The 72,089-nt window shown below is 31.4% G+C and overlaps 4 protein-coding genes, 1 long non-coding RNA gene and 1 other non-coding gene across 7 annotated transcripts in view; 4 read left to right on the forward strand and 2 right to left on the reverse strand.

Moving 5' to 3' along the window:
- LOC130805301 (aspartic proteinase A1-like) overlaps positions 1-11,555 on the forward strand; it is a 17,976-nt gene extending 6,421 nt beyond the window's left edge. For both annotated transcript variants that reach the window (XM_057670000.1, XM_057669999.1), the window contains exons 5-13: positions 372-540; positions 639-678; positions 8,610-8,674; positions 9,041-9,154; positions 9,249-9,313; positions 10,184-10,340; positions 10,415-10,534; positions 11,180-11,268; positions 11,375-11,555. In XM_057670000.1, the coding sequence (XP_057525983.1) occupies positions 372-540; positions 639-678; positions 8,610-8,674; positions 9,041-9,154; positions 9,249-9,313; positions 10,184-10,340; positions 10,415-10,534; positions 11,180-11,268; positions 11,375-11,459 (904 nt within the window). In that variant the 3' untranslated portion in view covers positions 11,460-11,555. The remainder of the gene's footprint in view (positions 1-371; positions 541-638; positions 679-8,609; positions 8,675-9,040; positions 9,155-9,248; positions 9,314-10,183; positions 10,341-10,414; positions 10,535-11,179; positions 11,269-11,374) is intronic.
- Positions 1,900-2,015, reverse strand: LOC130807068 (U5 spliceosomal RNA). The gene has a single exon (XR_009040442.1). It is a non-coding gene; the product is annotated as a U5 spliceosomal RNA (small nuclear RNA).
- An 11,796-nt stretch (positions 11,556-23,351) lies between the features above and the next one.
- LOC130804827 (1,4-dihydroxy-2-naphthoyl-CoA thioesterase 1-like) lies at positions 23,352-27,399 on the forward strand. Its single transcript, XM_057669446.1, has 3 exons — positions 23,352-23,638; positions 23,882-24,073; positions 26,859-27,399. The coding sequence occupies exons 1-3, from the start codon at positions 23,495-23,497 to the stop codon at positions 27,009-27,011; spliced, it is 489 nt and encodes a 162-aa protein (XP_057525429.1). The 5' UTR covers positions 23,352-23,494; the 3' UTR covers positions 27,012-27,399.
- Positions 27,400-30,551: 3,152 nt separating this feature from the next.
- LOC130804821 (1,4-dihydroxy-2-naphthoyl-CoA thioesterase 1-like) lies at positions 30,552-38,322 on the forward strand. Its single transcript, XM_057669433.1, has 3 exons — positions 30,552-30,734; positions 33,045-33,236; positions 37,913-38,322. The coding sequence occupies exons 1-3, from the start codon at positions 30,552-30,554 to the stop codon at positions 38,096-38,098; spliced, it is 561 nt and encodes a 186-aa protein (XP_057525416.1). The 3' UTR covers positions 38,099-38,322.
- Positions 38,323-45,783: 7,461 nt separating this feature from the next.
- On the forward strand, positions 45,784-52,006 carry LOC130805300 (uncharacterized). Its single transcript, XR_009040182.1, has 4 exons — positions 45,784-46,076; positions 47,708-47,796; positions 49,918-49,942; positions 51,262-52,006. It is a non-coding gene; the product is annotated as an uncharacterized LOC130805300 (long non-coding RNA).
- A 137-nt stretch (positions 52,007-52,143) lies between these two features.
- On the reverse strand, positions 52,144-59,408 carry LOC130805299 (signal recognition particle 19 kDa protein). Its single transcript, XM_057669998.1, has 4 exons — positions 59,267-59,408; positions 58,940-59,135; positions 58,731-58,830; positions 52,144-52,635 (listed from the first exon to the last, which is right to left on the reverse strand). Exons 2-4 carry the CDS (start codon positions 59,114-59,116, stop codon positions 52,502-52,504), a joined length of 411 nt encoding a protein of 136 aa, XP_057525981.1. The 5' UTR covers positions 59,117-59,135; positions 59,267-59,408; the 3' UTR covers positions 52,144-52,501.
- Between the last annotated feature and the right edge of the window lie 12,681 nt (positions 59,409-72,089).

Genomic DNA, 72,089 nt, shown 5'->3' on the forward strand with positions numbered 1-72,089 from the left:
CAAAAATATAAAAATTAAGGACTAAAAAGTTAGATGTAATCGATGTTAAAAATCTTAAAATGAAAACAAACAACTCTAAATAGGTTAAGTGAGTCGAAATCAGTTCGACCTGATCTGTTATAGGTCAGGTCAAGGTTGTGATTTTCAAGTTTCAACCCAATTAACTTAACGGGTTAGGTTTGAATCAAGGGGTTTCTAACATGTTTATACATGACCCAAACCAAAATTCGACCGAACCGATCTGTTTGACATTATATTACCATTGTTATTGGTGATGATTATCAATTCTTATGAGCATATTTATTGCTTCCTTTTGTATAGCATAATAACATTCCTAATAGATAAACAAAACTTTACATTATCTATGTAAGGTACAATATGGTGCAACAAGGACTTATTAACCAGAAGATCTTCTCCATTTGGCTGAATCATAACCCAAATGATGAATATGGAGGTGAAATTATTTTTGGTGGCATTGATTGGAGACATTATAAGGGTGATCATACTTATGTCCCAATAGCTGATACTGGTTATTGGCAGGTCTCTATGCTTAGTTTATGATGTTTAATGTCCTTTTTTTTTTTTTTTTTTTTTCTTCTTTTGTATTGACACTGAACCCTGATCTTGTGTCATTACAGATAGAGATAAAAGGTCTTGACATTGCAATCAATTCAACAGGTAACATAATCTCTTGTTTTGTGCTTAGTGATTTATGCATACAATGATACAAATGATATATGTGGACATAAACTCTCTACTCCATATTTTCGGAAAGCTTAAGGTTGAAGCTTTATATACTGTAACATGCCCCCTCACATGAGAGTCCTTTGGGCTAGAAGTGTGAATGCAGCACATGCTCTCTCATATCTGACACTGAATATTCAACTTTAAATGAGGGATGCTTGAGATTTGAATCCTTGAACTCTTATTACATTGACGTTTAATCTAATGGATGAGACCCTATAATATGTTATATACTCTGACAATATAGAGAGACAACGTTTGAAAAAATAGAAATGCAAATGCCTAACGGCCCGTTTGGTTAACAATACTAATTGGTGGTAATGAGAATGATAGTGTAAATTTTCATGATATGTATCATGTCATTCTTATGGCAATGAAAGTTAGATCATACAAAAACTTTTTTATTTATAATTTTCCATTACTACGTAATACCACATGTTCAAATAATAATGCATTGGAATGAATTTTGTTAAGAAAAATTTTCCATTACTATGTAATACCACATGTTTAAATAGTAATGCATAGAGGTGTTCATTCGGTTGATCGAGTCGGTTTCGGACGGGTGTTATTCGGTTCGGTTGCATTTCGGATCGGTTATTTTTCGGCTGTGTGTTACAACGGGTCACACTCGGGTCGAGTCGGTTAGTCACGGTTCGGTTAGAGATCGGTTATTCAAGCTATCGGGTTAGCATCAGTTCGGTGTCGATTGAAGTTCGTGTCGAGTGTCAATCGGTCTCGGGTTGTCATCGATTACTAATTGGTTCAGTTTTTTCGGGTACAGATCGGGTTCGAGCTTTATTTTTCGAGTAGTTATCGGTTACGGATAACTATTGATCGGGTCAATATCGAAATAAGTTAATAGTCAGGTTTTTAATTGATGTATGCTCATTTACTTACAAAAAATAATTACCGATTGTTTTATCAGATATAGCAGATAGGGGTATCAAACAGGTCGGGTTGAGTCATTTTCAGGTTCGGATCATATATAAATGAGTCAATAAACCCGTAACCTGAACCTGACCCATTCAATTAATGGGTCAAAAATTGAAACCCCGACCTGATCTGTAGCAAATCGGATCAATCTGCTAATTACCCATTTAACCTACTATTTTTTTAGGTCATTAAATTCATATATTTCAGGTCATTTGACCCATTTAACCTTAATTAAAGGCTTCCTCCAAAAATAAACGTATGCCACTTAATGCAGCGAGCACACGGTATTCTTTAGTAAAAGGCGAAAGAATAGTTCGCTTTGTGCTCACGGCGTGGCTGCGTAAGTTGGTATGAGATCTGTGGAAGTGATTTAAAGGATTTTTCTTTTATTAGTATCTTTCATAGCCGATGTGGGACAACTTTCTTTGTTATTGAAAGTCATCTTCAGCTGACAAATCCCTTAGCCGATGTGGGACAACTTCCTTTCTTATTGAAAGTCATCTTCAGCTGACAAATCCCTCAATACATGGTAATTGGTATTATCTTAGTTTTACGAAGTATTTGGCAAATGTTGATCCGTCTTAAATTTAATAAATGGGTTAAATAGGTTTTTTTTGGGTTTAAATATTCAACCTAAACCTAACCCATTTAATAAACAGATCAGGTCGGGTTGACCTATTTAATTAATTGGGTCAAAAATCTAAACCCAAACCCGCTAATTTCGAGTCGGTTTCAGATCAGGTTAGCAGGTCGGGTCAGCTTTTGCCAGCCCTAATAGGCAGATCAATTTATTTCAATTAGTTTATATATATATATATATATATATATATATATATATATATATATATATATATATATATATATATATATATATGTATATATATATATATATATGTATATATATATATATATGTATATATATATATATGTATATATATATATATATATATATATATATATATATATATATATATATATATATATATATATATATACATATATACTATATATATATATACATATACATATATATATATACATACATATATATATATACATATATACATATATATATATATATACATATATATATATATTCTGTATGCAATCTCTTCTGTAAAGAACTTGTGTTCTTCCTTTTTCCGTATTATTAGAAAACTTAAATTGGACTTAATTTGCTAAAATTAGGTGAAAATTTGATTCGGATTTATAACAGTTCGATTTACAATCGGTTCGAATTTGTATTAGTTCGGGTTAAAAACAGTTCGATTAATAATCGATCGGGTTTGTATCACTTCGGGTTAAAAACAGCTCGATCTTAATCGGTTTTAGTCAGGTTACATTCGGTTACGTGCATAATTCGGGTCGGATTTGACTCGGGTCGATCACTGTTCAGTTCGGGTAACATCGGTTAAGGTTTATATGTCGGTTATAAAATTCGGTTGCAGTTCGAGTTCGATTTTGCCCTTTTCGGTTATCAAACGGTTCGAGTGAAGTATCAGTTGTAATTGCGGTTCGGTAAACCTAAAAAACTTACATTTTTTCGGGTCGGATAATTTTCGATTCCGGGTCGGATTTTCGGGTCGGGTTTGTTTTGAACACCTCTAGTAATGCATTGGAATGAATTTTGTTAAGAAAATGGGATTATTGAAAGAGAATAAGCATGACCATTAAATTTGTCAAAAAATATTTCTACAAAAATTACAGTAACATTTCATTACCGTTCTCATTATTTAATACCGATTACTGTTAGAATTAATATGCGGAAGTTGTAGCGGATTATTGATTTTGGTTAATAAATATTGAAGATGCTAGTATGAAAAAAATAAAGAGGAGAGTTGATGGCTTTTGTGAAAAAAGGTTTTTTGTATTATGTGGCTTAGTTACAAATGAGAGCATGCAACATATATATATATATATATATATATATATATATATATATATATATATATATATATATATATATATATATATATATATATATATATATATATATATATATATATATATATATATATATATATATATATATATATATATATATATATATATATATATATATATATATATATATATATATATATATATATATATATATATATATATATATATAGTGCTTCTATGTTGATGCTTTCACCATCATTATGTTTCTAGTCTTTTCTACAACTTGTAGATAGTTCTAGGCTATTAGCTTTAGGGTGTTAGTCTAGATAATTCTAGGATATTATAGATTTTTGTTTACTTATTTCTAGATACATTACTCCCTAGATTTTTCTAGGTTATATTATTTAACACTCCCCCTTAATCTGAAAAATCTTGGACTCCTAGCTGTCTTCTGAATTTGATGAACTTTTCCGTTGGAAGTGCCTTGGTAAATATGTCTGCGAGTTGCTCCCCTGTCTTGCAGAATTGTAGCTCGATCTCTTGTTTCTCGACCAATTCTCAAATGAAGTGGTGTCGTATCTCAATATGCTTTGTGCGACTATGGAAGACTGGATTCTTTGTCATGACTATTGCTGACATATTGTCACAATAGATGGTAGTTGCATCTTCTGTCTTTTGTTGTAGATCTTTTAGGATTCTTCTTAGTCATACTGCTTCACATGCCGCGCTTGTATCTGATATGTATTCTGCTTCTGATGATGATAGTGCTACCGTAGCTTGTTTCTTTGATGACCATGAGATAGACTTGGACCCTAGCTGGAACACATATCCACTTGTACTTCTTCGATCGTCGATGCTTCCTGCCCAGTCACTATCTGTGTAGCCTATGAGCTTGTAGTCTGCTTCGGACTCGTACATTATCCCATAGCTTTTTGTTCCTTTGATATACCTGAGTATCCACTTGGCTGTTGCTAAGTGAGCTTTGCTTGGCTCACTCATAAACCTTGAGATGATGCTGACTGCATGAACGATGTCTGGTCTTGTATTTGTAAGATATATGAGAGATCCGACTAAACTTCGGTAGATTGATGCATCCACCTTTTTTTTTCCATCATTCTTTAAGAGCTTCTCATTTGTAGCCATTGGTGTAGCCATTGACTTACAATCGCTCATGTTGAATTTTTTGAGCATATCCTCGACATATTTTTCTTGTGAGAGAAATATCTTACCTGGACTTTGCTTGACTTGTATGCCAAGGAAGTACTTCATAGCTCCGAGGTCTGTCATTTCATATTCTAACATCATTGTCTTTTTGAAGTCTTCTATCATCCTCGGATTGGTGCCTGTGTAGATTAGATCATCTACGTATAGGCATAAGATGAGAAACTTTGGCCCTTGGGTCTTGATATAGAGTGATGGCTCATTTGGGCTTTTTGCAAAGCCATTTTGGAGAAGATATCCATCGATTTTGCTGTTCCAGGCTCAAGGGGCTTGCTTGAGCCCATAGAGGGCTTTTCGAAGGCGATACACCTGATCTTCTTTTCCTTTGATTATATATCCTTGAGGTTGTTCGACATATACCTCTTCTTCTAGCTCCCCATTGAGAAATGCTGATTTGACATCTAATAATAAACTTGCAATTTAAATTGAGCTGCTAGAGCTAGGACTGACCTGATTGTCTCCATACGGACAACTGGAGCATATGTCTTGTTGAAGTCAATTCCTGGTTGCTGTGAGTATCCTTTTGCAACTAGACGAGCTTTGTACTTTTGAATGGAGCCATCTTCATTGTGCTTGATCTTGTAGACCCATCTGAGACCGATCATGTCCTTGTCTTGAGGTTTGTCAACAAGCTCCCATGTGTCGTTCTTTTCTATCATCTTGATCTCCTCGTTCATGGCTTCGATCCATTTTTCTTCTTGAGCTGCTTCTTGAAAGTTTTGTGGTTCTTCTGCAAAGAGTGCCATGATGGTGTGATTGCATTGATAATCTTCCAAGTAGCTTGGTGGACATCGATCTCGTTGTGATCTTCAAACTTGTTGAGCTGGGCTTGAGTGACTTGACTCCAACCTTGAGCTTTGTGATGTAGATGGACTTCTTGGGCTCCTTGATGGTGTTCCTGGATTGGTTGATGGTGATGGACTTGCAGATGATTGAGTTGGTGACTGATTTGGATCTTCTCCTTCATCTGGGCTTGGTGGTGGAATGACTTCTACTGGAACTTCAACATCGTTCTCGTTCCATTACCATTGGGCCTTTTCGTCGAATATGACATCTCTTGAGATGATCAACTTCTTAGATTCCGGCTGATAGAGACGATATCCTTTTGACTCGTCACTGTATCCAATGAAGATACATTTTTCTCCTTTTCCATCTAGCTTGTCCCAATTCTCCTTCGGAACGTGGGCATATGCAATGCATCCGAAAACTTTGACATGCTCGACCTTTGGTTTCCTTTTTTGCCAAGCTTCGTAGGGTGTCATACTCTTCAATGCTTTCGTGGGAGATCTGTTGAGGATGTAAATAGCTGTGTGGACAGCTTCTGCCCAAAAATATTTAGGCAAATTTTCTTGCATCATGCTGCAGGCTATTTCAGCAATTGTACGATTTCTTCTTTCTGCAACGCCATTTTGTTGTGGTGTGCGTCTGACTGTGAGCTCCTTTTTGATGCCATGCTCTTTACAAAATTTGTTGAATTCATTACTTGTGAATTCTCCCCCATGATCGGTTCGTAGAACCTTTATTGAATGCCCACTTTGTTTTTCTGTGAGGGCTTTGAATTGCATGAAATGGGATAATGCTTCTGATTTTTTCTCCAAGAAATATACCCACATTATGCGTGAAAAGTCATCAACGAACAACAGAAAATATCTTTTTCCGCCAAGAGACGGATTCTTGGTAGGGCCCCATACATCTGCATGGACAACTTCTAATGGAGCTCTGGCCCTCCAAGACGAGGTTGGAAATGGCGATCTATGCATTTTGCCATATATACAACCCTCACAAATTTTCTTTTCATTAGTGATTGGTGGTAGCCCAATCACCTTTTCTCTATTTTTCAACAGTTTTAGACTGTCGAAATTTAAATGTCCGAATCTTAAATGCCACAAGGTGGATTCATCCATTATTGAACTTAGGGCAATATTAGACTCCGATTGCATTTTAAGCGGGAATATTCTATTAGGAGCCATTTTAGTAGTGGTAATTAATTGCCCCTTTTTCTTGTCATATATGTGGCATTGATTATTATCAAATTTTACCATGTAGCCCTTTTGGACTAATTGTCCCACGCTTAACAAATTTTATGCGAGCCCAGGGACATAAAATACATCGGGGATGAATTTAGAGGAGCCATTTTTTATTTTAACAACAATTGTTCCTTTTCCGGTTATTTGTGATTTTGTGATTTTATATTTTCATCAAGATTAGCAAATGAATTTTTATTTCCGGTCATGTGGTTGGAGCAACCACTATCGATGTACCATGTGTCAGTTTGCTCTTCTTGAGCATTCAGACATGTGTAAAATAATTGATCATTATTTTCTGTGAAATTAGCCTCTTCCTTTTGCCGGAAATAACAATCTTTTTCAAAATGAGAGTGTCGTGTACATCTTTTGCATTTGTACCGACAATCTCTTGTGTTATGATTGTTTTTCTTGCATAATATGCAATAAGAGTTGTTATCTCGACTCCCTTGATTTTTATGATTTCCTCTCCCCCTACCACGGTTGTTAAAATTGCCCTTTTTTGGTTGAAAATTTTTACCGTGGCCATTTATATTTTCTGCATTATTAGAAAATTTTAATTTAGCCTGAAAAGCTTGTTCAATTGGTTGCTCTTCAAATTTACGCATTCTTTCTTCATGTGCTAATAAAGAGCCCATTAATTCAGTCATGGTGAGTGAACTTAAATCTTTATTAGATTCTTCTATAGCAACCACAATATAATCAAATTTTTTGGTTAAAGTTCTTAATATTTTCCGAATTATTTTAACATCTTCAATGGTGTCTTCGTTGGATCGAATTTGGTTAACAATATTTGAGACTCGGTCGGTATATGATTGAATTGACTCATTATCGGTCATTTGCATACTATCAAATTGACCCCATAAAGATTGTAGTTTGAAGAGTATTACCTTTTTCGAGCTTCGATATTTTGTCTCCAAAGTGCTCCATGCCTCCTTTGCCGTTGTGGCGGTCATGATTGTTGGTAGGATCGTCTCATCTACTCCACGATATATTATAGAGAGGGCATAATGATCCCTTCTTTTGTTTTGCTTGTATTGACACTTTTTAATGTCATCCCAAGAAGCCTATTCATTGGCATCTTTGGGTTGTTCATAATCATCTTGAATGATTTCCCATATATCTTGGGTAATGAAAACTGATTTCATTTGCATACTCCATTGATCAAACTTCTCCCCTTTAAATATAGGTACCCAATTAACTTGGGGATTAAATATGTTTGTGTTTGTGTTTGAATTTGGGTTAGGGGAGGCCATTTATATATATGTGGAGTTGGTATTGATTTGAAATTTGGATGATATATGATTGAAAAAAAGAAGGCTTTGGATTAGTGGCTCTTGATACCAAATGTTAGAATTAATATGCGGAAGTTGTAGTGGATTATTGATTTTGGTTAATAAATATTGAAGATGCTAGTATGAAAAAAATAAAGAGGAGAGTTGATGGCTTTTGTGAAAAAAGGTTTTTTGTATTATGTGACTTAGTTACAAATGAGAGCATGCAACATATATATATATATATATATATATATATATATATATATATATATATATATATATATATATATATATATATATATAGTGCTTCTATGTTGGTGCTTTTACCATCATTATGTTTCTAGTTTTTTCTACAACTTGTAGATAGTTCTAGGCTATTAGGTTTAGGGTGTTAGTCTAGATATTTCTAAGATATCATAGATTTTTATTTACTTATTTCTAGATACATTATTCTCTAGATTTTTCTAAATTATATTATTTAACAATTACCAAATAAGCGGTAAGAGTACTAATGAACAATATACAGGACAATGTCACAATGGTTGTGCTGCTATTGTTGATTCTGGAACATCCTTAATTGGTGGTCCAACGGTATGCATCTTGAACTCATATTTTCTTGATATGTATTAATATATGTATGTAGATCTCTAGAACCGTCTCGTTCATTTTTGGGCTCCAGGGAAAAAAAAAAGGCTCTTAAAAATTTAGCGTAACAAATAATATAATATGTTTTTTGCTTTTTATAACATATTTGAACTAATTTATAAAAAATGTACTAATAACTTATACGTGGCAAAAAATGTAAATTATATCTAAATTTAATTCAAATTAATATCACTCAGACATGAAAATAAATTTTTTTTGGCCCTAAAAAATTCGGGTTCTTAGGCGATAGTCCGCTTTACCCTTCCTAATTGACGGCCCAAGTAGATCTCAACTGGTTGCAATTTATTTCAGATGACAGTGGCACAAATTAACCATGCAATTGGAGCAGCAGGAATAGTGAGCTTAGAATGCAAAACCATTGTTTCAGATTATGCATCCCGAATATGGGATCTTCTAATATCAGGGGTTTGGCCTGCTAAATGTTTTATTTTCAGTCTCAGTTTCTTCTTGTTTTGTTTGATATATTGAACCTAAGTTTTATGTTTTCACTCATTTGCAGTTAGAACCTGAAAAGGTTTGTACACAAATTGGCTTATGTGTATTTAATAACTCGGGGTATACCAGGTTCGTGTCTTGGTCGCCTTATTATATCTTTTCAATGTATTTTTACACTTCCAATCACACGAAAATCTTGGTTAGACTCGGGTCTGCATAGGCTGTGGCCAATATTATTTATTATTTAATTTAAAATTTTAATTTATATTGAATTGTCTCACGTATAACACATAAGCAGTGGCGGATATAGATAGCACCAACGTGTTGAAGTAAATCAATAAAAAATTCGACAGAGAATTGTTTGTAAAATGAACAACTCAAAAAAATTTTATTACTCCAAATTGATTTGTACAAGTAAAGTATGGCAAAAATAATCTCATTTTATTGCCACTATAAAATGGGGCGATAAATGTCATTCGCACCGCATCATATAAAGTTACAAGCTACAAGTTACAATGAGATTAAAGTTTGACATAGTGAAATACTTCCTCCGTTCTGAAATACTCGCTACATTATGATTGTTGACGCTATTCATCGTTCAAGCTTATTTTGTATATTACAGCTTATATGTAAGAAAAAATATAGACAAGTGGGATCTTATTTAAATCGTCTAGTCGCTTACTTTCACAAAATTGACTTTTTATAAATTTTGGATGTGCATATGTTGATATATAAATAATTAAAATAACATATTGAATTGTGTAAAAAGTCAAATTTAGACAGTATAATAGAACGAAGGAAGAACAAAGTAAAAAAAAGGAAAATTATTATTTTGAAAAAAAAAACATAGATAGCCTATGCTAATTGCTACCCATGGTTATATTATGGATCCGCCTATGGACACAAGACTGAGTTGGTTAATCGATTCACTCTATACTAGTATTCTGAACTACCCATATTTCCAATATTGAACTTAACCAAGTTTATGGGATTGTACAGTGGTGGTATTAGAACTGTTGTTGACGGTGAGTTTAGGAAGAACTCAACAGTTAGCCCGATACCACTTTGTAGTCTATGTGAGATGGCAATAGTGTGGTTACAAGTGCACATTAAAGAGCAGAAAGCAAAGGGAAAAGTACTAGAATTTATGAATGAGGTAAAGTATTTATCTTAGCAGTACTATTTACTAACATGTACAATCTGCGTCTGATTTTTGTTTTTCCATTCAAGTTATGTGAAAAACTCCCAAATCCTGGGCAAAGATCTTATGTTGACTGCAACAAGATTGGATCAATGCCACCTATTTCATTCAATATCGGAAACAAAGCCTTCCCTTTGTTGCCAGAGCAGGTCAGTGCTTGACTTGAGAATTGAGATATTCCCTTTAAAAAATTCTACTTTAAAATGTTTGTAACTGAATTTTTTTTTATTTTACTTCTGATTTTGCATTCATAATATGTTTCTTCATTTTTGTTCGTGATCGAGGAAAGGGGATAAAAAGGAGAGGAAGACAAGGGGATGAAAAATTAGTGTGTTTTTCTTCTAAAATCTTTCCAATGTTACAAGGATTTATTTTGTTTAAATGCTTCCTTTCATTCTATTGGTATCCAAATGAGCAAAATCCAAGGTTAGTTCTAGGCCCATTTAAAGTATCTAACTGCTTAGGGTCCCTAAAAAATAAAGGCTCACATATTAACAAACTTTTTATAGTTTATCAGTCAAGCATAACTTAGTTGGTGATGTGTCTTCCTGTAATATTTTCTAAACTTCATAAAGCAAATAGTGCCCTTTTACTCTTTGCTTGGCCCTTAGTGAAATTCAGTTCCTTTATTTACCTTTCCTTCTTTTTCTTCCTTTGTTGCTATCCAAACATGTGTTAATATCACCAGGATAATGAAACTATGAAAAATTTGTGATATGCTTTTCTTCTTCTTGTCTATTCGTAGCATGATATGAAGTATATGTCGATAACGTAATTTAATGTGATGTATGCAGTACATCCTAAAAGCAAAACAAGGTTGTTCAAGAGTGTGTTTTAGTGGGTTTGTTCCTGTGGATGTTGCTCAACCACAAGGACCACTTTGGTAAGTTATGTTATACAAGTTGTCCTTTTTATCGTCACAAATTCATAAGTGTTTGTTTGTGTATGTGGTCCTTTTATAACATATTTTCATCCTTATTGTGTGCTAGGATTTTGGGTAACATCTTCTTGGGAGCTTATCACACAGTTTTTGACTTTGGGAATCGTGAAATTGGATTTGCCAAAGCTGCTTGACACTATTTTGACATATGATTTCAATTATTGTATCCTTGTTAAACATTTGATAATTATTAGTATATTGCAATGAGATAAAAGGATTAAGATTTTAAAGGCCAAGACCATTTTCAATGTGACACCTTAAATCTACATAAACTTATTGACAACTTTATGGAAGATTCTTAAAACATAAGAATGCAAGCCCACTTGTTTCTTAGATCAATTTTTGCAAAGCAATGGTGATCATGTGTTAAATTTGGTTGGACTTAATGTCAATGTTAGCATATAATTGAAAAAATATTAAATGTACATGTTTAAATTATACATAAATCTTAATGCCTAGAAATACACGTAAATCCATAAATAATATAAGTACATCATAAAAAACATAACCTTATTTATGATCCAATGTAGTGATGTTCAATGTCGGAAAACATCTTGATTTGAAGCTTAAGTTAGACCTTTTAAATGCAATGTCTTGTATGAAAGTGAAACACGGTGGTTTATTAACAAGTGTTTTATAAAAAAAACCATCATTTTATATTTTTAGGTACCTTTGAAATGCATAATTCATCGTATTTTGATGCAATTAGCGAGCTTTTTCTAAAGATTTCTTATTATTGATAATGTTGTTGGATGCTTTGTCTATTTAATAATACAAACACCATTGAAGAAATACTGAAATTTGTAGGTGAAGAAAGTCAAAATAGGATGGATTTAGTTATTTTTATTGCCATATTATTCTTAATCACTCAATTTTAGGATAAGTACATGGTAATTTTAAGGGACGAAATACTAATGTCATATCTTTGTTGACTCACTATATTTGTATTAGTTCTATTTTTATACATATTGCCAATTAATTGTTTGCCATTTCAACTTTTTTTTCTTCATTATCCGAATAGCAGCCACAAATCTTTAATACGTGCTAATACTTTTTGCCATTAGAGTTTCTTCTTCATTGTATTAGTGTTTTGACGGTGATTTCTATTATAGGTGAGATTTTTATCTTGAGAGGTTGTTCTTAAGAGTGTATAAATGTATTTTTGAGTTCATTAATGATATTAAATATTTTATTGAGGGGAAGGTATTTAAGATATTTCATAAATTTGTTGTTTGTGCCTCCATTGCTGTGTCATAAGTTTTTCGTTGTGTTTTTGTACTTTTTCTTCATCAAACACTTTTAAACACTTTCATTTGACTCTTTTTAAAACTTACTTTAATTTGAAAACGAGCTGAATTAAATTTAAAATTATTATATGGGTCAATCCATTAATAAGAGAAAACAATCTTAATTATTGAAAATTAGTTTAGAAACTCGTACGGTATACGACATTTAGTATAGAGACATATATAAATAAAATTTTTAAAAGAATATTGCAAGCTTTAAGAAGTTGTCATTTGCTATTTTCTAGCTCTTTTTATTACTATATATTCATGATTAAGATGATAATTTAAATCAATATATTTTTCATAAATAATTTCTTACTTTAATATATTTTTTTAAAATAATTAATGTGAAAATATATTTAAATACTTACTTAATTAGACTTTAAATTCACTTAGAAAAATAAATTATTGTCATGCAAACAATCAATTATAGTCTTATTAAATAAATTAATGCTTCTATATTTAGCAAAATTCTAAGCAATTGTCATGTATTATTTTATAGTTTTTTATTAATATTTATTTTATTATTTTATTAGTATTTTTTGTTGTTTGTTGTAAGAATCGTGGCTTTATACCCACGCGACCGATGCAAAGCTCGTTCAAATTTCAAACTTCAATAAATATTGATCGTATATATCCTAAAGTTAACGAATGTATTCTAAGAAGCGGGACTATTTATAATTGGTTGTTTTTCATTTTCCATATTGTTTTTTTTTTTTTTTTTTTTTTTTTTTTTTTTAAGATTCCATATTGAAGACTATTCATATCATATCATTTTATGTTGAGTAAAACTATTATCCTTCTAAATAGTCTTAAATTTTTAATTCTTGAAAATCAATACAAGCAAACAATAGAGATCATAAGTTACGAAAATAATTATAAATACATTGTCGTATTCAAATTAATACAAACAATTACTAATATATAAGGTTAAATTCAAGTAATTTAAAATCAAAATCGTATCCAATAGGCCAGGGTTTCTTCGGATTTCTTCACAAAAGTGGTACTTTTCAACTTGAGATAAAATATAATTCTCTTATTCACATTTTACATTAAATTTTTCATTAATGAATTATAGAAAGTTAAGGGGGTGTTTGGCAAAATGACTCACTCTCTCCTTTCCACTTAAAATGTCTCATTTATCACTTACTTAATGCTTAATATTTGTTGTTATACATAATGAGATATTATAAAAAATGAATATTAATAATGTTTGCATTGAGATGAATCAAACAAGATCTCACTTGACTATGTTTTAATCTATAGATTAAGAATAAAATACAAATTAAGAATAAAATACAAATTAAGAGTTCTAAGTGAATAGTGTCAAAAAAGTAAATGTCCCATTCTGTGTGGAATGGAGGGAGTATTAAACAATTTTATGTAGTGTTCGGAAACAAGTATTTCATTTCAAATTATGAATTTTAATTATGAAATCATAAATAAAGAATTTGAGAATGATAATGTTTGGGTAGTCATTCTCAAATTTTCAACTTTAACTACTTTAAAAACAATGGTGGAATTTCATCCAAATCAAATTTGAAAATTTTTGATTTGTCATACAATAAATTTAAGCTAATTCCAAATTTTCAAATGAAATCACCGTTCTCAAACATGACATTAGCTTATTTTAATACAAATAAAGGGTTGAGTGGTCAAACTTGTCAATATTAATATTGGTAAACTAACTGGTTGAAATAACTTATTGATATGAATAAACTGTTTTTGAACAAACTGCTCATAGCAACGAGTTCAAAATCAGCTGGTCAAACCATTTTATAAAATCAGCTGGTTAAATTAGCCACTATAATCAGCTATCAGTACCAACTATAAGTTATTTGCCAAATACCCCCTAAATATTACTTTATTTAATAATTTAGAAGTATCAAAATAATTTTGTCAATTTGCTACCCCTTAATTTTCTGTGGCCAAGCTTTATGGTCGATTTAGTTTAGCAATCATGGTAGTGGCACCAATCCCTCCCTACCTAATACATAATCCCTCTATGACGATGGCGTCAAGGAGAAAGAAGGTAGTTTCAAAAATATGATAATAAATAAAAATAAATTGTGTTGATGAAATTAAAAGAAAGTTAAAATGTAGGAATGAGATTAAAAGAGAGTGATAGGCAATCATTCAAATATAGAAATGATGCAAATTAAATGAAACAAACTAAAATGAAAAATGCTGCAAATTTAATAGGACGAAGAGTAAATGTCAAGCAAGAATACTCCTTTGTAGACCGTGTACCCTTCAATAATCAGTAAAGAGAAAATATACTCCTATGTAGACTGTCATAATAGAATCGCATTAAATAGAAAGAAGGAAATGCTTTTTAATAATGATAATAAATGAAAAGGAAGAATGAATTGTGTTGATGATAGTTAAAAAGTATGGATGAGATTAAAAAGAAATGATATCATTTTCCAAAAATAGATTGATGCAAAATGAGTAATAAGTAAGACCAAAGAAGTATTGTTTTTAAAAACCCATTACTTTTGTAAGACATTAACATTTGATGAGGCGACTTCACATAAATAGCCGATATTCACATGTTAGATGGACTATTTAATCCATATATAAAAGATCTCGATCATGCAATAATTTGTGTTTAAGAAAGAGATAAATACTCCTATTTTATAATAGACGCGGAGAGAAATTAAATTGTATGAATATTATTAAAAGAAAGTTCAAATGTAGAGAACTAGAGATTACATTAGAAAAATAAATGATTCATTTAAAAATAGAAATAATGCAAAATAATAATAATAGTAAAAAAAACAACCTAAAATAAAAAAGGAAAAGTTTATGCAATGACTCCGAGTTTTTGGCTTTTTCTTATGGTGGACAAACATTTTTTAAATTTGTGTGGTGACCTCAATCTTCTAACTTTTTCACTTGGTAGAGAAAATATTAAGGTTTTTCTTAAATTTACATTATTATTATCTAATAATAATGACCTTTTTTCACTTGGTAGAGAAAATATTAATGACCTTTTTTTTCATAAAAACTTATGTCCCAATCATTCTTAAAACACATTTATTTGAAAATCTATTCGAAATCAGTCCTTAATTATCTAATAAAAAATTTAACATTTTATCTATCATATGAAAAAGTTAAAAACTGATAGTGAGAGTACAAACTAAAAAAAATCCATCCATCACATGATAAAATCATAAACTAGAGATTGCCACGTAAAATTTTCAATAAAAATTAAATGAGAAGAGAGAGGTATTATAGATGTCCTTAGTGATGGCCACACAGTGGGTACCCGGAACCGAACCGCTTGAAAATCGTCCTGGAACCGAAATCGTTCGCGACAGGTTTCGAACTTGCCCGAACCGCGGAACCATGAAACTACCAGAAAAAACCGCCACAACCGGACCAAAGAACCGCGGGCCAGTTCAACCGGACCACCGATTCAACAGAACCGTGCAGTTCACCCGGGCCAGCGGTTCTTTGAAACCGGTCAAAAAATAGCCGTTAAACTAGTCGTTGGGATTTTTCTATATATACTCCACACTTTCAATCTTTTCATTCACAATTCATCTCTTCTCCTACTCTCTCTACTTAATTACGCAATTATTCTCTTAATTACATAATTAGTCTTTTAATTATTTCTTAATTACATAATTAGTCTTTTAATTATTTCTTAATTACATAATTAGTCTTTTAATCATTTATTTATTTCTTAATTACATTATTATTCAATATTATCATGTCTTCTTTTTGAAAAAAGTCTCTAAAAAAGTTACTAACACTAGTGGAAAAAACCTCATTTGTTGCGGTTTTTTGGCCATAATATGTTGCGGTTTTGGCCCCAAGCATTAGTAATAGCAGCAGATGGCCTATTATAAATGCTGCGGTTTAAAACCGCAGCAGAAAAGTGCACTATATGCTACGGGCCTCTCTAAAACCTCAGCATATAGTTTTGCACTATATGCTACGGTTTAATGGAAGCCGGCAGCATATATATATTTTATTTTATTTTTTGCTTTTTTCGTTTAATACAAATAAATAATCCAATAATGTATAATGTAAATTATGATTAATCCAATAATCCAATGATAATCACCAATAATCTCTTTGTAAACTCTCGATCATATATATAATAATATGTACATATACAAATTAAAGTCCTAAATCTAAACTAATTACATTATTTACCAAGAACAAAAATTAGCAAGATATGCAGCAATCTTGTCTTTCAATTGGCGCATTTCTCCATCTCTCGAAGGGCGTGTTTCCCTTGGAATGTCGTATAAAACCTATAATATAATATTAAATTAAGTGATACATAAACATTATTAGATTTTACAAATAGTAAATATATAATATTATAATTTAAGAACGTAACAAATACTTACGGCGTCAATGTTTTCGGCTCCAACCTCCTTCACGGATTGTAAGATATCGTCCATGTATTTGAGAGTATAGTAGCCGCAATCAACGATATTATCAGCTTGTCGAAAGCACTAAGAGAAAATAGATGTCAGTGCCAAAAAAAGCTTAAAAACTCATAAAATCGCAACTTAGCACATAATTTCAAGCATATGACTATTATTTTCAATTCTAAACACTTCAACACAATAATATATACCAAATAGTGTTGTGTGCAGAGTTTCGTGCGAAACAAACCAAGTTTGAGCTACTTTATGCGCGAAAGTCCAAAAAAAGCTTAAAAACCCATAAAATCGCAACTTAGCACGTAATTTCTAGCATATGACTATTATTTTCAATTCTAACCACTTCAACACAATAATATATACCAAATAGTGTTGTGTGCCAAGTTTGGTGCAAAACAAACCAAGTTTGAGATACTTTATGTGCGAAAGTCCAAAAAAAGCTTAAAAACCCATAAAATCGCAACTTAGCACGTAATTTCTAGCATATGACTATTATTTTAAATTCTAACCACTTCAACGTAATAATATATACCAAATAGTGTTGTGTGCCAAGTTTCGTGCAAAACAAAGTTTGAGCTACTTTATGCACGAAAGTCCAAAAAAGGATATTTTGCGCGCAATATATCTAAATGCTCACTTAAAAAAGGATGGACTTCAGGAATATGATGCAACACATACAAGTGTACTTATAGAACACTGTCTCGAGGAGGTGTGATCGATTTGGAGCCAATTGTTTCTTTTACCTCAAGCCTTCCTTCATGTCGAGAGGTGGGAACTCTAATAGGCTTTGCTATGGCTAAATACTCGGTTATAAAGTTACTAATCTCATTGCTCACAGTGACTTAAATCATACTCCCTTCGGGTTGTGCTGGATTCCTCACATTGTTTTCTAAAACACCCACGTGTCTTTCAAAAGGATAACACCACCTTAAAAAAGCTGGACCCAAAAGCTTGATCTCACGAACGAGATGGACAATAAGATGAACCATTATGTCAAAGAAAGAAGGTGGAAAATACATCTCAAACTTGCATAAGGTTACAATCACGTCGACTTGAAGAACATCAAGTTTAAAGGGATCAAGAACTTTACTACAAATTGTGTTGAAAAACGAACATAGCTCGGTAATAGCATATCTCACATGTTTTGGCAGTATTCCACGGATTGCAATTGGTAAGAACACTTGCATCATTACATGGCAATCGTGAGATTTCATGCTTCCCAACTTTAGCTCACCATTTAGGGTCACAAATCTCTGCATGTTGGATGAGTACCCAGACGAAACTTTAATGACACACAAAGACTCACAAAATGTCCGCTTCTCTGCTTTGGATAATGTGTAGCAAGTTGGAGGCAAATAAACTTTGTCATTACTCATCTTTTTCTTACCGCCCTTTCCCTTGTTACTGCCACCAACTTCATCAGCTCTATTTCTTTTCTTACTCACCTTAACATGTGCCCACAACTCCAAACGAAGACCCTTACATTCAAACCAATCTCGCACGACCCTAACATCCTTTGTCTTACCCGGAATGTTCATGAGAGTCCCGAGTATGGCATCGCATACATTTTTCTCTATATGCATAACGTCAAGACAATGCCTAACCTGTAGATCTCTCCAATATGGAAGCTTCCAAAAGATTGATTCTTTTTTCCATAATCGATCTTCACCCCCTTGCACTTGCCCTGTTTTACCAAATACAGTCTCAACTCTCTTAACCTGTTCATAAACCTCATAACCGGTCAACGGTCGACGAGCTACACGGTCTTCAACCTCCCCGTTGAACATCTTCTTTTTCTTACGATATTAGTGATCTCGTGGGAGGAACTTTCGATGGTGCATGAATACGTGTTTACACTTAGAAATCCACGTGGATTCCATGTCATCGATACATATTGGGCATGCTTTCTTCCCTTTGTTTTTATACCCCGATAAGTTGTCATATGCTGAAAAATCATTAACAGTTTTTAAAAGCATTGCACACAAGGTGAACTCCTCATTAGCATATGCATCAAACACTGAAACGCCTTCATCCCACATCTTTCTCAAATCCTCAATGAGAGGTAGAAGATATACATCTATGTCATTGCCAGGTTGTTTAGGACCCGAATAAGAAGTGAAAGCATAATGTACTTACACTTCATACACAACCAAGGTGGAAAATTATAGATTACTAACAGTACCGGCCAAGTACTATGTTGAGAACTAAGATTGTCAAATGGGTTCATTCCATGTTTACACAGTCCGAGCCTTAAATTACGAACCTCATTCTCAAAAGTCTTATGCAACCTATCAATACTCTTCCACTCCAGAGAATCAGATGAATGTGTGAGCAAGTGACCTTTCTTCACCCTATCTGCATTCCACCTCAAACTTAACGCATCATTCTTTATAGAAAACAACCGCTTGAATCTAGGTATTATTGGAAGATACCACAATACCTTAGCCGAGGGCCCTTTAGCATCCCCAGCCCCTTTATAACCCACACCTAGGACACTTTTCTAAGTTCTCGTTTTCATTCCGATACAACACACAATCATTCGGACACGCATGAATCTTCTGGTACTCTAAGTCGAAAGGACACATGAGCTTTTTGGCATAATATGTCGACTTTGGAAGTTCATTTTCCTCAGGAAGCATCTCACCTAACGCTTCTAATAACATTGTGAAACTAGCGTCACTCCAATTGAACTTTGACTTAATGTTGAAAATTGTCAACACTGCTGTTAGTTTGGTGAACTTTGTACATCTAGGGTACAAAGGCTTTTGAGAAGCCTCTGTCAACAAGTCAAAAACACAAGGACGTTTTCCTAACTCATCCTCGACTCTCTCCATCATCTCATCAACACGATCCACATCCTCATCGACATTCTCTTCATCTGTCTCATACCCATCAACATAATCTACTATATCCTTATTGACATCAGCCACATTATTGACGTCCTCAACAACACTTTTCTCTTTGTAAACTCCCTCCTCACCATGCCAAACCAAAACATGCTATTGAGGCCTAAACCCACGTCGAAGTATGTGCTCCCTAAGGATATCAACACTATCTACCTTTGATACATTGCCACAAGTGACACATGGGCAATAAAAACCAACTCCCCCCGTTCTAAATTGATGTTCAACTGCAATACTACAAAATTCTAATACGCCATCAATAAATTCTGACGATTCAATGCTTCCATACATCCAAGAACGATCTTTTGTCATCCTAATTAGTGTGATTAATTAATTCAAAACAAAACTAATAACAACTTTTTAACATATATACTTAACTCTAATTTAACCACAAATTTAAGTAATAATCATTCATTTAACCCTAATTTACAATAAATAACCTTCATAATCTATAAATTGTTCAAAAAATATGTGTATTCTAATAACAACATTGTTTTAACCCTATTTAACCCTAATAATAATACAACTTTTTTTAATTTGTACAAATTATATTTATTATAATAACCATTATTAACATTCATACTAACAACTAATACTATCATCATATAAAAACAAGAAAAATAAAATCACATTCATAACTTTGGAAAACTACTTAATTAACATTCATATTAATATTCATGCATATAAAACAAAATAATTAACATACTAATAATATAAACTTGGACAGATGTAATATTAACAACTAATACATTCTAAATAAAATCACATTTGAATTATAAATAATAAACAACATCATTTAACCCTGAAAATTTGAAAAACAATGAAAATTGGTATCAAAAGAAATTACCTTATGTATCTAGATGAAGAATAGCTACAATGTGACCTACAATGAAACAAGAAAAACAAAATTAGTAATTGTAACCATTTCTCAAAAAACAAGAAAACAAAAAACAAAAACCAAACGAAATATCTTGAACTCTTTCGTGGGTTTTTAAAGCAAATGAAGAAGAATGAAAACAGTGAAGAAAAAGAAAATTTTTTCGTGGGTTTGAAGCAAACTTTTTCCTGGGTTTTTTTTTAAGCAAACAATGGAACCTTAAAGAAATGGAACGAAGACAGTAGCAAGATGAGTACAGTAGCAAGTTAAAGGCATGTGTGAAGACAGTAGCAAGATGAAGATGAAGATGATGAAATTTTGTGGTTTTGAAGAAAAATTGAAGCTTGAAGGAGAAAGACGATGAAATTGTTCGTGTTTTCGTGGGTTTATGCAACAATACTATAAGGGTTTATGAAAATGGAACGTTAAAAGGCGGATTTTTAATTATGAGAACTTAATTGCTGCGGGCCAATACAAAACCGTAGCATTTAAGAACTTAATTGCTGCGGGCCACATAAAACCGCAGCACATAACCACTTATTTGCTGCGGGCATCAAGAAACCGCAGCATTTAATCTTTAATTTTTTTCCTAATTTTTTTATGCTATTTAATGCTACGTTTGCTAAAAACCGCAGCAAATGTCACGCAGAAGATATGTTTTTTTCCACTAGTGTAAAGTGACAAAATTATTGGGAGGTTTTAGCTCCAACATAAAGGCCACTTCAACTCCGTCGGTATCAACAACACCTTTGGTTAGTAATTATGAACCAAAGTATCCAGAAGGGTACGACCAAGAATTACACGATTATGCAGAAGAAGTGGAAAGAGAAATACAAATTGAAGAAGAAGAAGAAGAAGAAGAAGAGGAACCAACAACCCCTATTGGGATACTTAGATCTCAAAAGTCATCAACGAGATCACATGAAGTACAACAACAACAACGACAACAAAGACAAGCTCATGGTAAAGGAGTCAATTTCCAAAGTATCGGGTAGCTTTATAATTTTATTCTTCAGATTGATTAAATTTTAAATTATTATCTATTTATCTGTTGTGGTATTTGAGTATGTCTTTATATTTAAATTTAGATGAAAATGAACTAGTAAGACAACCTTTTTCCGACAAAGTCACCTCCTAGTGGTAGAGCTGTTTCACATGTGTGATCGTATTTTACAAAACAATCAACCGACAATCCAGATGTTTTCTTATGCACTTGTCAAATTTGTGAAAGTCAAGGGGTAAAGTCCTTAGTTTCATACAATTTCAGCAGAGGTAAATACTTTTTAAGTTTTTATACCTGATATTTATATTTTGTAAATCAAGAATATATTAAAAATTCATTTATTGTGTTTTGTGAATACGTGTTAGGTGGTGGTACGAGATCTTTCAACAAACATTTGGTAAAGAAGCATGGAATCACAAAAGAAACTCATGCAACAAGTGGCAGCGGGACCACAAGTGGAAGCCGACAGTGGACAATGGACATCCCCGGCGGAGGTATGCCTTTTAAATATAATTGTAATGAAATGATTGATGAATTTTCTAAATATGTAATTTGTGATGAGTTGCAATTTAACCATGGTGAAAGTAAGGCATGCGAGTATTACACTAGAAGTAGATAATTATCTTAAACATCACTTTGAAATTGAACAAGGTAGTTATAATATTTTAGAATGATGGAAAGAAAAATCAATAAAATTCCCCATATTATTGAGAATTGCAAAGGATATTCTTGCAATTCCTGCTTCTACTATTGCGTCGGAATCTGCTTTTAGTGCAAGTAGAAGAATTCTAGATGAAAAGAGATCTCGTTTTGCTCCACATAATATTCAAATATGTGTTTGCAAGAAAGATTGAGATCAAGCGGAGGTCCGAACACAAGGACTCAAGAACGATGATGATCAAGACGATGATGATCCATGGATGATGATGGATACATCTGCATGATCGTCAGGAGGAGAGTCAGCGGAAGCATCTAACCAACAAGATGATGATGATGATGACGAAGACGAAGACGAATAGGACCATGAATATCGGACAATGATCAATCAACATTCAACAACTACAAATAAAAGGTATGACAAAGAACTACGTGGGCTTTGATTCCTTTGGGATACGTAGGCAGCTTAGTATTCCTTCGGGATACTAGTTTCAAGTCCATTTTCTCTCTCTCTTTTTATTAATCATCTTATCGTTTTTTATTAATTTATTTTTTTCCTTCTTTTTAGTAAATATTTTGATAACGATGACAAGCAATGAATTTCGCTAATAATCAAGTAATCATCAAAGGTTTGTCCGCATTATTATAGTATTTTTATAAGGAAAAATAAGAATGGAACCGATGTTCCGACCCAAGAGTAGGAACTGCCGAAACTGCCTCATGAACCGTCAAGGAACCGTTTAAAACCGCCCGAAATTGGAACTGAAATCGAAAACGTTCGAATCAGGTTCCAGGTAAAACCGGAATAGAACCGACCCAACCCGGACCGTGGCCATCACTCGATGTCCTATATTAACAAGTAACAACTAACAAATGGCGTTCTCCATTGGACCATTGCCCTATATTTAATCTCGTATTTCTCCTTGGCTTTGGGTAACTAATTTCTTAAAACAAACTCTTGTGACTTTTGCGGAGAAGATACAAACATTCTAGAATTTTACGACGTGTTCAACCAGCTGCCACAACCTTCTTCATCAATGGCGTCTTCTTCTTCAACCACTTCCCAAACCCCCAATACAGCAGAGCTTGATGTTCCTCTTCACTCTTTAGGTTTCCAATTCGACGCCTTGTCTCCTTTCTCTGTTTCCGGCCACATTTTAGTCACCCCTAAATGCTGTCAGGTTCTTCTTCTTCTTCTTCTCCATTTTACATTCCCTCTTTGATTTTCGCATTGATTTGACAACTATTTGGTCTCTTATTTTCAAAATATTAACTGGGTTTTTTCGATTTCATGAAATAAAGTCATTTAATCTTCCTATTTTGAATTTACTGAATGATTGTGCAACGGGATTCTAATTTTTTATTTGGTCACTTCTGTTTTTTTTTTTTAATTTAATCTTGTTATTAAAATTGGTAAATTGCAGCCGTTCAAAGTGTTGCATGGTGGAGTATCGGCGTTAATAGCGGAGGGACTAGCAAGCATTGGCGCGTATTTAGCAAGTGATATGAAAAGAGTGGCAGGAATTAATTTGAGTATCGACCATGTAAAGAGCGCTCCTATTGGTGATCTTGTTGTTGCTGAGGCCACTCCTCTAAGTTGTGGTCGAACTATTCAGGTAACAATTTCTCAAATTATGGTTTTTCAAGTTATATGATGAAATGAACTTCAAATTTGCATCAAACAGTTGTTTCCTATGATAGATTTATTCAACAAATTGTTGTTATTTGTGTACTTATTGCCTGTTGGGATGATCTTTCCTAAACTTATTGGGACTTCTGGATTTGGTATTATGAGTACATTTTTAATACAAAAAATTGTCCAAAATAAACCTCCCTATGCAGCTATGCTGATCTGTTTTAAAGTATATAACATATCCCGGGGCCTGAACCATCGGCTTAAGCTTTTGGTTTAGTTGGTTCCTTGACATGGTATTAGAAGCCAGTGTGCCGAGAGGTTACGGGTTCGAATTTCAACCATCCCTCGTTTAAAGTGGAATATTCAGTGCTAGATATGAGGAGGGCTTGTCATCCACACTTCTAGTCCAAAAGACTAACGTGTGAAGGGGCGTGTTAGAGTATATAACATATGCTAGGGCGTCAATCATCAGCTTAAGCTTTTGGTTAAGTTGATTCCTTGACAATCTGATGAAATAAACCCAACTAATGTTTATTTAAAGAAACCCACTTGCTAAAAATAAATTTTACTGTTGTTTATTTGCTTGACTTACAAAAAAGCTTTGAAAATGATTATAAACACACTTTGAAAATGATTATAAACTCTAGGTGTGTTTTTTTTAGTAAATTATACCTTATAGGTGGGTTTATTTATAAGCAAATAATAGGTAAATTTATTTTCAGAGGATCAAGCGAATGCTGATTTATAATTGACAATTTCCTTTTTAATATAGTGTGCTCGATACTTTTATTGTTGAGGACTTGTTTAAATAATGTGATAACAAATATATAAAGTATAAGAAAATAGAAATTTTATTAACTAATCAAGTAACTTTTGAGTTATGGTCTTGTGGAGGGTCCATTAGTCTTAAATCTTTAATGTCACATGTTCTTGAATCTTCTGAGAGGGGTGGAAGTTGGGGGAGTTGTCGTTCAAATCACTTCTACAAGAAGATTCATCTGCTATGTCTGCTGTTTTAAGGTGTGTTTGGTTATAGTTAGTTGTCAATTACAATTTAATTAGTGTGTCCTTTTTGATATGTTGTTTGCTTGAGATGACAAATGTGAGATGGAGAACGTGGAAAATTCTACTTCTTTTATCAATGGAGTGTGGCAAATCGATTTCACATCCTTGAAATCATACTCCTTAAACCGATTTCGAAGAAGCTAATGAAGGAAATAACTCTCATAGGACTTGGGAAATGATTCTTAAGCTAACCAAACAAACATATACTTTGAAAATATTGGTGATTTGATTCCATTTTTATTATAGTTTTGAACAAACTATTGATGATCGAATAAGACAACAGACAACTTATTAGACTTCTTTATCTCTCTGAGTCTTTACTAAATTGTATATGAACTATATTGACAAATGCGGATGTAGTGTATAACCTTGGGTAGCACGTGCTATCCTTCACTGTCTCTCAGTCTCTCACACGTTGCCTACGTCCTCCTTCTCATTTGATCGATTCTTCTTCTTCCTCGCCCCTCGGAGTTGTGCTTCTCTTCAAATTAAATCTCCCCTCATCATAAGTGAGGCCTTAGTCCTCGACTCCTCAGTACATAATAATTTCATATTTTAATTATTTATTACAATTTATCTTTATATTTACTTCAGTGCATTGGCCCTATCCATGTAGGGCCGGTTCTAAGCAAGTGCTAGCCGTGCCTGCTGCCTACGTCTAGGGCCCCCAAAAAAATTTAGTTTTCAACTAGTGCTAAAGTTCGAACTTTCTATAAATACAATGGTTTAGGGGCCAATAAATAATCTTTGGTCCGGGCTCCTAAAAACCTAGGTATCCATAAGTTTGGATCTTAGATCTGCCACTGTATTTTGATGAAATTTGTAGTAAAATTATCAAAATTAATAGAATACATGGACACGATGAGTGTACCCTAACAAAGTTTCTACATTTCAGACCCAAAAAAAGTACATATTTCTGTAGTTTTGTTCTTGGATCAATTGAGATCATTGGAGCTGATACATAATGAAATAAAGAAGATTCAAAACTCAAAATATTGCATCCTTTAGACATGCTGAATGATGTCTAACATGGTATTCTCATCAAAGCATGTGCAGTGTGAACACAACCTAAAGTTTTTGAGGTAGATTGCTAATACTTGGACAATTGTTCACGGAGTTTCCTTTTCCTTTGCCTTGTTTTTCCGTGATTTGTGATGAAAAGTGGAACTTATGTGCTCTATTTCTTGCTCATCTACAGAAGAAACTAATGACTTCCTATGATAATGACTTGAGTGACTCTGTAATCGTTGGTTGGTGGGTGGGTGGGTCCAACTAGTAGGAATCCATTATGGTTGAGCGTCATTGTCTTCATAATTTGATCATATTAGTTCGTTTTCTCCATTATAGTTTACTTTTCAAATGATAAGGGGTTTATAGTTTATACTTTATAATTATAATCCTTTTTCATATTCAGAACTTAGTCATGATTGTGGTCTATTGAATGGAAATGAAAGATGAATTGGATATGCTTTTGGTTCACAACATAGGTTAAAGTAGTGAGCAAACCTATGTGACTCGACAATCTAACAAGGGTATGGCACCTTGACACTTTATTTTGAGTCAAAATTATGTGGAATTTTCGTGAAATAGCCTGATTCACAATTCATGACATGAGTAGCGAATCATGTAACACTGATGTGAAATGTTCATATTACCTCAAAAGATGATAGAATAATAAGTTATTTCTTGTTGATGCATAGGTGTGGGAGGTGACATTATGGAAGGCCGATCCGAGTAGCATGAAAAGAGAACACCTAATATCGTCATCTAGGGTCACTCTCGTCTGCAATCTCCATGTTCCGGAGCATATGAAGGATGTTTCTCGACCTTTTCGCAAATATGCAAAATTATAATTCGTTCACATTGCAAAAAGCAGGTGAATTTTGCTCTTTTATTGATGCATTCTTATATCATAGTCACACGATAAAACAGTTCGACCGAGAAATGCCTTCCGTAAAGGAGTCTTGATAACAATAAGAGCACAAATAGAGGTAGAAAAAACACACGTACACATACTATTATGTTTTCAACATGCATAAGATGAAGCAATCTTTGAGTAACTTATATTTTGTCTTTCTTTTTCCATTTTTTCTTTGTGGGTAGAAACTTTGGCGTATATATTTGAGTTTCAATAATTTAATAATAATTCAAACTTGTAGAAAAAGCTATTTTTGGTTATATTTTATGTATGAGTGATAATGAAAGATTATGTTTATGGGTTGTAATGAACTTACCTTTGATTATAGTATGTCATTCCCTACATATTCACATTCTCAATTTTCAACATGTCAACATTTTCAGCCTTTGGCGACGATTAATTACGTAAGTTGTTATGAACATGTAAAAAAGTTAATCAAATAGCTTGAAAAATAACATTTGACCGCGCTCGCGCTCTTCTTTATGGGTATGAGTTATCCTTTTCAGATCATATTCATAATTTTCTATGAGTGGGATACACTGAATAGGATAATGACGATATCTAATCAGCTAATTTTCTAATATAAGTTTGTCTTGAACAAGTAATAAACATACACGATGGAAGAGAAATAAGTTTTTGGTTATCATAGGATCCCGCTTAACGCATCCGTTGTAGTTCAATACGTAAAATATACAATTTTAGATAAATACAACACATACTACTACTCATTTTGTTAACACTCAACCTCAAAACACTTCTGATATTGTTTGCTCACGTACATGAAGTACAAGTACTATTATCTCTCTCCCTAACTCTGTTGTGTTTGGAGGTTTTATTTATTTTTACAATATCTTTTAAAATGAGATTTCTTATTTTATTTAAAGATAAAAAATTTAGAAAAATTTCATGTGGTAATTCTGAGGTTTTGGGTTTTCCACTTGATAACCAAAACTTTTAAAAATCCATGCGGTAACTCTGAGATTTACCAAATTGTTCTACCGTGACTTTTTTGCACATAAAATGTTAGCAAACATAATTTCGAAGCTTTAAAGATGATATACACCTATTTATGCAACTTACCATTTCAAATGCCACTAGTTTCAACTTTTTCCCGCAAAACCCCAACCCTAATTCCACCATCTTTCAACCAAATCATATGTTTCGCCAAATTCAAAGATAGTAGAGTTAGAGTTTATGTTTTGGGGAAAATGTTGAAACTGATGGCATTTGAAATGGTAAGTCGCATAAATAAGCGTACAGCCTTAAAGCTTTGAAATTAACGTTTGCTAACGTTTTATGTGCAAAAAGGTCACGGTGGAACAACTTGGTAAACCTCAGGGTTACCGTGTGAATTTTTTAAAAGTTTTGATCACTACGTGGAAAACCCTAAACCTTAGGGTTCACACGTAGAATTTTCCAAAAATTTACTACTTTAAGAAGAATAATTCAAGACAAAATGTATTATAACATTATATTACTTCAAATTTAAAATAGGTTTACAAACAAATCATTTAAAAATAATTACTTAGAATCGGATCTGAATATTACAATTTACTATTTGAGACTCTTTGTTTCTGAAGGCCCTAGGCGTTTGGCTACCCCCAAGACCTTAAAAACCGGCCTTAGTGTTTGTACTTCTCACTAGTGTTTGGGCACTCAACAACAAGCTCATAACATGAACTACCCTCACCAAATAACAATGGAAGATCTTGAACAAGTTATTCCCTCCTCAATGGAAGCAATCTCTTATCTCAAACTCTTAAGAGTTTCTCTCTAAGCTTGATGGAAATCAACAAGCTTTACAACCTTCCCTACATTTTGAATTTAGTCTTCAAAACCCTTCTTATAGATCAAAAAGCCTTGAGGGAGTTCCTTGAGTTTCCTCAAATATTAAAATGCACGACCTCGCAAAAACCAAGGTTCTAATAGAGTAAGTTCGTCATATCACCCCTTGATTTACTTGCTTGGAATGTTTCATGGCACTTGAATAACATAGTTCAATACTATGATGCCATATATATTCTACTTGTGATTATGCCTTTAGTCCCATTGGTACATGGTTGGATTGATTTAACGGACAACATGGTTCAAGAAGAGGATGTCAAGACTCAAGAAGCATTCAAGAGAAATCTAAGAAGCAATGTAGGCGTAAGGCTAGCTAGTTGCTCGAACAAGCAAGATAAATTTCGAACGATTAAGAGTGCTCAAACTAGCATTCCTAGGATGCATTATTGGTTTAGCTTCTATATGATTTTGATCATGTTTAGTCATGGTCATTTCCGATCATAGGCAAGATATGCATTTGCCTATGGCTCAGAATTAGAAAAAAACCTTAATATCTGAAAATTTTGGTTAATGAAGTTAATACTTACAAATTTTCAATTTATAATTAGTTTTTTTTATCAATTAAAAAGTATATAACATGTCTACATTTATAATGATAATTACAATATATAGAGTTCGTCTTCATTATTTTTTCAAACACCCGTTAAAGTTTACCCTTCAGATAGACCATTTATTTTAGTTTGCCTAGGACTCATAAAATACCAAAAACGGGACTCTATTTACTCAAACGAGTACTTGACGTGCTTGTTTGATCCCAAACCAGCGAAGAAAAATCTTATCTTTTTCCTTGGACATTTTAAGTCACCATATCTAACAGAAGACTTTTTGGTCAATTTTGAAGGCTAATTATTTCCTTTCATCTCACAGGTAAAGCAAATTTGCTTAGACCAAAAATGATTCATTGATTCTAGTCATCCAAAGTCCACAAGCTCATAACAATCAATTTTTTATTCTCGGTACATTACTCTAAGACACGTCCAATTAACTAATACATGCTCAATTCTTCTCAATTTGCACCTGTTTTTATTTTAGTTTGTCTTATTTATTTTATGCTATTTTTCTTTTTGATAATGACCCTATTTTTTTTCTTTAAATCTCATCCATAAACTTTTTATTTCTCTCTGTTTTAAACACTCATTTTCTTTTTGATTTTTTTTTAAAAACCGTTTATTTCTTTCGTCTACGTAGTTTTTGTCTTATTCTTCAACCCAATTTAACACTCTACTAAATTTCATCCTAAAGGTTTGGGTGCAATCTCAGTTATGACGGAGGGAGTATAAATTATAAACTCCTTCTTTTGAATTCATTTCGTTGAAAAATACTTTCTCCGTTTCAAAATACTTGCAATATTTGATTTTTTTTCAAGTAATTTAATATTCTAATTCAATCTTTAATATCTCTAATTACATATAATAAAAAAATTATAAAAATTTGATATTAATAATTTTTAAAATAAAATAAATCGAATAAATCTTATAAATTAAAAATTAAAAGTGATAAATAAATAGTATCATATTTTCTAATGCTGAAACTAATATGAAATAGAGCAAAACAGGTGGTTCTATATAAAGTTTTGAATTCAATAGCCTAGAATTCTAAAGTAGGCCATCCGCCATCGCAATAAACAGAGATGGACTACAAAACAGCAGCACAATCACCATCAACAGTCGCCGAAGCAACAACATCGTCGGCTTCGTCAAGCTCAAAGACGGAGGAGCTTGATTATCCTCTGCACGCCGTCGGTTTCGAAATCGACGAAGTTTCTTCCACTAGAGTTACCGGCCATCTTCTTGTCACTCACAAATCTTGCCAGGTTTTTCATTCTTTCTTTCATTTTTTTCTTTCAATTGCAATACTTACATAAATTTGGCAAAATTTTCTTCATTTCTATCCTAATTTTACTTTTGCATGATTATTTTGTCCCCAATTTTACTCTGAAAATCAAGAATTTTGTCGATTTGATTTGGAGATAAAAAGCAGTTCTAATTATAAATATAGAAGTGAACAAAAAAGGTATACCGTCTTTTAAAGAATGTATAGTGAAATTAGAAGAACGAAAATTAAATCTTAGCATAAAAGTATAGTCATTGTAATTGCATAAAGAAGATGGAAACGGAATCTTTGGTAGTGTTAGATATGAGTAGTTTATGAGTTGTTGCTTCCTCTAAAAAGTTGGAATTATTCCTATCTAAAATGGGTAGGTTAGTCGTAGAGACGTGTAATGTTAATTTTTTATTTTTATTTTTTTTATTCCTATGTAAATAAAAAGGTGGAATTATGTGAGTTTAGTTTTGAGCATATTGCCTGGAAAATACGATTGCAATAAATTTTGCTTTTCTATAATGTTAAATAATTTCTTACTTTACCATTGAAATAACAATATTTGATTTATATAAATATTTCCTTTAATTCAGAGTTAATGTCTTATTTATTTTTCGAACGTCATTTACATTTTACCTTAAATTTGTATTTTACTTTTAGTTTATAAATTTAAATATAGTCAAGTGAATTTTATTTAACTCGTTTCGATGTGAAGGTTATTAATATTAATTTTATATAATTTTTAGCTATTTACAATTAGAGTTTATGAGTTGAATTAGTATATTAAAACCTTAAAAAAACAAATAAGATATTAACTTTGAATTGAAAGAAGCAATACTATTTAAAAGTAATGCTATTATAGGCTTACAGCTATTCTTTTGAGAGACATATCTCAAGCCCAGCCTATTAAAGATTAATATCTAATTTTCGTATTCTTAATGCCTATTAATATTATTTTAATACCTACTTTTAATATCTTAAATGTCTACTTATATTATTCTTATTTTTAAAATATATAATAAACCAGTTTAATTAAAAATGATCTCTTAAAGAATCATTTTTCACAATAATTTGTGATATATTATGGGCAAATTAAAAATTTTTTAGTAGTCTTGCTTCAAAAATAATAGGAGTAATTGATTTAAACGACGGAAAAGATTAGAAAAACACGTCGTATTTGGTCAGTGGGGCCAATAGATGGCAAAGATGATAAAATTACCATGTAGTATTGTCTAAGTGATTGTCCGACTTACAGTTGCTACATATTTTTATAGATATTTCGTTTGTCGTTATTAAAAAATTAAAATAATTTAAATATTTGAGAGTTTTTTAAATCATTAAAAATTTAATATATTACTGTAATAAATATAATATGCTATGCTCTTTTTGTAATTGTACATATTATAGTTATTAGAATTTCTATTCTAATATACGATTTATGATTTTACGATTTAAAAATAGGCGATCAATTTAGATCGTAGGTAAAATCTTAATTTTAGTAAAATAGTGCCATCTGACTCAACTTAAGAATTTTGATGGTACGATTTTAACATGATTCTACGATTCTACAATCCGATTCTATAATGGTAGTTACAGTTGTAAAAAAGTTTAATATTATCCATATTTTACTTATGTATAAAAAAAAATCTGAATTAATTATAACAATACGACAATAGAATTCTGCTTCTTTTTTATTTGTAGTTTAAAAATAATTATTAAAAGTATTATTTTTTTTTAAACTTAATAAATGAAATCAAATAGGTTTTTCTTTACACTTTAAAAATTTTAAAAAAGAACAAATATAATTTTAATTAGTTATCAAAAGCATATTAATGCATATGTGTAAGATTACATGATCCTACGATCTGATTCCATTGATTTCAATCTTATTCCCTCAACGATCTTAAGGAGAATTAGATCATAGCAACCTTGGTACATATTAAAATAATGAATCAATGTCACAATAAAAAAGCAAATAAAACAATATGATGATTTAATATGTGTTTTAATTATAATGACGATGCACTGGAGGAAAATTTAATATTAAAAATTTAAATTTTTGTCTATCCTTTCAAATTAAACCGTAAAATAAATAAACTTAAAATTATCTATATTATTGGAGTTATCTTTTCTTAATAATGTTTTCTTCTATTTTTCTTAAAATAAACCATAAATTGACAATACTCCGAAGTATTGATTTTAGATCCATGACCAATCTTATTTATCGTGCTAATTTTATATAAAAAAATATTGAATTAGTAATAGTTGAATTATAGTGCATGAAATGAAATGGTATGTGCAGCCGTTTAAGGTGTTACACGGGGGAGTGTCGGCGATGATAGCGGAGTCACTAGCGAGCATGGGGGCTCACTTAGCAAGTGGACTGAAGCGGGTGGCCGGAATTCACTTGAGTATCAACCATCTTAAGCACGTTGATTTGGGTGATCTTGTTTTGGCTCAAGCTGTTCCTCTCACTATTGGTCGTACCATTCAGGTCTGTCTTTCTTTTTAATTTTAGTAGATAATATACTTGGACTTGTATGTATATTGTTGTATACTATCCTTCGTCTACACTTCTTAAAAAAACTCTCAGTATAAAAGAAAAATAGTATTACTACACTATTTCAATGTGATCTATGAAATGCGATCTGTAGTTATGTTTCTTTTTCAAGTTGTGAAATTGTGATGTGGGTCCCAAATATTTAAGTGAGTTATCTCATTACATGAAAGTTCAGAATTACATCGTAATCTATTTTAGTGAAAAAATGAAAAAAATTGTGCAATAGGCCTATTTTTGTCAAAAGTATGTATTATCGTGATGAGTTTACTATATTTTTATAATTATTATTTTATATTATTTTCTTCTTATCTCTTTAATAAATTAATTTTTTTTATTTTATTCTCATATCATATTTATTCTCTTGTTTCTAATCTTATTTTTGTACTAATAAAGCAACAAGATAACAAAACATTATAAATATTAGGGAAATTTGCAAAGAAACACCTTTTAAAACCCCTTTTTTGTAAAGAAACACCTTTTATAATTTTTTTTGTAAAAAAACACCTTTTAAGAGACTTTTTTTTAAAAAAAAACACCTTAAATTAGTTTCCGGTGACTTTTGTCAACTTTCCGGCGTTGACTATGCCAGTCAACGCCGGAAAGTTGACAAAAGTCACCGGAAACTGATTTAAGATATTTTTTTTTAAAAAAAAGTCTCTTAAAAGATGTTTTTTTACAAAAAAAAATTATAAAAGGTGTTTCTTTACAAAAAAGAGGTTTTAAAAGGTGTTTCTTTTAAATAATAAAAAAAAAATTTTAAAAATTATTATTTTTTTTATTTTTGTTTTAATTATTATTATTATTATTATTATTATTATTATTATTATTATTATTATTAATTTTTTAAATTTTTTTTTTTATATTATAATAAAAATAAAAATTTTTTTCAAAAAATAATATTAATAATAAAAATAAAAATAAAAATAAAAACAAAAATTTTAAAAAAAGTTAAAAAAAATTTAAAAAAATTAATAATAATAAAAAAAATAAAAATTATAAAAAAATATAAAATAATAATAATAATAATTAAAAAAATAATAATAATAATAATAAAATTAAAAATAAAAATAAAATTAAAAATTTTTTTTAAAAAAAAAGAATAATAATAATAATAATAATAATAATAATAATAATAATAATAATAATAATAAATATTTTTATTCTTTTTTTTTAAAAAAATATTTTTTAAATTTTATATTTATTTTTAATTTTATTATTATTATTATTATTTTTAATTATTATTATTGTTATTTTATATTTTTTTATACTTTTATTTTTTTTTTTTAATTTTTTTAAACTATTTTTAAATTTTTGTTTTTATTTTTATTTTTATTTTTATTTCTATAATTAATATTATTTTTTTAAAATTTTTTATTTTTATTATTATATAAAAAAAAAAATTTTTAAAAATTTAAAAAAATTAACAATAATAATAATAATAATAATAATAATAATAATAATAATAATAATAATAATAATAATAATAATAATAAAAACAAAATAAAAAAATTAATAATTTTTAAAAATTTTTTTTTTGTAAAGAAACACCTTTTATAATTTTTTTTGTAAAAAAACACCTTTTAAGAGACTTTTTAAAAAAAAAAACACCTTAAATCAGTTGCCGGTGACTTTTGTCAACTTTCCGGCGTTGACTGGCATAGTCAACGCCGGAAAGTTGACAAAAGTCACCGGAAACTGATTTAAGGTGTTTTTTTTTAAAAAAAGTCTCTTAAAAGGTGTTTTTTTACAAAAAAAATTATATAAGGTGTTTCTTTACAAAAAAGGGGTTTTAAAAGGTGTTTCTTTGCAAATTTCCCCAAATATTAAGATATAGAAAACTTACAAAAGTATATTTGTAATTAAAAGGATTAGAGGAAAGGGAGGTGGATAACATGCTTTCATCTACCAAGTATTGGGGGTAGTTGGCCGGAACACTAAGAATTTTTGGGTAATTGATCCTTCACTCATTTGATAGTTTGTTTGAACATTTAAAACACAAATTTTTGTGAGAAACAGTGTCTTTGAGAGATAATCTCTAATTGGACGATCTATTTTATATTTTTAAACATATTGTAAGTAGACATTAAGAATGATGTAAATAGACATTTAAGATATTAAAAGTAGGTATTAAAGATACGGTAAGTAAACGTTAAGGATAGAGTAAGTAGGCATTAAGAATACGGTAAGTAGACATTAATCTTTAATTAGTTGAGCTTGAGATACGTCTCTAAAAAAACTAGCTGAATTGGATAAGCAAACTTTTAAGAAGATGATCGATAAATTAAAATGGACTGTTGGCTATTTATTGGAGGAAAGCCAGTCAATAAAGCAAAAACCATTGAAAAAGTTACCGGACTTAGTTTTCTCAATTTGAATTAAAAGCCGACTTTTTAACTAGTTAAAAGTCATTTACCAATATATAATTTGACTTGTTGACCAATTAACAAACTATAAGCCTAAAGACAAGTATATAGACAAAAAAATTAAGTAAAAAATCATTTATCAAACAAATCCTAAAACTGGTAGATAGGCTGTGATTTAGGGCCTTAGGCGTATTTGGTAGTTCATAAATCGTAATATAGGAGTAATTGCGATTGTGATTCAAGTCTTGTGTTATTACTAATTTAATATAGTATGCAATGTTAAACAAACACGCGGACCCATACGATTACTATTTTAATCCATCTTATTTATTTAATAGGAGTAGTATTTATTATTTTAATCTTTCTTTATTTATTTTGTATTATTCTTATTTTAGTATAATGACGTATTATTTTTTTTTAATCTCATTTACATACTTTAACTCCTTTTATCTTTATCTAAACAATTTATTTTTCTCCTTATATATTACTCCCTCCGTTCCTTTTTGATCTTCCACATTATTATAACGGGTAGTTTCAAAAGTTCTTCCACTTTAGAATACTTTCTATTTTTAGAAAGTTTTTATCTCACTTTTACCCCTTAAAATCCCCCTTTTCTTTTAATGTACCCATTTTCTTTTATTTATAATTATTTTCTCTCTCATACTTCCAATACAATCATTACTTTACACTACTATTTAATTAAAATAATACCCACTACAACCTCATACTTCCAATACAATCATTACTTCCCACTATTATATAATTAAATAATACCCACTACCACCAAAGATTCTCTTTTTCTTAATCTTCGTGAAATACCCAAATAGGAAGAACAAATAGGAACGGAGGGAGTACCAAATATTCAGTTTTTTTCATTAAAAAACACACAATTTTTCTTTGATTTTAATTAAATGGAAATAGTACTTTATTTTGATTGGCAAAATAATTTATTGGGATGTTTTCAAATTATGATGGACATAAAGACAAAATAGAGAAAATATATCTTCTCAAAATCTCTATTATGATAAATTTAAATGTTGTAGATTGTATGAGACGGAGAGAACATTTTTTTTCTAAATTTGTCATTGATAAATACTAGATAAGCAGTATCATCGATATTCATTATTGACTCGGGTCAATAAATTCTTATAACTATTACTAAAAACATTAGACACTAATATGCTTTATAAAGTTGTTTTTTTTCATCCGAGCCTATAAAGTATTATGATTGATCCTAATTATATAAAAGACTAGTATAAAACCTCGTGCAATACTCGGATTTTTGAGTATATATATATATATATATATGACATTGTTTATATCATCAAGGCAACAAAATTTTTATAATATAATATTTGAATTGTTTAGTTTATAAAGATAGTAAAACGCTATGTAATAAATTTCGATCAATAATTTATTTCATATAGCTCAATTTGAGCAAAAATCATTCAATTTATTTTGTTTTTAAATTGGTAAGTTACTCTGTTTGATTATTTTTTGGAAGGGCTAAAATAACATGTTAGTTAATTTTATTTGTCATATAAGCTAACATTAACCAATAAAATCTTTCTATCTAGCGTGTTTGATAAGGATGACACGTAAATTTTTCATTCTTTTTATTAAAATTGTATACTAATAATCTAAAATTTTAAAAAACATATCTTATTGTGATATACTACTCATATATTAAGGAATGAGTTGTTGTTAAATTTGATAAGAATTATTTTATATGGCAAATCAGTATTAGAATGCCATGTGGAATTTTACAGTCTTTTTATTAGATTGTATGATTGTAAGATATCTTGATTAATGATCAGTAAGAAATTTGATACTAATTTAACTCAAAAAAAATAATCCATACTACTTTAACTCAAAAAAAAAATTCCATACTACTTTAACTCAAAAAAAAAATTCGATAGTAATTGTGATTTAAAAATGAATTATTTATATTATAGTGTAATTAGACATAATTGATGGTTTGCCTCCTTTTGTCCAAAAATTGTATTCACATTCGGTGAAAAAAATTGTACCATAAAACCACGTAAATTTTATTTTTAAAATTTATAAGAAAAGCATGTAATTAATGTTCATAAAATACTATAATTAATCTTGTAAGATCAAGATTTTAACATTTATTGTTGTTATCCTTATATTTGAAAATTAATAAAAATACAAGCATTTATTTAATTTTTTAAAGGTAGGTGAATGTGGCCAATTAATCTTAGTAATTGGAATTTTGTTTGACAGGTGTGGGAAGTTCAATTGTGGAAAACAAATTCCAAACCAAATCCAAACCTAAACCCGAATCAAAAGTCGACGACAGAGACAAAGTCGTTGATATCAGTATCCAGAGTGACTCTGCTATCCAACCTTCCAGTGCCAGAGCATGCAAAGGATGCTGATAAACCTATTCGTAAATATGCCAAATTATAAGTATATATATACTTCCACGTCTATAGTTCTACGTAGGTCTGTGCGATGGGCTTGATACGAGCCAGGCTAAGCTCAAATGAAAACAATTCTGGGTAATGTTCATGTATTAGTAATTTAGTATTAGTATCACACAGAGGTAAGAATGTTGAGTAGCTAATAAATATTGATGCCTAAATTCTTAAAGCCTTTGCTATCGTAAATTTGAAAAAAATAAGATTATTTAACAACTTAATTCTAAAAATAAGCTCCGTGAAAACTTATTTTCCAAAATAAGCGTCCGTACATTTAAGCCTAGCCTCGGGAAGAGTCGCTGTTAGTAACAGCGACTTAAAAAAAAAATTAAAAAACCCAAAGTCGCTGTTAGTAACAGCGACTTAAAAAAAATAAAAAAAAAACTTTTTTTTTTTTTTTTAAAGTCGCTGTTAGTAACAGCGACTTAATGCGTTTTATATTTTTTTGCACAATTGATTTAATCTTACTAAATCAATCCCAAGATCATGATCGGTACAAATGCAATCTATTGCCATAATTGTCATCCTTTTTGCACATATGGCCACCAAATTAAAGATCAAGCTTTCCTCTTAATTCGTTTATTAAGGAAATCTCCTACCTAGAACACAACCATAACCCACACCAAGAATACCATCCAACATTGCTTCCCTAATAAACACGAACTTATACGTACCTAATGTTCCATACTGGTTTGGCATATATATTAAGAAAGAGTAGGGACCACTCTAAATAAGTAGGTGACATGTGATTTTAAGGGTAAATATATTGGTAAAAAAAATGAATACTATAAATAGAAATTAGACATTTAAAGTGTACTTACCCAAAAAGAAAATAAAAACATTTCTCTGAATCGGAGGGAGTACTACTCTTGTAACATTACTAGTAGTATACAATTAAAATAATTGTAGGAGCCAAAAACTAAAAATTAAGCCAAAATAGTGAACCACGAGAGTGGGCAACAAGGGTGGGCCGCATTGTAACTTCGCCATTAAATCAATTGTGCAAAAAAATATAAAACGCATTAAGTCGCTGTTACTAACAGCGACTTTTAAAAATATATATATATATATATATATATATATTTTTTTTAAGTCGCTGTTAGTAACAGCGACTTTGGGCTTTTAAATTTTTTTTTAAGTCGCTGTTACTAACAGCGACTTTGGGCTTTTAATTTTTTTTTTCACTTTCGCTATTACTAACAGCGACTCTTCCCGAGGCTAGGCTTAGATGTACGGACGCTTATTTTGGGAAATAAGTTTTTACGGAGCTTATTTTTAGAATTAAGTTGTTAAATAATCTTATTTTTTTCACTTTTCCGAGTTTAGTTATGGTACACAGTAGGAAGAAGAAAATTTTTAAAAAACTTTTTTAATAAAAATTTTAAAAAATAAGCATGAGAAAAAGTTATTTCTTAAGACAAGTCTCAAGCGTCTATGCGTTCGAATTTGTGATAAGAAATTGTCGATAACAGTGAACTTTTTAAAATCAGCTCAATAATTTGTGGAATGTGCAAAATGATGTTTTATATGTTCTGTCTCTTTGGCAAGCATACAGCAGTATATATACATATATACAATATTAACCCTTAAACTATGTTGGGCTTTGACCCATTATCCAATATAATATTACTACACTAAACCAAAGAAAAAGTGAAAAAATAAGACATTTGAACAACTTATTTCCCAAAATAAGCTTCGTGAAAACTTATTTCCCAAAATAAGCGTCCGTACATCCAGACCACAGCTTTGGGTAAGTCGCTGTTAGTAACAGTGAAAGAAGGAAAAAAAAAATAAAATTGGCTAAGTCGCTGTTACTAACAGCGACTTAGGTGCTTTAATTTTTTTTTTTTTTACGAAGTAAAGTAGCCGTTGTTAATTAGAAAAATAGCCGTTAGGAAGTTGAAAATAGCCGTTATAATGATGTTCTATAAATAGCTCCTTCATCTCCCATCTTTCATTATATCAATTCTACATCATTCTTCTCCTCTTAATTTCTAAAGGTAACATTATGTATTATGTTAGTTTTACTTTTAATTTTTAAATGTTAATATAATTTTTGAAAGTTCATTTACGTTACTATATTATATGTATTATGTAGATGTCAAAGGAGCATTGTATTGAAGAGCTTTGTGATTGTGGTTATGAAGTTGAGATTAATACAGAATGGAGCGACTTTGATCCAGGGCGTGAATTTGTTGCTTGCCCTTTCTACTTGGTTGACGGATTAGGATGCACATACTTTAGATGGATTGCTCCGGAGGGTACGAAATGGCAGAGAGAGTTAATAATACGGCTTGAAAAGGAAAAAAAAAAAGCTCAAAGATGAGGTATTTAATCTAAAGAGACAAATGGATGATATGGCGCATAGGAAAGAAGAGACTGAAAAGATTATGAGAAAGTTTAAGAAGCCTTGTTAGTTAGCGACGGTAGTTTAACTTAACGAATGAAGTATGTAATTTGATTTGACTTTGTTGAACATGATTGCAATTGTGTTGAATGTCTGATAGCAACATCTCTATTTGAATATGATTGGTTGTTTGTTTTTGATTAAATTCATACTACATTCTTGGCGGAATGATTCATTGCCGAAAAGTCTGAGTACTTAACATCAAGGCAACGATAATAAACGATTGCTAATAACATCATCACAATCCCAAGACCTCCAAGAATTGTCCTCAATGTGTTCATCTAGAGGGGGAACCAGTGCATAGGGTGTAGGGGCAACGATTGTTGGAATGTTTCCTAAAGTCATGTCATTAGTTAGAGCCTCCTCGTCAACACCCACATCATCCTCAGAAGGAGCTTCAACGAATTCATTACTCTCACTAATAACATCATCTCAAGGCTCATTTGTATCTTCTAAGTTACAAGTATCATCATTTGTGACTTGAAATTGACTTTGATTGGGTTCATTAGAAGGATAAGAGGAAGATGGCATAAAGGGATTTTGGGTTTCTTGGGTAGGGAAGGGCGTATGAGAAGGAGCAGAAGGAGTTATATTCATGAATGCATTTGTTTCCACAACATTGATATCTTCATTCCCTAGGGGTACCTCTTCTACATATAACTCTAAAGAAGGACTAGGGGTAGACCTTGAATACTCCCACGTTGCATCTATAGCCTCCTCATCCTCAACCGGAAAAGCTAACAAATCTCCACTAAGATTGTACTTAAAACTTAAATTGACAGTACTTCTTATAGTGTCAATACCAATCCTAGAGCATATAAAATGTTTAAATTCATTCAAATCCATGTATGAATTGCATGCAAACAGTTTACGTCTTCCCCCAACATACTTAACATTGTTACTCGTTGATCGTATTGAACCATTCCAAAAGCATACAACAGTCACACGAAATGAATCCATTTCTACAACAACACAATACAAAATCAACATCACCATCGTGTTCATAAATATATTATCACTACACATTTTAAATTCAACAACAAATTCTCGAACAAACTATTAATTATGAAGATCAAGGCAAATAATAACTACATTCGACATATTCGTAGAGCTCAATTCTAAATGACCACTATACATGACATACATTTTAAAATCAACTCCAAATAGAAAAATTTAAAATTGAACAACAATTAGTAAATTCGTACTTGAAACAATTGCAACAATTCAACAACAAGTTGAACAACAACACCAAATAAAAACGCACCTCAATAAACTGTAGATGAACAACAATTAGTAAATTGCAAGTATATGAACCTACATTAATGGGAAAGTTCATTAAAATTCACTAAACCCTAATTTTCCAAAAATCGAAAAAAATCAGAAAAAAAATACCTTACTTCGATGTAGGAAGATCATACAACAAATTAGTGGTACCAACTTCGACTTTGATGAATTTAGTTGAAAGATTGAATGTGATTTTAATGGAGGATAAACGAGGGAGAAGAAAGTGAAAAACGCGAACTGAAATGAAGAAGCAGAAACTGGAAAAATAAAACGACTTAAGTCGCTGTTACTAACAGCGACTTAAGTCTTTTAATTTTTTTTTCCTTCTCTCGCTGTTACTAACAGCGACTTATCCAAAGCACTGGTCTGGATGTACGGACGCTTATTTTAGGAAATAAGTTTTCACGGAGCTTATTTTTAGAATTAAGTTGTTAAATAATCTTATTTTTTTTCAAATTTTCCTAAACCAAACACATGTAGGCTTAACACCCCTCAAGTTGGGAAAATTTGAAATGTGTAAGATAATTTATCAAAAAAATGAATAAAATAGTATAAGTTTCAACTTTATTTCAAAAGTAAGCGTGAAATTTTCAAACTTGAGATTTGGGGCTGTTCGCAACTTTTTGACCTGTTCTCAGTTAGTACTGGCCGAACAGCATGCTCCACAAAAATTTTAAAAATTAAAATTAAATAGATTTAAATAAATTTAAAATTTAAAAATTTAAAATTTAAAAATTTAAAAATTTAAAAATTTAAAAATTTAAAAATTTAAAAATTTAAAAATTTTAAAAATTAAAATAAAAAATTAAAATTAAAATTTAAAATTTAAAAAAATAAAAATAAAGATAAATTATTTTTTTCAAAAAGTTTTTTTTTACAAATACTTTGAAGTATCTAATAAGAGTGAAGATAATGAAAAGAATAAGAATAAAAGTGTTAAAATTTAGTTCACACCGTGTGCACCAAGTGCACACAATAATTTCTCCAAAACTATATATGTAAATAGTAAAATAAAATCTCATCTTATCTATTGAAATCTCAAGTCTTTTTTATAAATGGACTCTCCTGAATTTATTATGATATGCAAAGGAAAAGGAGGATGAAAGTTAGGTTCCAAATAAGAAAAATTGATAATAATAATTCAATTTTTCATCCATTCACTATAAATAATTTCAACTTTAGATTATTTTTTAATAATTCAATCTTTATCTTTAGTTTTCTAGCAACATAACCTTTTATTTTACAATAATTCAACCCTTACTCTTACTTTGTCATTAACATATTGTCACGGTACTACTTACTCAATTAATTTATTTATTTAGTAATTTGCATCATATTACCAAAATACCCCTTGACCTTTAGAGTGGGCTTTGACTGTTGGTCAAATGGGCTTTTGGATCTCCCATCTTCCCTGATTGACCCATAGGGCTTCTACTTTCAGGATATCTTAACTTCCTTCCTTGGAAGTAACTACCAGTTGGACCTAATTTCCCACTCACCCACATTCTTTGGTCATCCTTCTTCTGGGGTGGATAACTGCCCACTACCTTCCACTCTCCATCATAACCACCAGCTGCTGCCCATTACTCCCATGACCATCTACTCCTCCTCAACAGTAACTTCCTTTCCTTCATTATAAATAGGGGCATTCACCAAGAAGGAAAGGGGCATTTGAAAATAACTCTCTCAAGTATCCTTACTCATACCTACCTCTTTAGCCTACCAAAAATTCTAATAGCATCCACCACCGCATCTTCTTGTATTCAGTTTCTAATCACTTACTCCTTATTCTCATATCCACGTTCTAACTTGAGCGTCGGAGGGGTTTTCCGTGAGATCACCCCCCGGACAAGGCTAACGTTGTTTTACAGGAATTCAAGTTGCTTCCTCCCACGAGTCGCTCCTTTTGATCACACTTCCACCTATCTCCAGGTATATTAAGTGTCTTTTGCACTTCCCCGTTTCATCACCGAAACACATATCATATTAGTATGCTGACAGCAAATTAAGGGTAAAGGTTAAATTATTAAAAAAATAATTCAAGTGTAAAATTATTCACAATAAATAAGTAAAAGAGTAGATTATTAATATCAATTTTTTCTTCCATATAATGTACCATTGCTAATACACGTGCAGTTTTCCGGTTTTAGTGCTCTTGAGAATTAAATTTGTTTGGTTGTCGGAATGGAATTAATAATAAATTCAATTTAATTTAATTCAAAATATCACTTAACAAACCTTATCATTATGTTTTTCCTAATTTAATTATTTTTCATTCACAAAATTTGTTTCACTCATCATCTTCAGAAAATGTGCATTTAGAAGTTTTCATTTGACTTATCGAGTTAAATGAGGTGTTTTCGATCCGTTTAAAATGAGTTATATGTCCATGTTGATTTTTACATAATTTAAAAGCCATGTTTAAAATTGGATCAAATTGAATTTTGTTAAAAGATCGGGTAAACGTTAAATTGTCGATTTCATTTTGAGCACTTCTAGTAGCATTAGGTAATAATGTTAGATTGCGAAGAAAAATATGTTTTACCTCATTTAAATCGTATTAGATTTGGCAAAAAAAATTAGGAAAAATTTCCCTGAATAATACAACCTTTCATTGATTTCTCAATAATAAACGAACTTTCAATTAACCACAAATAATACAAAGTTTAAGATGTTTTTTCCGTTGGTATACCTGACTGGTTTGTAACCAGTAGAAAAGGTCATTTTTGACCGTTGTACATTAGATTTCATCTCCTACCTCTATTTCATTTTTTTTTCCAGATTTTTACCTCATTTCCTTACTTTATTCTTCCATTTTAATTACTTGTTCCAACTTCTTCTCATTTTTTTTCCATTTTCATTTTCAAAGGTAAACTAATTTGATGTTGAACATGTATTCCTCTTCATCATCATCTCAATCTAGATCATCAATTGAAAAATGAATTCCTTTATGTAAATATGGTGTTCATGCTAAATTACAAATAGTTAAAAAAGGAATAAAGATTGGTGAGAGGTTTATGGTGTTCATATTATACTCCAAGATCCTCATTTACAGTTCATTCTAACTTAAAAAAAAAAGACATCTTATCTGAGTCTATAGAGATGGTTTTACATATCCCATACAAATACTCAAACTTCACAACTTCTTTTTTGAATACCCCACCATACCAAAACTTCAAAGTAATTGAATCATTCACATCAGCCTAAAAACAAGCAAAAAACACTAAATTACATTCATGTTCGAGTAAACAGACATTTTTGAGTAAGATCAAGCAATAATCACAATGAATGAGAAAATGGAAAATTTGGGTTTTTAAAACCCTAATTCTTTTGGAGTAAATAAAATTTAGGGATAAATAATGCAATTGAGAAGAATAAACTAGCCATAGTATGCGTTTATGTGGCCCGAGTATTGCCGTCTTCTTCAATTTGTGTCTTCAAAGCTTGGGGTAGTGACTTCCTGAGTTAATGGGGTAGCATGAATGAGAGAGAAGAAGGAAGTTTTGAAAGCAGTAAGTTGACTACTGATTTGTGTTCCTTAATTTTCTCCAAAAAAAATAAAATTAGCTCACCTCCGATCAGTCGGTTATAGGTAAAAAAGTATACCAGCGGAAAAAAACATCTTAAACTTTGTATTATTCGTGGTTAATTGAAAGTAGGTATTATTGTTGAGAAATTAGTGAAAAGTTGTATTATTCAGGATAATTTTTCCAAAAATTTATTGAAAAACAATTTTCTTATGAAAAATACAAATGATAACAAGTTTTTCCATTGTAAAATGAAGGGGTTGAAGGCACAAGGGTAGAAAAAAAATTTGATTTTCTCCCTTTGTTTTTGGAAGAAAATGTTTTGCTAAATTCATGGAAAAGTACTTTCCATCTATTTTTTTTCATATCAATTTCCTTGTGAAACCAAAGAATACAAATAAAGAAAGTAATTTTGAAGGAAAATGTTAAACCCCTTAATAAAGGTTAACCTTAAAATTTGATCCAAATACCAAATTCAATACCAATGGCAATAAGGCAATAACCAAGCCAGTATTAGTAGAATTGGGACAAACTGCTCCATTTTGGAACAAAAATCCCTCTAAATATAAAATGTTTGTAAGCAATCAATGCTACTCCTATGAATCACTCATTTTTTATTTCCAATTTTCTCCTGTCTTTACCTTTCTTCACCAAACTGATTTTTGCTCTTTCTTCTTTCCCTCTTTCCCTTTCTTCACCAAACTAACTTTTGTTCAACTAGCTGTCAATTTCTGATTTTTGTTCAACAGGTATGCTCTCTTACTCTTTTTGTTCTTTCTTTTTGATGATTAATAAAGTAAGATTGAGTTTTGATTCTTAATTAATGTTTTAGGGTTTCTTAAATTCCCCAAATTTGTTTTAATAATCGTAATTGCTAACAAAAATAAACCCTAGATCTTAACAAAATTTCTTCAATCGATTCAAAGCTCTATTTTGGTTTGAATTTCGTCAGTGGATTTTAGATTCACTGGTTCTGAGATGTCGGTGGCAGCTTCTGCAATATATTTCTTGACTCTTCGTGGGCATGTTGTTATCAATCGCCTCTATCGCGATGATGTCGTGTACTTTGCTTTCTCTCTTTTTTGATAATTTTATGTATTTGGTGATAATTGAAGTTGATTTGCCTAATCCACATAAAAATAGCTGCATAACCATACCATCATACTCCTTTTTAACCTAAATGGTTGATGGTTTGATTGTTAGTTAAGTGCTTGAGTGTTGCCTTATTATGTGAATAAGTTTGCTGGTGATGATGTTGATCTTGATGTTACTGAGTGAAATAATGAGATAATCGAATTTAGAATTGTTCTAATATTCTGCTTTAATTTTTATACATTGACTTCACTAAGCATCTTATTTTCTCCAAATTATTGAATGTTTCCATTTTTTTGCTTTACAAGTTGTTTTTGTTAAACCTTGATTGTGTTTAAATGCTAAAAGTGCTCATTCTTTTTGAGTACATTAATGAATTGAGGGATTTTTGCTATATCATTGTACCTTCAAAATTTTGTTAGAAAGTTTGCTTTGACTATACATATTTATACTGTTCCTACTAATTGTCCTATTTCATATTTGAGCCTATACATGAATAACTTTTAGATATAAGTTAAAACAAGTCAAGTGAGATTTTAATTCCCCTCAATGTTAACTTTGTTAATATCAGGGATAGGAGGATGTATTTACATTGCTTGCCCTTTTTTTTTTGTTGATTTATGAATGGTGAAGGAGAATTTGTATGGACTATCATTGTTATAGATTCATGTCTAATCTTTTGGGATTTAAGCTTTTGACATTGTTGTTGTGGGCCTGTGGTTAGTAGCTTGAATTAGCTTGCACATTTGGTTGATTTCAATGAGTATCCATTGTTGTTAAGTGAAATGAGAGAACTAATGATAATAATATGTGTAAGTCTGTAACAATAGTCTCATGCTAATGCCAATGTAATGGTGCACTTCATCTCCATAAATTTTTTTCTTCATATATTGCCATTACCCCTTAGTATTACTTCGGATGTGGTCTTGGATGAAAATGACAGCGCCTCAAGGAAAGAGGTATTTCGGTGAACACAAGAATTCTGATTTAATTATAGTTACCACCTTTTATCCCTTAACTATAAAACGTTTGTAAGGGAGTAATACTATTCATTTTTCCAAATGAACAGTGATATCCCTGTTTCTTGTCCTTGCTGGCTTTGCTTTTTGCTGACATTGTTATCTCAACCCCCCATTTCTTCAATTGTCTTCTCGCCATTTCTTCCTTCTTCCTTACTGCTTCTTTTCCTTCTTTCCTCCATCTAACCCTAATCTTTCATTTTCCCCTTCTCTTTCATCATTTCTTCCTTCATATTAATCTATGTTTGTTTTTGTTTTCTTTTTTACAGGTAAAGCTTTGATTCAGGCGAAGAAACCAACTGTCATTCGGACAAAATTGCACAGATTCAGTATATTTTCGGATAACACTTGGTGTCTTGTAAGTTTTTCTTTTAATTTGGGTTTTCGGATGCCAATTACAGTTCTTTACTTTGGGTTTTCGGATGATTTGTAATTTTTTTCATTAATAATTAGGTTTACTTTGGGTTTTCGGATGCCAATTGGGTTTTTCAATTAACAATTAGGGTTCTTTAACTTTTCAATTTGGGTTTTCGGATGCATTAAATTATGCTTTCTTTGAGTGGTTTTATTCCGATTTCAATTTGTTTGTTCATCATTTTTTGTTTTTGTTTTTGAATATGATTTTAGGGTTAAGAATCAATGAATTTTTGTTTTTTCAATTCAAGGAAGGTAAAAGTAAACCATAGTAGATCTTCATGGAAATCCGATTAAACATATTACTAGTTACATGATCGGTGTTGGTGGATCTATTGGTTCTCACCTTTGTGCAAAGCTTATTTCTGAAACTCATAACATTCCTGTTGTTGATGTTTATAATGGTAAGATCAAGCACATTCTTGAACCTTCTTCGCCTACCTGGGCTGATCACATTCAGTTTCATCGGATTAATATTAAGCACTCGTCTTGAAGGTCTTATAAAAATGGTTGATCTGGTTTTGCATTTGATTTTTTGTTCCTAGTAGGTTTATTTCTCAATTATGTTCTTCAATTAGTTTTTTTTTTTCGTCAAATTTCTGCGGTTGATGCTTGTTTTGTTAATTAATTTGATGTGTGTGGTTGAATTTTCAACTTACGCGAATGCTGGTGTTGCTATTGTAGCGTTGTTCTCTATTCTGCGAAATCGGTGTTGATATCGTCAAAGAAATTAGAGTGAATTAACACTAGAGTATTTTGCTTAATATAATTCACTCTAATCTAATTTACAGAAATCGAAATTATTATTGAAGTTTTTAAGTTAAAACTGCGTTTGTAATTTAATCATAATTTCGGCAATTAGATTTGTGGTTGATGATTTTTTTTTTTTTGGCCGTGTAAGACAATAAATTTGGCAGCAATCTGTACTCCTGTTAATTACATTTTTTTTTCCTCTCCTCTTCCATTATTAATTTTTCAAGTTTTTTGCTCATCTTAAATTTGTCACCAGATTAACTGTTGTCTAAAAGTTTTCAGCTTTCAAGTGTAAGGAATATAATTGAACAAAGTGAAAGGTGAGTTGATTGAGTGCATAGGTTAGAAATTGGAGTCATGTGAATGATATTAGTGCATAGGTACAACACATTGAGTTGGGATTAATGGTGAAGATGATGATGATGAAAATGATGGTGAGGAAGAGCATGAGAGAGGGGAGCAAAGTGGATTTGGTTGTGAGGATGGAGGTGATAAAGACAACAATTATACTATCAATCCAAGTCCAATTTCATAAAATTTAAAGAAATTTTCTCACTTACTTTTTTCCTCTCCTTTTACATTCAATCTAGACATGCTCTTAGTGGAGAATGTGGTGGCTGTTTGCGTAGACATTCATATTCTCTATGTGTGTTTAATTAATCCTCTTGTTCACCAATTCATCAAATTTGTAATCAAGTTGTTGAATTAGTTTGTATTTATGCGACTTAATGAGAAATGTTTTGTTTAGATTTAAGTGGATTCCTGTTTATATTTTTTGATTAAGATTAGATGAATCTTTTCTGTATGCTAGGTTGAGTAATCTGTTACTTTTTATTATGAATAATATTAGCCCAAAAGTTTGTGACAAATAATGTTAACTGCCTTTTGTATTGCTGCTACCTGCTAATACTTGAGTGCAAGAAGTTTTTTTTTGGAGTAGTAGTGCTATATATACTTGAAAATGACAACAAAAAAGAGAGAGCCTATGTTTTATTTTGTGAAATTAATTGCTGATTGTGTATGCTTTGAAGATAAGTTGTTTTATAAATAAGTATTAGGTTGCTTTAGATAACAATAGGTTAAAAAAGAAGAAAAAATAGTTCTGCAATTTCTAATGCTCTTTATTTTTACTTCCCAGATTTCTTTCTTATTATTTGTCTTCAGTTTTTATGATACATTTCTTGCTTTTTATTTCTTTGTGGATGCTTATTGCTGCGGTCTTAACTTAATTCAGCGTACTTTATTTTAGTTCAAGACATTGCCTTTCAAAGGATCTACTCTGACTAATTCGTTTTTTGTTTTTCACTTTCAGTCGACCAATGGAGGAAGATGCTCCGGTAAGTATTATTTACCTTTTGTATTTATTGCATTTTACCTATGTCTCTTCCCTGTTTGTTGTTGTTATCATTCCACTTACTTATTACAGTCTGTAGTATAGCTATATGAACGGAGGTTTTGTTGTTAGCATTCTTTACAAGTTATTGTGGCGCTTTAGTCATTTGGTGTAGGCTTCTAGTGTGTAGATTGCATTCATTAAGATATTTGTTTGTCAATGACAATGTATGACCTGTCTGTGTAAGCATGTCTCACCAAAGTGGCATTCAACCATTCTTTTTCTTGATTTATGTTGGCAATCTGCCATCTCCGAAACCCAAGCCTATTTTTTCTGAATGCTAGACGAGCTTCAAAGGACATTTCCTCGAGTTAATGATGGCTCAAGTACCATTTGGGAGGTCCCGTCAATGTAAATTGACAAAAGTGGCAAGTTGGCCCCATCAACTTAATCAAAGGTGTAATTTTAGTTGCATAGGTTTTTATTTTAGGAAACGTTGGCATTAATTATACAATCTTTCATCCATTCGCCGTAAATTATCTATCTTTAGATTTTTTTCTAATAATTCAACATTTGCCCACGACATACCCTATTGCTTGTTAACCTGCTCATCCAATTGTTAAAAAGAAAAAAGGAAAAAAAAAAACAAACAAATTTTTCGAGTCCTCTACGTGTAGCTGCCCAATTAAGAGTTGCAAAAAGAGAGTTTGTTTTTTCGTTCATTTGGTCATCTTATTCCATATTTTTACTTGATTTAAGGACTAGAACGTGATTGTGGCATCATGAGTGTGTTTATGAATTGGGTATTGAGTGTAGATTAAGAGTTTAGTAGTAAAAGTTGGATTATGGGCAGGTATATAGCTTATAAATTAATATTAAGAGTGCAATAGGAGTTTGGAATAATGGATTTAGTGTGAGATTGATTATTTGAATATTTTTTTGACCTAGTACAAACTAAACTAATTATGGCTATAAAATATTTGTAAATAAAATTGGTGAATTCTTGTGAAAATTTTCATTTATTTTTTATTTAGATAATCCTTCATTCCACTTAGGGTTTTCTGTATACTTCATTGAAATTATTATAAAGGATTATTGTACGTTTAGGGATTTAAATGGAATGGTTGTGTAGTGTCACTATCACCTACAACGATTACGTTGCCAACTTGTCTCAATGTTGAAACTCACTTTCTACTAATGTCGAGATATATGGGAGCTTAGTTTGCCGCAATTTTCAAATTTTGTCCGTCTCACTTAATTTGATACATTTTCTTTTAGCATGCTTGTTTTTGTTTGATTTTTTTTTGCTTCTTATTTATGCAGATTTTGGATAGAAAATGAAGCAAGGAAAAGCCGAGCGCGGTCAAAGGTTCTAGAGGAGGTGGGATGTCAATGGAAATGGGATAGACAATAGTGCTTTAAAAGTCGGAACTAAGATCTATTTTGTTGCTCGCATACAAAAAGTTTGTCTGTTTGATTGAACTTTTGTGTATACTTGTCACAGAGACGTGTATTTGTAGTTAGACCAAGGTTGTCTTGCTTTGCTTTTGGTAGCAGTCATGCACAATAACTCAATTGGATCAAAGTGACTTGATTTGGAAATCTACTATGTAATTTGTATATATGTTGTTGGCAAAGCAATTATGTATGAGTTATCTCGACCCAAAATTTTTTTGGTAAAGGAAATCTTTAATATGGTAATCTCATGCCATAATACATCTCAACAATTAGCTTGTAAACATTGTTTTATATGGCTTTCAATGTTGCAATTTGCTAGCTATGAGTTGTTTATCAAACTTTGTAAATAACTTTTCTATCTTTGTGTATTTTACAATAAGTTTAATGTTATTTTTTATTAGCTACAAGTTCAATTGAAATCAATTTAATCCATAATGGGAATCTTTTCTTGATTGTGTTATTGTCAAATAAAAAAATGTCCACAGAAACAATTGCTTTATTGTTCGCGACTTATAGTAATAATTCAATGATAACTATACAATACAAGTAGCAATTTGCTATTTATTACTTGATTGTGTAAATTGTGGTTTTTTCTTTTGCTAAGCTCCTTTCACATGTGGCTGGGGAAATAAGATTGTTCCACAAAGAGGCTTGCAATTATTCAATACGTTTTCATACCTCGTGGCTTAACATATAAAGTTTTCAATACGTTTACATGCCTTTGACGTTTTTGCTTACTACTACCTATACATTTTCAATCCTTGTATATTTCACACCGTTGCAATACATTACATTTTAATATTTTCATTCATATTATAAAATAACGTTAAAAAGTTCAATAGAGTAACTTGGAGGACCGCGTGCACGCGGCCCCACAACTAGTGGATTAAAAAAGAACCTCTGGACCAAAATTTAGCCTCAAAAACAAGCACAAGTTATTGGGATGATCAACAGACCAAGATCATCAATCTGATCAACACCAAATTTTACCAACACAAGATTTCTAATCCTCCAAAGTCCACATTTGCACTGAAACAATTTGTGGTCACAATTTACAGTTCTTTTCTAAATTCAAGTTGAACACTCACAGATACGAGACGTCTATTTATTTTTTCTTTCTTCCTCCCTTGCTAGATTTAGCAGGTGCATGACTGGAGCTGGAGCCTGATTCCTGTTTCTTTGTAGTCCTTCCAACATGCCGGGGTACCATTTCTGCAATCCGCAACATCAAGAGCTTTCCTGTATTGTCGCAGTAAAGAAGAAACAACTTGAGGAAGAGACATATTACATAGGCATTATGAGTAACATGAACATATAACATTAGATGAGGGTCTTCCTAAATGATGAAACACAACAAACATAGCGTAAAGTAGACCAAATACAAAATAGACATTTAACAAACACTTGAGCATTCGGGTTAGAAAAGATGAACTCACTTACCAAAATAAGTGCAGAGGTTTATTAAGTTGATGCATGTCAAGGAACACAAATCCAACATTGTAGGGGTATAAACATATCTTACAAAGCGCAATTTATTTTGCTCATCAATGAATGTACCAGATTAATTCACAAGCATATTCATTATTAATCCTAACATTTGATAGAACACTAGCTGCAAGATAAATTTTTAGGTCTAGAACTCAACCTCCACCAACAACCACTAGCAGGCATGCAAAATCATGCTTAGTAACTTCTGCTTTGATACGGCAGAAGCCGTACCAGTCAAACTGCACAAATTTTCTGTACATAACATTCATTTGAAAGTGCAAACAATGTTCTCATAATTTTGTTTAATCAGATTTATGAAACTTATCACATAGGCTACATCTTAGATTGTTTACAAAGTGAGCTCTTCCTGATATCCTCCTAAGGCAAGTCTGATTTCCATTTGCATCAGAAAATACCTTCACGTACCAATCTCCAAACACCAATTGACAAAAGTAAAAAATAATTAGGTTATCTGCAAATTGACCAAAGAATTACACCAAAAAACTAGAACACCACATATTTTTAACATGGAAAAATTGATTATACAATTCTCATAATCTCAATTTTCCAATTTCAAGTATATAGAACGCATGACCCTTACAATCAATACAGTGCGAAAGAGCACTTTTTCACACACATTTAAATATTCTTTTTTTTTTTTTGTTATAGCTGATATTAATCTCCTTACAAAACATATAAATTCTTAAATCTAATTTAGTCTCAATTTTGGGAAAAGTTTCACCAATCCTTTTGAGGTGTTGAATTTTATCCTAGAAATCCCAAACCAAATTTGATCATAACCATAGTGCAAAAGAGCGGCAACGATCACAATCACGACGATATCGAGAGTTCTGCGGTTACAGTAACACCAAATATCGACTAAAAACATGATTTTTTCCTTGAACCGGCCAAAATCATAATTTTCTTACACCTTTGAAATGTAAAAAATATTGGTTTGTTCTTTTCGAAAGCCCTTTTAACGCGGCCGATGAGATGCAATATGGCCTTGTTTTTGCAATATGATGATAATTTTGAAGTTTCAAATCAACCCCTCCAAACTCCTCTCTACATATTCTTTTATATTTCTAAAAAGTCAAGGTTTTTATTTAATTTGTAAAACAAACAAAACTCAAGTGCAAAAAAACAACCTCTAATTTTAACTCCTAATCAATACAAAATATTTGATAATCTCCCAAAATCAAATATATAAAGATGAGAAAAATCACAATTAATTTTGGGGTTAGGAGTGGAATGACTTAGGGCACTGAGCACAAACAAACAAACGGATAGTCAAAATATGACTAGTAAAATATGTTGTTGCTAGAGTGTTGTTATAATGTCATTTAAATATTTTCTTTAAGGTATTTTGTGTTATGGTCCATTGCAAGATAATCTCCCACATTGATTGTGAATGCAATTGGTGTGGGGTTTAAAGGCAAATGAGCTTTTTCACCTAATAGGCTAGTCTTTTAGGTGAGCTCTCATGTTTGTTCTATAACAGTGGTATCAGAGGCGGACTTAGAGTGGGTGGCCTACGGAGTGGGTGGACTAGAAGAGATTGTCGTGACCCAACATGACCGTGACCCAATGCAATCGTGACCCAATGAGAACGTTCGCCTTATGGGGGATCGATTGTTATGGTCCATTGCAAGGTATGAGACTTGTCCCACATCAGTTGTGAATGCAATTGGTGTGAGGTTTATAGACAAATGGGCTCTCTCACCTAATAGGCTCATCTTTTTGGTGAGCTCTCCTGTTTGTACTATAACATATTGTAACAAATTTATTATTAGATTTTTGTTTTGACACACATGCAAAATCGTGAGAAAGGTGGAATGGAATCTAAAAAGGACTTCAGAAAATGCGAGCCTTTAGAAACCTTGTGACTATCCTTATATTTATCATCCACGTAGCCTTTCTCTACCATTTTCATATTTTGCCAATCTTTTCTTCATTCACAAATGACTAGCTTAATCCAATACACTTAGTGATTCTAGAGACTATGATACCCACCCATATCCAAACAATGGACTCGCAGCTCATTGGATCAAAACATTGTTAATAAACAAAAATGATACGCCTAATCTCTGACAAAAAAAGCTAGATTCCCAACATGACCTGAGGCAATTCTAGGCTTCAATATAAACAAAACTAGATTCCAAACTCATTGGATAAATTGATACAACAATTATAAACACTATGCTAAAGTGAACGAAAACCATAAAAACTTGCAGATGACATCCTTAACCTCTAGGAGAATGAATGAGCTAGCAAGGGTCAAAATGTACCAAAAAAAGTGAATCAACTCACAATGGAAAAAGTAGATGAATTCTAAAGTAAATAGAGAAAAAAGCAAGGTGACAGTTATGGTAAAGCAACATAAAAAACATAGGATATTCAAAGAGATGAGAAATTAAATGAAATAACTTTAGATCTCAAAATTTAAGATTTAAATGACTTGGAGACGCGGAGACATTACTTCCACAAGAAACTATAAAGGGACTACAAAAATATTAAGTGGTAGAGACAAGTTTGTTGATGGTTCTAAGGGTGAAGCAACCTAGCAATGACGACGATTACAGTGGTGCCTAAACCTCAGTAAGTGTGAGCTTGAGGTAAACGGGTGGAGAAATTTAACATCAGGGAGATAAAAGTGAATGCATGGCAGAGGAATCATGTGATGGTCCAAGAAACATCAATTATCTCACACAAACCTCCACCACCTCTACGAAATGGAGAACAAAAGAAAAACAGAAGGAAAAGGTGAAAATGAAAAAGCAAATTACAGTAGTCTCTCTGAGAAGAGTAGATAGTACAAGAAGGAAGGATTATTGCATTTCATAACCCACAAGGCACAACCAAAATTTGGAGCATTGACCCCCACAACTCTCATTGCCTTCTAGGGAATTGAAGAAGGGGAGACGCTAAGAAATCCATCAACTAATAGTGAGCTGATGAAAATGGCAGAAAACGCAAAGCAACTCTCATAGAGGCCGAGGAAAACTTGTTGAGTGTATCAATGGGGACAACATTGGGGAAAATTTGCGACAAAGGAAAGTTTACAAGCTTTGATGGCTTGGGGGATGTTAATCTAAGTGATGATTTTACGGGATATTTAGTGGATAAAGGAGAAAAGTTGGGGGAAATGGCAAAGGCCTTTAAAATTCCACTACAACAACAACATTTCATTGCCTCAATGACATTCAGTGGCTTCCACCTAGGGTGGGGTTTGTGGCTTTATTATGTACGCAACTTTGCTCTTGTTATAGTCTTGTTAGTGATGATAAAGATGTTGTTTTTGATTGACTCTTGGTAGTAAAAATCATATGCAACTTAACATAAATAAGAATGCACATGATTTAGTGACTCATTTTACTATAATCCATTATAATCTAAAATCAAAGAAATATAAATCTCTACTTAGAAATACACTTCTCGAAGGATTTAAAGAAGAGGATACCAAAGATATCATGGTAAAATAGTGGTGAAAAAGTGAAGGGTTTGATTGATTGTGTTATCACATGGACCAAGTTGGACCACTTTGTACTGGCCAAAAAATTTAAGAAATTCTTTAAGCACCCAACCTTACGAACAAACTTTTATGAGACAATAGGTATACTATCTGTTCCAATCAAATTCTCAGTATAAATGTATGCAATCTTATATAGTTGAAAGGCAACCAATTTATAGCCACAAAACCTTTAGTTAGGACAATGCATTTTGCAACAACAGAAAAACCAAATTGCAAATACAATGGTAAGAAAATATTACATATAACAACACCTATGACGAAATCCAACCTAACCCACGCACTGAACAAGCTAAAAACATTTGATAACATGAGAGCAACTCGACTAGAATCCAATCATAATTTTGATCTAGAGATGAAGTTACAGTTTAACCCAACTAGAGTTTATCATCATATACGGCCATCCCTCTAAGGTAATCCTACCATTTAGAGGCATCAAGAAATAACCTTGCACCCTATATATCTATATTTTGTGCCATGGATAATTTAATTTGTCATACACGAGACTTATCAAACAAAAAGGTGGATCTGCTCAAAGTTAAAGGAGAAAAAAAAAACTTAATCTATAGAAGGATTCTAAAAAACCCTCGAGATAGCTCTCACGTGGTCACACCTTAAACCCTATTTTCTAAACTTAAGATAGAGGATGGATTTGGAAAGTAGTAAAATTCAAACATTCTCCAACAAATCAATGTTGATGACCTACAATTGAATAAAAGAAATTACACTTTTGAATGCAAACAAAAAATTACATCACCCCAATACCAAAGAATGGATCACGTGTATATGAATTTAGGGGGTGGAGGTACATAGCCTTACCCTTGTTATAAACCACTGAAACATCTAAAGATTGGTAAATTAAATAGCCTAAAACGCTAACTATGTTTTCCTTTTACAAGGGGGAAGCCCACAAAATTCCAACAGTTTCTTTTTGCAATTGTGGAACATGCAAATCCAACATAGGTTGCTGAGGGATGAGCTCTAGAGGATAAGCTTTAAAGACTAACAAAAATTCCCGAAAGCTCCTGGCTAACTACAGTAAAATTCTCTTCTACAAAATTCCAGAGAAGACTTCCTTTAGAGTGAATTTATTCTAAAAATTATTGCTTGTACCCTAATTTACATGCACGGGCTAGAAAGAAGAAAAGGAAAACAGAAACTCCTCTCTCCCATTTACAAAACCTATGAAGCACCATCAACATTCATGAAACTAAATCTGGTATGAGTCTAAATGATATACCAATTAAAAATTCAGCTCATTTATTGTCAAATTCATTAGACCCATCTAGTTCCTGATTGTTTTGAAGTGAGTATTGATGCCTTCTTCAATGTCATATCTAAAGAAGCAAGAATAGGAGGAAACTCAGGAACATGAGTGGACGGCTTCTTCCAGAAATCTTTGTCAAGAGATTCTTTCTCACGATAACCTAGAAGAAAGCTACTTGCCATCCAACAGAGTGACATGGAAACAGAATTTACAAGACCCATTGAGGACTGACAATAACTCAGGGTAAAACCTAAACTAATATAAATGATAAATCACTTGAGTTCTCACCAGGTGTCATGCTAAAAATGGAAAGAAGGAAGGAAAAGTAGCAAGAATTATAAATAAACTAGCTATACATGAGAATAATTGCATTTGGAGAAACACTTTTTACATCCCTAAACTAGCTCAAGCATATAATAGCTGCAAACATCAAATACTATTTTATTCTACTTCACACTAAGTTTCTATCATACACCCCAAAAAAATCCTAAACATATATCAAATCAAATTCTACACTGAAAACAAAAAAGTGTTCAATGGAAAAGCTTTTTGAAAACAAGCCAACCAAAAATGTACCATTTACACATGGTGGTTGAACTGTGAAAGACTCTATACAGCAAAGTGCAAGTAAGAATGGAAATTGCAAAAGCTCAAAATATCATTTAAAGAGTATAAAGTGGCAACCAAAAGGATCTTCAAAATGAGTCTTTAAAGGATGCATAACAAGTGATATCTCATTCAAACCCTTTCTCAAATAATCCCAGCTATCAGCACCGTAACAGACACCCGTAAAGAACGTACCAAAAAACTAATCAATCTCATTCTCCGTCCCCCTCCCCTACCTACGTTGAAAAAGTCCTTGACTGCTATATGCACACATAAATTAACTAGCAGAAAATGTTCATCAAGTTGTATGGATCTATATAAATGCTCATCCAAATGACTAAAACAGAACAGGATAATCAAATAATGCAATTAAATGCAATACAATGCTTCAATAACCAGCCAAAATAGTAGCAGTAACAAAAGAAAAAATGGAGAAATTCTTACTGGAAGAAACCTCAGGATTACAAAAGCTTCCATCTTCTTTTTTAAGCAATACTCTTACTCTCCCTCTTTGCATGAAGTCTCTTGGATAAGCCTTTTCCATCTAACAACAACAAAGAAAAAAGCCAAAAGATCATACATTTATCAACCAATAAAAATCAACAAAATCAACTCTACAAATGTAAGAGAATAAAAGAGAAAAGAGAACTAACCTCTTTATGGTAAGGAAGATTGAGGAATTTACAGCAATCTCCAATCTCATCGCAAGTAGGATTTTCGCAAGCTTTGTTGACGCTGATTCGGCGACCTTCAGCGATCGTTTTCTTAGAATTGATGTATACAGGGTATAAAACTACCCATTTTTTGACATTGGGAAGTTCGCCATTCATGATTTCTTCCGTCAAAACCCTAATTCGATCAAATTTCAGAAAATAGATAAATTTGATGTAAATAGGAGTAAATTAGTTCGTTTAATCAACGATTAAAAGATAAAATTCTGTGAGCAAAAGAGGAGTAGATGAGATTAATCAAAGACTTACGAAAACAAGGTAAATGTAGGTTGAATTTCGATGGAATCTCAGCGAGAAGAAAACTATTAGCTATCAGAAGACATAGAGTTTTGAAATGATGGTCTTTCATATGCAGTTATGCACCCAACCAGCCAACCTAACCCAAGGTCAGTCATACGAGTAACTTCGCTACACCACATTGAATATCTTACTATTTATTTGAAAAAGAAAAAAATAAAAATATCTTAATTATTAGGAACATTGTTCTGAAAAATCTCATTGTCCATTTGCTATAAATAATCCCTATTATTGATTATTTCTAAATAATTCAACCATTTATATATTTGTTGCCGGCAACATCTCTTACTATATTTTAACCGACTATTGTAAGTAGCTACCACCAAAGAGGAGTATGACTGAACCAATGAAAAAGCATAAAAAGGAAGAATAAGAAGTTAGTGCAACGGTTAGTAGCTACCTACAGTAGCCGGTCAAAATGTATGGGATGCTGTCAGCAAAACATATACAAAGGTTGGATTATTTAAAAATAATCAATAGTATGAATTATTCACAACAAATAAGCAATAGATAGGATTATTTAGGATAATTTTTTTTCTAATTATTATTATTTTTGTCTCATTTAGTTTTTGCATTATTATTATTATTATTATTATTATTATTATTATTATTATTATTATTATTATTATTATTATTATTATTTATTTTTTGTTTTATAGAATTGTATTCCTTTTCATTGATAAATACTTTACAAGAAGTTGGTGAGGAGTTGAGCTACGAGTTGAGCTACAAGCTGAACACCCAAACCTTTTGAATACAAAATCTAGTCTGTGGAAAATGTAAGTCCTAGATTTGGTGCTAGCTATTAGAGTTGCTTAAAGAAAACGATGCAATCCTTGATAACAGATTAAGCGGGTGTTCACCTAACTCTCCAAAAGTGGAGAAGGCAAAGGAGATAAATTTGTACCCATTCTCCTCACACTTAGCTGAGTACTTTTTCTCTTAGGCTCTGCAGGCTGCAGCATTGGCTAAAGAAGCCTCAGGGGCCTATGAAGAGACTCCTGTGCCAGCAAAGGATGGACCTCCCGTTACATCCACACAAGTATCTTTGCCATGGAGCTAGTTGTTATTATTATTATTATTATTATTATTATTATTATTATTACTACTACTATTATTGTTGTTGTTGTTTCTTTTAGTTTTTGTACGTCTGTCAATTCATATATTAAATTATAAATATTTTAAATTATATATGATTAAAATTAATAAAATATTTATGTTAATAAAATTTACATCGAGACAAATAAGAGCACATTTGATTATTTACTAACTTATAGATTAAAAATAAAATACAAATTATGAACGATCGATAAATAGTATAAAAAATCAAATGAGATAATAATAGTGAACAAAAGGGAATAATGGTTTCCTACTCACCGATGTGGGACATTTGTATTCATAAACATTAACACATAGGAATAAAATTTGAGTTTACGTATATTCAGAAGTCGATCTAGACAATCCCAAAACATAGGTTGGGTCGGTTGGATGCTTGGGTCTTGACAATTTGGCATATCAATTAAAAGATAAAAGTCATATATTAAGACTTAAAAGACCAATTTCAACTTTTAAGACGTAAAAGGCGGATTTCAAAATTTGTAATACCAATTTTAGTGTATAAATTATCTTATTTTAAAGTTGAAATGAAAAGTTTTAAGTCTTGTAATTGATAATTTTAGTATTGAAATTAGTATTTATGTCTTGGAATTGACCTTTTAAATTATGAAATTGTCAAATTCTTTGACTTAAAATGTCAATTCCAAGGCCTTGGAATATGTCTTTTAAGTTTTACGGATTCTTGTATGAGACAGTCTCACCGTGACATACTCATACTTGGGTTAACTAACCCAATAAAAGAAACTTTTAGTTTATGGACTTTTTGTTTTAAGGTTGTCTCATCTTTAAAGTCTTGAAATTAGTCTTTAAAGTCTTGAAATTTGCAAAAAAAAAAATAATAATTAAACCAACCCAATAAGATGTATCTCACTTGTGAGATAGTCTCACCCGTGATTTTGTGTTATTATTATCAAAATGTTGACTAACAGTCAAAGGATGAGTATGATCAACCAACCATCTAAAAAGAGCACCTGAAAAATAGAATATGGTAGTGTAGGCAATACCTATATGTAAGAAAGCTACCCTTATAAATACAAGCGCCCATCCAATATGAAGGAGAATTTGAACTTTTGGCTAACTCACTATAAGAATAGATTGCCCACAAGGCCACAACAAAAAAAGTAGATGAGCATTTTGAACTGGACTTAGATTTGTCGAAAATTGAGCTTGAAATTAGCATGGTTTGAATAAGTCAATGGACCTAAAATCTACTTCCTCTGTTCTGTAATTGTTGCTACATATTTCATGGACACAATTCTTAAGAAAAGTTGGCTGAGCTACTAAGTAGCTACTGCTTTGCTTTTATAGCCTATATTTTATTATTGTTAATTGAAGAAGGAAAAAGGAAAATAGCGTTTGTTAGTTGATTAAAATAGGTGAGCACATGGAAGATCATACAAGTACAATCTGATTTTAGATTACAAAAAGGGAGATCTATTTGATTTCACATTGAATTTCCTCCCAAAATTAGATTCCCACCAAAACATAACATTCCCGACAATTTTACAAATTTCTACCAAAAGTCAATAGTTGAATTACAACACAGTACATCAAAATTAAAGCTCAAACAATCAAAAAAAGCAGATAGATGAAGTTCAAGGTCAAGAAGACGAAGTCATTAATCCTGATATTGAGGTATTTATTTCTTACTTTGAAAACCTCAATATAGATTCTAAATTTGACATTTATGAGGAGTACACAAGTGAAAATTATGGAAGCATAGATGTTAGTTTGACTTTAGAGGGTACTATCAGCCAAAGTCAATCAATCTCACAGGAGGAAACAGTAGCACAACCAAACCAACAACAAACTTCAACACAACAATCAATAGGTCACAAGAGGGAATTGCCAATACAAACCATAAAGTTAATTGTACAACAATTAACTTGTTTGTCTAAAGAACCAGATAGACGTTTTCCATGGGGTACAATCAAAACAATTGCATTGCAACATAACACATCTAGGTGGACAATAGCAAGGCTTTGGGAATCAGTTAAAACAACAATGCAAAATGATATTGTAGTTGATGTTAATATTAGAAAACGGGGAAGAATTGGTAGGAAACCAAGAGTCTTTGACATGACTCTGCTTAATGTTGTTCCAATTGAAAAGAGGACCACAATTAGAGTAATGGCAAGTGTATTGGGCATTGGGCATTGGGCATTCACATGTTTATAGAATGATGAAATCTGGTAATATTAGAGTACATACAAATTCAATTAAACCAAAACTTTCTCATGACCACAAAATAAGAAGACTCAACTTTATTCAATCACAAATAATACCACCTACTATAGACAACCCACCAAAATTCAGTTTGATGTATAATGTTGTACACATCGATGAAAAATGGTTCTACATGAGTAGGAAAACACAAAGGTACTATTTATTCCCTTGGAAAGAGGAAGAACCATACAGGTGTGTGCAAAACAAAAATTTCATAGGTAAAGTAATGTTTATTGCAGCAGTTGCAAGACCTCAAATTAGTACTAATGGAGAAGTGTTGTGGGATAATTTTTCCATTCACAGAGACTTATTATGCAATAAGAAGGTCAAAAAACAGACCAGCAGGTACACCACAACTAAGAGCAATAACAAAAGTTACACGAGATGTCATTCGAGATAAACTAATCAATGAAGTTCTACTAGTAATCAGATTGAAATGGCCAGCGAATGGAGTCAAAGATATTTGGATTCAACAAGATAATGCCAAGACACATCTTTTAACAAATGATCAAGCATTCAATGAAAAAGCTAACAAAGATGGATTTAACATAAGACTACTTTGTTAACCGGCATCCAGTCCAGATATGAACATCTTAGATTTGGGTTTGTTTCGTGCACTACAATCAATTCAATTCAAGTCATTCCCGAAAGACCTCAAAGATTTGATTAAGGCGGTCAATGATGCATATGACACTTTTAAACCAAAACTTTTGAACTACATATGGATACAATATCAACTATGCATCCTAGAGATGTTGAAAGCTAGAGGTGGCAATAATTACAAGAATCCACACATTGGAAAACAAAGATTGGACAGGTTTGGTATGTTGCCAAGACAATTAGAAGTTTCTCTAGAACTTATAGATGCAACACGTCAATTTTTATCTCATGGTATAATTAATCTTAATGATCTTCCACAAGAAGATTGAAATTAATTATCAATATGTAGAAATGGATTAAAACCCTTATATTTTTGGAGCACAAGGGTTGTCTAACTTTAGTTAAGTAGACATTTTGTAAATCATTACAATATTATGTAGACATGATCAACATTTTGTAAAGGAAAGAACATTTAAGAAAACATTTTGTAACTATCAACTTATGCACACCTCTCCATTTAGTCATTGAGGTGGTTATTACACACAAAAATCTAATCAAGTTAAACATAATTCATCAATCCAAGTTTCACTTGTGTATGTTTATTACACACAAATATCTAATCAATCCGTAGTACCAAGGTGGGGGTTCTTGTTCAGGACTATCAAGAGAAGTTAATTCCCCACAATTCAGATAATAATGATCATACCACGAACCAAAGATATATTTGATACATTCTCTTTGGACATCGGTTAATGAGTCGAGCGATTTTTCCTTTGTGTCCATCTCCAAAGGCAACCAAGCAACGTAATCTTATGTAGCAACAAAAACAGAACAGAGGAAGTAATGTACCAAAATCAGAACTACATAGAACCAAAATCAGTACTAAAAACAGAACCATTTACATGAGTGTAAGATAATCAAAATCAGATCAAAACAAAAACATTTACATGAGTGTAACATAATATAAAACTACAACAAAACAGGTCAAAATCAATAAACAAACTTAACAACATGCAAGCCTCAAAAGGATAGTAAAAATCAAATCAAAATTAATAAACAAAATCAAAAAAGATCAATATTAATAAACAAATCAAAATCAGATCCAAACAGAACCATTTACATGAGTATGATATAACATAAAACTACAACAACATATCAAAATCAATAAACAAAATAAACAAAATGTAAGCTTCAAAAGGATAGTAAAAATCAGAACATAATCAAAATCAAAACAACATGCAAGATTATCATAAATGGAAAACAGGTCAGAAAATAATCAAATTAAGATCATGATAATCGGATTAAAAGCAGATCAAAAGGATAATCAAAATAAGAACATAATCAAAATCAAAATCAGATCAAAACAACATAACATAAAACTACAACAGAGCAGATCAAAAAATCAGAACATAATCAACGTCAAAACAATATGCAAGATTATCATAAATGGAAAACAGATCAGAGGAAGTAGTAAAATCAGATCATGATTATCGGATTAAAACCAAATAAAAGGGATAATCAAAATCAAAATCAGATCAAAACAACATAACATAAAACTACAATAGAATAGATTCGAATCAGAACATAATCAAAATCAAAACAACATGCAAGATTATAAAGATCTTACAAAATAAAACCCAAATCCCATGTACAGGAACTCATAACAACATGCAAGTAAAAGGAAAATAGATTAGAAAACAAAAATCATGATAATCATGATAATCTTACAAAATAAAACCTATATTAGAAAACAAAATAAGAACATAATCAAAATCCAAACAACATGCAAGTAAATGGAAAACAGATCGAAAAACACAAAACATGATAATCTTACAAAATAATACCTAGATCCCATGTAGAGGAACTCAAACTAAATCAGAACCAAGAGTAAAAAGACCATACTAGATCATGATTAAACAAAAAAAGATCATGATTAAATCGAAATAGATCAAAGCCAAGAGTATAAAGACTATACTAGAACCAACAGGATCAACTCGAAAAACCTAAATCTAATGCAAAATGAAATAAAAAACCAAAGAAAATCAAATCCCCATTTTGTGAATGATTGGAATCAAGAATAAAAAACCAAAATCACCATTTCTACAGATTTGTTCAGATAATTTAGAGAGAGAGAGAGAGAGAGAGAGAGATGGGGGATGGACGAATGATTTAGGGTTTGGATTGGGGGGGGGGGGGGGTGGTGTATTTATACAGGGGGTGTTAATTTAGGGTTTTAAAATGAACGGTGGAGATCAACACATTTTGCATCTGACAGATCAAAACAAACTTACCATTTATTTGAGGGAGTTGGGAAGGTGGGTTTAAATGGGAGAATGTGTGAATTGGGACGGTGGGTTTAATGGGAGATTAGGTGGGTTTTTAATGGGAGAAATAAATATGGAGGGAATATTAATTTTAATGGAATAGATAAAGATTAAATAATGGTAGGTATAAAAATTAATGAGGTATAGAGTAGGATAAAAATAGGAGTAGATAGAACTTTAAATGATTGTTTTATTACTATAAATAGAAATGTAGCAAGTAATATGAAATTGCCAAAAATAAAAAGTGTGGCGAGTATTATGGAACGGAGGAAGTATATATCTATCAAGAAGAGATAGGTAACTTACAAGATGATCATGTACAATCTAGAGATGTCCAATTAAAGGGTTAAGAGTCTACTATCCAACTCAAGAGAAGTATAAAACAAAGGAAAAAAAGCCCAAATCACTTTGAAAGATATCTAGTGGAAGGTACAAGAAACTTTCTTAGTACTAAGAGGTATCATACATACTTAGTATAGAAGGTGGCCCTTTGACTTACAGTATTATGTTTTTTGAAAGGAGGCCATCACTAATGAAATTAATTTCATCATTAGAAAACAATATTTGGGTTTTAATGGAATTAATTTCCTCATGGTTGCAAGTGGATTTTTTGAAAGAAAATCAAAGACGATGCTACCCTTGACAAATTCAAGGCTCGTTGGGTGCACAAGGTTTTACTCAAAGACCAAATATCGATTGTTTCAATACGTATGCACTAGTCGTAAAGATAATCACTATAAGATTTTACTCAAAGAAATTAAGACATCGGTAATTTTTTAATTACGTTTCAAAAAATAGACCCAACTCATTTTTATGCAATCATCAATAATATAAAAACTATAAGCGTTATATTCAAGTTCTGATCCCCAAACATCTATATGAATAAGCATTAATAGTTTTTACTCTACTTAGGCTAGAAGGATATGAGTGTCTGTAACTTCCAATAGAATTCATGATTCACAATTAAAGACCATTTTTGAACCAAATAGAAGGGAAAAAGACTTTTTAAACTCCCCAAAAAAGGATGTCCATATCTAGAGCTTCAACCGACCCATGAGCTAGTGAGACAACTGATCCGCATAGTATAACTCATTTTCCTCAATACCACCTCCAATGATCTTCCTTGTCTAATTATCCTGCACAATATATCCAATAATAAAATTTAAATCTCTAATTAATTGATTATTGATATGAATTTATTGGATAAGTTCGAAATGAAATGATAATTTTACAACTAAAAATCACAAGAATAATTAATTATATAGGCTCCTTTGGCATTAATTATTTCACCATTTGTAGTTTGAATATGAGTTTTAATGGGTTATTTTGACTTTTGAAATCTATTGGATTATATGTGATAGTATTAGTAGCTCCACAATCAAGAAATCTATTTTTTTTTTCCTTTTTTCATGGCAATGTAGACCATTTAGTGGGACATAGTCAATAAGGGAGCCAAAAGTGACGTGTAGCAGGAGCGGCACTCTCGATACATAATTAACATTAATAATTATACTTAAAATAAATAACGCGGAAGTGTAAAACGCCGAACTGCTAAAAACCATTTAAACTGAAACCGTTCAAAACATAAGGTAAAAAAAATCTTACAATTGAGAAAATATAAAATAAGGTTTGCTTAAATATGATAAAAAAAAACATAAGTACAATATAGTCATCAAAGTTATCAAGTAAAATCAATGCAACTAAGTCCTCGATAGAATAATTAAAGTTGCGGCCTGGATCAAAACCTGAGCTAAATTTTCCTGCAAAATACTGTCATCCATAATACGGATGACAACCGATTAAATCGGTCAGCGACAAAGCCGAGTACAATTTTCTCAACAAACTTATGATGCGATAGTTAAATCATGCTTACAAAATAATCATTAAGCACAATATAGAAGGTTATTACTCATTATTGACCTTTACTAAGCCATTGAATTACATTCTCAATACTTGCAGAAGTTCATTACTGCTACTAAATACTTGGTAACCTTAATGCTTATTTAATCAAGTTCAATTAAGCCTCGTAACTTTACCATCATAGCACATCACAAAATCACAACAATAATGAACACTGATATATGTAAGGGTCTGGTTAGGTGAGGACCGTAGTCCTAAACCCTAACTGTGGTGGGAGTCGTCACTCCTCTTGATACTATTATGCTCGAGACTTCACAGGATGGGTTTTTCTCGGACCCCCTGTCTAGCACCGCATTTTACGTGCCGGCTAACACAGACGCCGGAATTTTACATTCCATGGTTCGACGTTACCTTACTATCAGAGTCATACAATCAATATCATGCAATATCAAACAAGACTCTAAACCGAAATAGTTTACATTCTTATAAGTCAAACTTCCACTAGTTAAAATTTTGACAATTCTACCCTTTTAATAGAAACAAATTACTAGTATCTAATAAATTAATATTAATTAAATAACAAATTTTCGTAGCTATACTATGATTCCTGTGGCTAAACTAAGTCATTATTATGTCATAAATAATCATAAAAGTCAAATATTTCTAAGTACTTAATAACTTATTTCATCAAATAACCAGTAAAATAGTAAAACGGATCTATCATAACTACAAAAAAACATAATCCAACAAGTTATTGAGGGTCCAAAATCTAAATGAAATGAGTTTTCAAGAAAAACAACGCTAAGCATTTTAACAAATTTGTTTGACTATTTTACCGATAAACCGATTAATAATTCTTTATAATTACTTGAGTCCAAAATAAAAAAAAAATTTTATCAAAACACCAAGATGATATGGAATCACTTTAAAGACATAAGTTTATTTAACTAGTAAAATTCATATATATCTATATTATCATATTAATCAAAAATTTCCATATATATGACTTTTTTTTTTCGAGTGTCCCAAAAGTATTATTGTTTTGACGAAAATATCACTAAACTGGATATGACTTTAATATTACCATGTAAAGTTTAAATGATTAAAATAAAATCATGTTGATCATGCTTTTATATTATCAAGTAACCATAAATAAATATCACATAACGAGAGAGTTAAGAAAATGTGTACCATTTTCCTCCAAAGGTGGTGCTAAACCAAGTAAGAGAATAATAATCGGAAAATAAGAACTTAAAGTGTAGACTCAATTAGGAACGGGAACAGCAACAAGAGGGGGGGTGAATTGTTGTTGTTACTAGTTTAAGCGTTTTTGCCCTGTTTTTGCGGAATTGAATAAAATAAATAAAGCTTAAACTTAGAGCGAAATAATTAAAAGAGACAAACGATTTTTACGTGAAAACCTTCTAGGCCTAAATAGAAGGAAAAACCACGACCCCTCGGAATTTCTAAATTCTCCACTATGTTTAAGGCAACTCGTTACAATTACAATAAACATTTTACTTCACTCGAAGCGAATCAACTAGGCCAACTCTTCTCTCTCAAATTGCTTCACTCAAAGACACAAACTTAGCTTCACTAAAAGCTAATTCTCACCACTAGCTTCACTAGAAGCTTTCTCCTTAGCTTTACTCAAAGCTAATCTCTTCTCTAGCTTCATTAAAAGCTATCTAATTTCCCCCTTAGACTCACCCGAGTCTAATTACAAATTCTCTCAAAAACCCTTACAAAAGGATAAAAATTCTCTAAAAATAAAATCAATGAGTTGCACAAGAAACTATTATAAATTAATTGGCATTTTTAAAACAAATTTTTCTTGTAAAAATTCTCCCAAAATTACGTATGATTTAATGGCTCATACTAAGGCAAGTTTTGGAAGAATAACCGAGTCCACTATTTATAGAGCTAAAATCGCTAAGAAAATGCAATAATCCAATCCATTATTCCTTTATCAAAAAGATCATGGGAGTAATGTGGATTAAACTACCAAACGGTTATTTCCACAATGACTTGAATAAATCAATCATACGTTTAAAACAACAATAACCGCTGTTCCCATTTTCTAAAAATAGGTTCTGTTCCCTTTAAGCAGTAGTTTCACAAACAGCAGTTCCTGTTCCAGTACTAACTGCTGGAACGTTTTTGCTATTTATAGAAACGGTTATCCTTGATAAAAATAGACATGATAACCTATTATCTAAGACAAGGACTGGTTGAAAATAATAGCTAAGTCCTATTCAACAACCGCTATTTCTATTTTTAGCAAATCCAATATTTACTAAATATAGATCCTAAAATAAAGGATCTTTATTTAGAGGCTCATACGTAAAGTAATTTTAAGAAAACTTTTTGCCAATTAATTATAATAATTAATAAATGCAACAAATTAACTTTATTTAATACATTAACTAAAAATAACAATTATAAATAAATAACCAGAATTTTCAGTTAACGTAGGCTGACTCCAGTTCAGGAACAGTGCGCTGTCTCCAATTTCCAGTTTTGCTAGAACATCCAACTTAGGAACAGTAGACCTGCTGTCTCCATTTTACATCACAAGCGATATACTTCTTCTAACATCTTTCGGATCCTTTTGACACGTACATTTCCATGAACCAAGTCATAGGTACTATCAACGATCATAATCACGACCGGATATCGACCTGCACATAATCTCTTAACACATATTTGCTTAAGTGTAGTCATCATCAAAACTCAAGAGGTCCAACATAAAGAAATAAGCTCCAAAAGAGAAAGTCTTCAAGGTTCCAAGCTTCAAAGAAGTATATCTTCAATTACCCAAAAGAAAATGATATCCAAGCTCCAAATGATTATACTTGACTTTTCAAAAGTTGATGATTATTGGCTTAAGAAGTGATAAGATCAAGCTCCATCTTCATTTGATTCTTCAACAAATAAAAAGGGTATAAAGTTAGTAAGATGTTAATGAAATGAAGATATAAGAAAGAATGGTAGAAAGATTTGATGATGGGGGTGCAAGTGATCTCATGGCTAAGGAGGGGTATTTATAATGGGTTTTGGGCAACTTTTTACTTCATAAGATTGTATGAAAAAGAAGGTTAACTTGCGTAATTGATTTAGAGTGTGTAAGTGAATGTGTAAGAGTTGGAGTGTATAAGTGGATGTGTAAGAGTTTGAAGTGTAGAAGAAGGTTAACTTGTGTAAGAAAATGGTGATAGCTTGTGTAAGTGATGAACATTATGGATTGATGTAGAAAGGATTTTGGTTCATCAAATTTTTGTTCTAGTTTATACTAGTGAAATGTTTTAGATTAATGGGAAAGTATGATTAAGGTTTGATTATGAAAATATGATAGTTTACTTAGAAAATTATGGTTAAAACTATACTTAAAGTTAATAAGAAAAATATAGTAAATTTTAAGGTATAAAATAATTAAATCAAAGTTGTAAGGTTAAAATGATAAGTAGTAAAGTTAGTTTAAGAAAACGAAATTAAAACGTAACGTTTTAATAAAACCGTAAATATAATATTAAAATTTTACTTTTCGTAGTATAAAATAATAAAATAATATTTTAGTGCTTATAAAGAAATTTAAGAATATATATATATATATATATATATATATATATATATATATATATATATATATATATATATATATATATATATATATATATATATATATATATATATATATATATATATATATATATATATATATATATATAAGTTTAAAAAATTTGGAAGAAATTACAAAATCGGAATAAGGTTTAGGAATTAAAGGTGATTTGAATTAGATAACCAAAGGATTAGGAATTCAAAAAAAAATTTCGGAATAATTAATCGGAAGATTAAGATTAAGAAATTTGAGCCTATAACATGACCATTGGTGAAGAAGTTGTTATATGTACGACCAAATTCAGGTATTTGGGATCGAGTATTCACAGTAATGGGGAGATTGATGGAGATGTAACTTATCGAATACAAGCGGATTGACTTAAGTAGCGAGCAACCACTGGGGGTGCTATGTGATAGAAACTTTCCAAGTTGGTTAAAAAGTAAATTTTACCGAGTTGCAATCAGGCCTGTTTTGTTGTATGGGACAGAATATTGGCCCATTAAAAAAACTTTTGAACATAAGATGGAAGCTACAGAAATGCCTATGTTGAGGTGGATGTGCAATCACACCATGATTGATAAAATTAAGAACCAGGAGTTTAGAGAGAAACTAGGGGCTGCTTCTATTTCTGCAAAGATGCGTGAAAATATATTAAGATAGTTTTGACATGTGTAAAGAAAGAGTGTGGATGCGCCTACAAGGAGGATCAAAAACATCATAGTGGAGGGTAAATGTAGTTAAGGAAGACCTATGAGAACTTGAAAGGAATAAATAAAAAATGACTTGCATAAGCTACACCATTCTTAGGATCTAACCAGGAATAAGGATAGTTGGAGGCGCTTTATTCATGTCCTAGACTATTGATAATCTCTCGACTTTTGTGGATATTCTTGTTCTTTACCTTTTATAGTTTATTCTTTTACTCGCTGTTTTACCTAGTTATTCTTTTATATATTTTTATTTAGAAAAAATTACCTAGAATAATCCAATCTTTTCATGAATTTTCTACAATAATTCAACCTACTGATTA

The sequence above is a fragment of the Amaranthus tricolor genome, chromosome 2 (genome assembly GCF_026212465.1).
Source record: "Amaranthus tricolor cultivar Red isolate AtriRed21 chromosome 2, ASM2621246v1, whole genome shotgun sequence".
Lineage (NCBI taxonomy): Eukaryota > Viridiplantae > Streptophyta > Magnoliopsida > Caryophyllales > Amaranthaceae > Amaranthus > Amaranthus tricolor.

Coding starts and splice junctions, on each gene's coding strand:
- LOC130804827 (XM_057669446.1), top strand. CDS start 23,495: ATGGCGTCTTCTTCTTCAACCACTTCCCAAACCCCCAATACAGCAGAG. Junction 23,639..23,881: donor TCACCCCTAAATGCTGTCAG/GTTCTTCTTCTT, acceptor GGTAAATTGCAG/CCGTTCAAAGTGTTGCATGG. Junction 24,074..26,858: donor GTTGTGGTCGAACTATTCAG/GTAACAATTTCT, acceptor GTTGATGCATAG/GTGTGGGAGGTGACATTATG.
- LOC130804821 (XM_057669433.1), top strand. CDS start 30,552: ATGGACTACAAAACAGCAGCACAATCACCATCAACAGTCGCCGAAGCA. Junction 30,735..33,044: donor TCACTCACAAATCTTGCCAG/GTTTTTCATTCT, acceptor TGGTATGTGCAG/CCGTTTAAGGTGTTACACGG. Junction 33,237..37,912: donor CTATTGGTCGTACCATTCAG/GTCTGTCTTTCT, acceptor TTTGTTTGACAG/GTGTGGGAAGTTCAATTGTG.
- LOC130805299 (XM_057669998.1), bottom strand. CDS start 59,116: ATGAATGGCGAACTTCCCAATGTCAAAAAATGGGTAGTTTTATACCCT. Junction 58,831..58,939: donor ATCTTCCTTACCATAAAGAG/GTTAGTTCTCTT, acceptor TGTTGTTGTTAG/ATGGAAAAGGCTTATCCAAG. Junction 52,636..58,730: donor TAATCCTGAGGTTTCTTCCA/GTAAGAATTTCT, acceptor GCGACAATACAG/GAAAGCTCTTGATGTTGCGG.